The sequence below is a fragment of the Chlamydotis macqueenii genome, chromosome 21 (genome assembly GCF_036417535.1).
Source record: "Chlamydotis macqueenii isolate bChlMac1 chromosome 21, bChlMac1.mat, whole genome shotgun sequence".
In the NCBI taxonomy this organism is placed as follows: domain Eukaryota; kingdom Metazoa; phylum Chordata; class Aves; order Otidiformes; family Otididae; genus Chlamydotis; species Chlamydotis macqueenii.
The window spans coordinates 319,253-387,611 of record NC_141576.1 but is presented as its reverse complement, the minus strand read 5'-3'; the positions used below and the strand labels follow the sequence as shown (position 1 = coordinate 387,611).

At 49.4% G+C, this 68,359-nt stretch overlaps 2 protein-coding genes and 2 long non-coding RNA genes across 29 annotated transcripts; 3 read left to right on the top strand and 1 right to left on the bottom strand.

The window, feature by feature from the left end:
- Positions 1 to 3,179: 3,179 nt before the first annotated feature.
- LOC147598135 (uncharacterized) lies at positions 3,180 to 4,670 on the top strand. The gene is made up of 2 exons (XR_015260800.1): positions 3,180 to 3,527; positions 3,886 to 4,670. It is a non-coding gene; the product is annotated as an uncharacterized LOC147598135 (long non-coding RNA).
- A 1,643-nt stretch (positions 4,671 to 6,313) lies between these two features.
- MRPS16 (mitochondrial ribosomal protein S16) lies at positions 6,314 to 7,281 on the bottom strand. Its single transcript, XM_086764377.1, has 3 exons — positions 6,982 to 7,281; positions 6,638 to 6,898; positions 6,314 to 6,560 (listed from the first exon to the last, which is right to left on the bottom strand). Exons 1-3 carry the CDS (start codon positions 6,992 to 6,994, stop codon positions 6,430 to 6,432), a joined length of 405 nt encoding a protein of 134 aa, XP_086620503.1. The 5' UTR covers positions 6,995 to 7,281; the 3' UTR covers positions 6,314 to 6,429.
- Positions 7,282 to 8,110: 829 nt separating this feature from the next.
- LOC147598133 (uncharacterized) lies at positions 8,111 to 9,532 on the top strand. Its single transcript, XR_015260840.1, has 2 exons — positions 8,111 to 8,325; positions 8,748 to 9,532. It is a non-coding gene; the product is annotated as an uncharacterized LOC147598133 (long non-coding RNA).
- A 1,988-nt stretch (positions 9,533 to 11,520) lies between these two features.
- LOC147598132 (uncharacterized) lies at positions 11,521 to 40,368 on the top strand. Of its 26 annotated transcripts, XM_086764378.1 has the most exons (11): positions 30,950 to 31,000; positions 31,254 to 31,291; positions 31,529 to 31,763; positions 32,745 to 32,843; positions 33,166 to 33,287; positions 33,574 to 33,643; positions 36,000 to 36,080; positions 37,052 to 37,106; positions 37,203 to 37,422; positions 37,595 to 37,695; positions 40,133 to 40,368. In XM_086764378.1, exons 5-9 carry the CDS (start codon positions 33,273 to 33,275, stop codon positions 37,375 to 37,377), a joined length of 396 nt encoding a protein of 131 aa, XP_086620504.1. In that variant the 5' UTR covers positions 30,950 to 31,000; positions 31,254 to 31,291; positions 31,529 to 31,763; positions 32,745 to 32,843; positions 33,166 to 33,272; the 3' UTR covers positions 37,378 to 37,422; positions 37,595 to 37,695; positions 40,133 to 40,368. The 26 variants fall into 26 exon arrangements, 3 of the variants coding, with proteins under 3 accessions (XP_086620506.1, XP_086620504.1, XP_086620505.1); XR_015260817.1 differs by lacking the exons at positions 32,745 to 32,843; positions 33,166 to 33,287 and having other exon boundaries at positions 37,003 to 37,106; XR_015260803.1 differs by lacking the exons at positions 30,950 to 31,000; positions 31,254 to 31,291; positions 31,529 to 31,763; ... (6 more) ...; positions 37,595 to 37,695; positions 40,133 to 40,368 and adding exons at positions 11,521 to 11,690; positions 11,804 to 11,857; positions 11,947 to 12,048; ... (3 more) ...; positions 16,398 to 16,498; positions 18,941 to 19,141.
- Positions 40,369 to 68,359: the final 27,991 nt, after the last annotated feature.

The window sequence follows — 68,359 nt, the reverse complement described above, 5'->3', positions numbered from 1 at the left end:
TGTGATCGTTCCTAGGGGGATGAGCGGCATTGTCCGGCCTGAGGCAGGGAACCTGGCAGTCTGGTGCCTGGGCAGGGCAACCACAATCTCTCAGGCGGCAGCAAGCTGCAGGGCTGCACACGCCACTGCGGGAGTGCTGGGACTGCAGTGCTCCACCAGCTTCGTGGGCAGGAGGGCAGGACATACTGTCTCGCGGCCTGGTCCTTGGTCTCCAAGGGCAGTGGTGGCTCCCATGAGGCCTTGGGGAGCAGTGAGGCCAATCTGTCTGTGCCAGCCTCTGCCCGTGGTAGGCCTGGCTCCAAAAGGTGCTTTTCAAAACTTGGAAAGGCTGAGAGCAACTGGTGTTGCTCGGGTGGTGCAAGTACCCTGTCAAGTGCCGTGGCTGGGCTCCTGGCTGCCCAGAGCTCCCACAGGCGGAACTGCTCCAAGAAGCCACTGTGGGGTGAAACCGCAGCTGCCTCGCTCCCAAGCCCTGCTCTGTAGGTTCTGGCTGCGGTCCATGGTGATGGTTGCTAATACCTGCATATTTTCTTCCACATTAGACTTTTAACTAAGACTACAATGGCTTGTGATAACTTAGCAGGAGGATGGGTAGCTGTTGAACCTAGCTTTGGGGAGAAGGGTCCTTTTGCATCAACTTCCCTTGGGTACAAGCTTACTCTCAAAGTTGAGAATTTAAGAAAAATAATTTGTGTGAAAGCCTGCAGCACATCATGCTTGTTTTTCATACAGTTGTACCTTGTGACATTTTAAAATCTGCATGGGGATTGGTGATTAAGTACTTCTCAGCTAAAGCTGCATCTTCCATATCTCACTAAAACTAGTAAAAGGGTTTTGGATTTAATTATCTGTGAGAATTCTTACTTATTCTGATTTTAGAGGGTGGTAAATTTGTAAGATCTCATGCAAGTTTCAGTTAAGCCCTGGAGTCTTTTAAGCCTTCAGAGCAAAGACGAAAACAGAAATAAAGTTAAAACTATTTCTACGATTCCCGTTAGCCTGCCTCCATATTTGGGTAGGCAGTCAAGGTTTACCAAGGCTGATGGGCATTTTGGTGTTTACCTGTGCTGTGCATGGCATCCCTGTAGAGGTTATTTTTGCTTACCTGGTCTTTACGTCTGGAAAATGTTTTTTCTCTGAAGGGTCAGTCTTTTTAAATGAGTTGTACTTGAAGATTCACCAAAGTTTATTCTGATGCTTGATCTATGATGACAAGATGAAATAACTTGTATAATTTTTAGGTGTTGTGGTTTACTGTACTCCAGTGGTGAAAACATAATGCACAACTTTTAAGAACCTCTTGTTTTTATCATGCACCCCATAAAAAAAAGTATTTTTTTTTTTTAATTTGAGAAACAGGTTTCATGCTACTCAGTATTTACTTAAATGGAGGAACACTACTGAAGTTACGAAGTCTAGTACTCAGAGGTAAAGAACTGTCAGATTGATGAGTCTATTCATCTTTTCTTTCTTTGGGCTTACACAGTGTCATATCTGCAGGAATATCTGTGACGTGCTGTTTCCTTGATTATGGGACATGTGCCTCCAAGAATGTTCAGGATGAAGCTGGAACAAAATAGCACGAGAAGCTGTACTTTTGGTGCTTCTGATTTCTGACACTCTAAAGACTTGTCTTTGGAGAATTTTTCTTTTCTTGTTTGTCCGCTAGGTAACCTTAATTCTCTTCCTTATCTTATCAAACTTTTAAACTCAAAAATGATTTTTTTTTTTTTTTTTGGTCCCTCTAGCTAATGCAGTAGTAGTTCTTAAAATGTTTTCCCCTCTTAAGTTTTGTAGCCAGCAGTATTGTACTAAATGCATCATGAGCACTATCCTTTTCTAGGTAGCTGGAGTTGCAGGTTATTTTGTTGCAAGCGAGGATATTAAAAAGATTCATAGAATTGATGAAATCAATGTATTTGATGGTAATGTTTGTCTCTGCTTCCATCTGTAAATAACATTACAAAATACGTTTATATAGTTATAAAGCTGTTGCTATGCCCTTATGGATTGCCTAATAGAATATATATTACATTTTCTGTTATATGGTACGTGGACTTTTACTTTGCATATGTATTATGTAGTGTTTACCTACATAGTACTTTTAAGTCAACATCAGTGTAAGTTAATTTGGGGCTTTGAGCAATACTGCTGGTGTCTGGAAAAAACCCAGAGCCTGCCACCATCATGCAGAGTTGGAAGTTGCACCACATCCATAGAAATAACTTTAAAAGGAGGCATTGCTTACTTGCTTATTCTCTTCCTTTGTCGTACATTTTGTATTGTACAGAAATTACTGTATGTGGTCACTGTTGAACTGAGCTGCAAAGTCATGTTTTCCTTTCAGAATCCAAACTCTTTAAATATTCTGTCTAAATCTGCAAGCTGCTCTTTAGAAGAAAGGTACATGACTTTAGGCAGGAAAGTGATTTTACGCCGTGCTGTAGTTTAATCTCTTCAGTGGTGCCTAAAGGTTAATTTTGATTACGTCTTTATCATTAAGGCTGATGGCAATTATTTGTGGATGTTCATAAATGTATTTATAACACAGGTACAGAAGTAGGGAAAATGGGGTGAGGGACGGAGAAAACACCTAATCAGTTGTCCCATATTTGTAATTAAGCTGGCTGTAACCATTTCAGCATGTGTCTGCAGTTCACTTGACCTCTGCCGTGTCTCTCAAAAAAGACAACCTAACAATTTTGGAACTTCTGCTGTATCTTTGAATGAAGAAAATAAGTCTTTTCAAGAACCAAATAAAATAACATTGCATGACTGTATGTATATAAAAAAGAAAAGCTGTATTTGGAAGTATGTGAAAAGAGTTGTCTAGAGAATACATTTTCTACTATTGAGTAGTTAGTCATCTTGTACTGTATAAAAAAGAATTTGTCTTTGGGTAAAACCTGGCTTTCTTAATGTATGTTCTCCCTCCCTCAGACTGAAAGACAGCTTTAGCAAGAGACTTTTAGATGCCATTACTATAACACCCAATGGATTGCATTAAGTACCGTAAACATCTTGAGAATTCTATGACTACTGGAGCTGGAATGCCAAGGGAGATCTCCAGCATCCGTTTAATTTGTCTGAATTTGCATTTTCCATACCTCTGGTTGTTAAGATATGACGACTCATTTACCCTAGCTTTTTTTTCTGGGAAGGTCTTTGTTGATGTTTACTAAGGAAATGGCTGCAGCAACTTTCTGTTGCTGTTCTGCCACAGGCTGCTGCTTTTGTAGCAGGGTCAGTGGAAGGGGAAGGTGCCAGTGAAAGTGGGCCTGCATTTAAGGTGACAACTTTCAGGCTGCAACACCCAAGACAACAGGAAAAGCTGTAGGGCAGCAGGACCAGGACAGGCTAGAGGTCTTTTCCTAGAATCCTTAGTTTTCTTGGTATTGTCATCCACGGTGTCTCCTAACAGGTATGAAGGCTCTGGGAAGACTGTGTTCTACAGTGTACAAGGAGTTCTTCATGTTAAAAGCCTTGCCAGCACACTCACTCTCTTTCATATATTCTACGTGGAAATGGTAAATACATGGAATAATGAAAATTTTTGGTATATGCAGCTTGCTGCCTAATGTCCCCACCCACAGTGGTAGCCAAGGAGTTTTACTTTAGATCTGAAAGGGAACAGCATAGTCCAATATCCAAATAGCACTACTAGTTAACAGTAAACAAAGGGGAGACTGCTTCATCAGCTTACCTGAAGTGTGGAAAACAGAAGTATTCTGGGAGCAGGAAGAAAGCAGGCAATGAGTAATGTTAATGAGATGAATTCAAATGTGAAATGTACATGCAGGAGCAGTCTGCAATGGGGATGATGCAGTATTCACCATGTATATAAGCTGTATGTAAGGTTGGTTGTTTTGTTTTTGCCTTTTCTAGGATCCAGTGACAGCTTTCTCAAACAAAGGATAACAAATTTTGTTGCAATAGCCAATGGAACAGCCAAAAGAGGAAATCCCAGCATCAGAGAAATGAAGATTTTGGGTTGTGTGAGTAGAGCGCTAACCAAGCGCTACTTAAACAATGAGGAATTTAACAGTACTGCTATCAAATGCTATGAAGAGTTACTACCCTAGAGATTCAAGCTTCATCTGTAGCTCTGTTCAAGCCTAACTTTTCCTGTGTGTCAGCCTGATGATACTCTACTCTGCTTCTGGCTTATGTTCACTCCTTGTATGCAGTTATATTTTTTTAGCCCACACAACTTTTGGGGAGGAGAGGAACATGACAATATAGCTGAGTAAGTACCAAGAAAAGAATTTATTGCTCCTTTTCCCCTAGCCCATGCTCTAAATAATTTAGTGTGGTGTCTACAGTAACACACACACCCCTGAACCTAGATCTCTTTATGTTACATTACTATGTACAGCCCTCTTAAGCAGCAGGCCATCGTGGCTCCAGAAGAAAGCATCAACTAATCTCATGAAAGGCAGGTTTAGCCCAAAGTGTAAATGGCGTTCAGTGCTCATAGCTAACTGCTGCTGGTTTTCCCATGTACACTCCAGGAGGCCTCAGCCATATCCTTTTTCTAGCATTCCACTTCTCACCATTTGCAAAGTACTAGAATTGCTCGCTCTAATTTGTTCACAGCCTTCACCCACTGACAGCATCACAGCTGTTATCAGAGAATTATATTTTATAAGCTCAGTATGCCAATTTTTTTTTTTTTAAAAAAGCTTGGGCTGTCCTAGTGCACAGTACTAGTGCACAGTACTCGGCATCTGCACAGAAAAATCCACTGCTTCTGTGGCAGGCTAAGTTTACTGTGGCCTAAAGACACATTTGTATCTTTTGTTTGTGCATTGTTGCACAAACTATTATTCTTCTGATCCACATGCAACAACTTAGGAACCCTGAAAAAGTTACTCATTCAATCCACAAGAAGAAACAGACTCACCACTTGCACGGACAATGAAGAGGGAGTTAGGTGAGGAGAAGCACAACTGTTTTCTGTAAGTTCCCTCTGATCAGTTGCACATTGTTTCTCAGTGTAGCAGATGCTTTAGCAGACTTTAGACAATAGCCAGGGCAAGAGAAAAGCTGAGAGGAGCCACAGCGGAAAGGATAACCTCAGCACTGCCGGATTCTCCTCTTAGTACTTCCTTCAGTTACGTGGTGTTATTACTGTGTATTGCAACAGTAGTGTCTGATGCGGCTAGTCACTCACCCTGTTCCATTACAGAGCACCCCTGTAGCACTTCAGTAGTCGAAACGACATGAAAGCAACTGCTTTACTGCCTTGTGTATGACTGTGGGATCCTTTATTTAATAACAAAGTAGTATTTTTTTAATAGGAAAAAAACCTCCACAAAACTGGCTCAAAAGAAACCTTACAGACTTACCTTCTTGTGTTCAAAGCAGAAAGCTCCAGAAAAGGAAAGCTGTGTGGTACCTTTAGATTACGATAGGAAGAACAGTGCAGATGCAACCCTTTACCTTTGAAGTGAAGAAATCTACAGTAAGCTAGGAAGAAACTTGATAGAAACCCTGTAACAGAGTACAGTTGCAATTTTATATAAAATGTGACTCTGAACATACCAAATATATGGAAGGGGGAGGTATTAGAAAAGCAATACCTCTTTTTACAGCCCCATCTAATCTTTCATCTGTAAACAGAAGTAAAACCACCTCTTCTCAGTATTCTGATTTTATTAGAAGCAAGCAAGACCCTTTCTTCGTGTTTTGTCTATTCCTCTATTGGGCCAGTTACGCTACAAGCCTTATTGGGATGCAAAACTGAAAACCTGTTTTTGCCTGGCCTTTGTAGAGTCATGTAAGAGTTGCGCCAAAGGAAACCCCCAAAAGCAAGAGATGTATCTAAGGTGGGAAAGAGAGTTCAGTGGGTTTCTTCTCAGGATCGGGTCAAATATGTGATGAAGTAGTAAGACTCATATCTCACTTCATGCATACCCCACTCCCTCTTTACCCAAGAATGAAATCTTTCCCTTCTGCTTGTAAATGACCAAATTGGCCCAGAACCTCTCTGGAGAAACTAAATGGAAACACAGCTGCAGCCCCATTTGCATTTGTCTGCGCTAGGCCTCTCCTGGACCACTGGACTGTCCTGTTATAGTGAATCAGAGCCAGGAGTCAAAGGGACTACACTTAATGAGCGCAGCAGGCAAATGCAAGCTGGCAGTAGTCATGGCACTTCTGCAGGAAGCAACACGCTAGAGCTGTATACGCCTCCTGGAATGCTTCCGTACCTACATTAGAGCAGGAAAACCCCTTTTATATTTGCTGCAAATTGACAGCAACAGCAAACTTTTCAGAGCAGAGGCTGGAGAGAGCAGCACGTGCACAGTGCAGAGTGTGCAAACGACACTTTAATGCGGTCAGACGCGCTGCCGGGGCAGGGTGCGTTCTGGGGCCGGATGGGCCGGCGCTGTCCTGCGCTGCCCGGCACCTCGTCGGAGGCGTCTCTCAGGGCCCGTCGCCGGGTCCGGGCGAGCCGTCCGCAGGGGGCGCGACGCTCTCCTCCGCTCGCCGTCGCCGCCGCAGCCTCTCGGCGCCGGTCACCGTCATGGGGTGGAGCGGCAGGAACCCCGCCAGACCTGCAAGGAGAGGCGGTGAGCCGCGGCGAGCCGCCCCGGGCCCCCGCCCCGCTCCTGGACGCCGGCCCCGGGCCTACCCAGGAGCTTCTCAGCGGGCCGGGAGAGCTGCGCGCCGCAGCCCAGCCAGTGGCGCAGCCGTTCCAGGTTGAGCCCCGCCACCCTCTCGCCGTGGGCGTTGGGCAGCGGGTCGAGGCAGCCGAGCTGCTCCAGGTACTTCCCGTCGCGGGCGCGCCTGCTGTGCGCTGCCACGATGCGGAAGAAGGGCCGGTTGGTGCAGCCTCCCAGGGCGAAGCGGATCACGACATGCCCGCCGCGGTAGCCCTTCAGGAGGCGGCTACCTGCGAAGAGAGCGCGAGGCGTTAGGGGCGGGGCCGGGCCCGGGCCGGGCCCGGGCCGGCGGACCGCGCCCGCGGGCACTCACCGAGCCGCACCATGGTGGCGGCCGGGCCCCCTTGCGTCGCAGCACAATGACGTAGCAGGGCTGGCGGCGCGGCGGCCGGCTCAGCCGCAGGCGGCCCCGCTCCGGGCGAGCGGCTTCTCTTCTCCCGCTGCTCCTGGGAGTAGAGGCGGGCGCGCGGCGAAGCTGCTTTTTCTTGCCGACAGCGGCGAGGGTTGGGGCCTCCCGGCGCTCTCGGGAGGTCTCCTGCCTGCTGCGGTGCGTCCGGAGGGGAGCGAGGGCGGCCTCGAAGGGCTTTGTCCGCCCCTGGGCCGAGCTCGGGGCGGAGGTGAGCTGCTATGATGTGCGCGCGCCGGGGAGCGCGGAGGGCTGGGCTGCAGGGCGGGGAGCGGGCGGGCAGGGGAGGGAGGGGGCGGTGCCGGGGAGCGCGGGCCGGGGGCGCAGCTGTGGGAGGGGAGGGAGCGGCGGAGCAGGGCGGGAGGGCGACGCGGAGGGGCGGGCAGCTCCGTCGTTCGGCTGTCCAAATCCATGAGTAAGAGCTCACTGGATTTGTGGCTTCCCTGTAGAAACGGGATCCGTGGGACATCTTTCTCCATCTCTCTCTGTCATGATTCTTTAATTCTTTCCTCTCCGCTCTGTACTTAGTACCTCTTTTTTTTTTTTTTTCTCTCTTTCTCTCCTTGCCCGTATTCTTTTTCATCCCTCTCTGTCGTGTTCCCCGGACCAGGTTTTCCGGCTCCCTGTCCCCTGCCTCTTGTCTATGTCGCTCCTGTTTTTCTGTTCCCGTTTTCTCTGTCTGTCCTGCAGCGTTTGGTCAGGGAGCCTTGTAGCTAACTCACTGCGGGGATTTTTTTAATATGCATTCATGAATAGACTTTTCCTGCCTCCTCTGTGCCCCTGGATGTGTTTGCAGCCCCTGGGTGCAGAGCTGATGGCTGAGGACAGGCACAGGGAAGGGGGTGATGTGCTGCGGTGCTTCGGCAAGGGCGCCTGCTCCTGATGGGCTGGAGGTGGGGCAGCCCCAGGCGCAGCCGGTGAGGCTGAGGGTGGGCCTGGCCCTGGCCCTGGCCCTGGCCCTGGCCCTGCTGTATGAGGGGCCTCCAGCTGTAAAGGGGGCTGCTGGGGCATGGCTGCCTGTGGGGGCTGAGGAGTGAATCCAAGGGAGTCCGAGAGGCAGTTGCCTTCAGCAAGGAACTGCTGGTGCCTGTGGTGAGAAAGGATCTGTCTGAGCCCTCCCTGACAGAGCAGACACCAGCACGCAGTGCCAGGAGCTCAGTGTCTCCCTAGGACATGTGCGTGAGCTGCCAGGTGTCCGGGAAGCCTTGTGGATGAGGAGCATCGAGGTGTCTGCTGCATGCTGCTGAATGGGTGAGGGCAGCGCTGCAGAGGATGAAGGGGCAGAGGCGGAGAGAGAAGCTGTGGTGTGGTGAAGGTCTCCTGCTGGCACCTGGAACTGCAGCCTCATCCTCTTCTTTGCATCAGGCCTATCTCTGCTACCATTTGTTGAAATCCCCTTCAGAGTTCCTCATTGTTAACTCTGAGGCTTCTTTGATCTCTTGGGCCCCCTCCGGCATCCTCTACTCCCTTTGCCCGGCTTTGGCGAGACATCCCCTGTGCCCCAGAGCCATGTTCTAGCTTGGGAGGGTGCTGTGCACCCCTCTTTTCCCCTCAGATTCCTTCCTGTGTCCATGTCTGTTACCCAGGTTGGTCTTTATAGAAACACATGTGCACCTTTTTAGCGTGACGTGAATGACTGAGATTTGTTCTTTATTTTTCCTTTTTCTCTTTAGAGTTTTACACTTCACTTTCAGCTTTATTGACCAAGCAAGCAAGATGTGCAGCAGCAGCACAAGGGCTGTTGTGGTGGATCCTCAAGTGTAGATTCTGCTGACTGTACACCCTTGTCCTGCAGCCTGACAGGCTTCTCTCCCTGCAGCAGTGCTGTGAGGAAGGGAGGAGACACTTCCCAGCACCAGCAAGAGTGTTTACTTTTATGCTAAGAACGTGTTCAAAATCGTATCAGTTAGTCTAAATCCTGATTTTAAATGTTGAAATGGAGAGTGAGGCCTCCCTGTGTCTGGAGGCTCCCGGCTCGATCTCCAGCGAGTGCCCCATGGGTGCAGCAGTAAGAGCTGGCTGCCAGGGAGAGCTCGGGGCCAACGGGGGCCGGGGGGCAGTTGGTGCCCTGGGGAGCCTGTCCTGGCACAGGGGCAGAGGGGAAAGGTGGTGAAGCAGAACCTGAGCGAGAGATGTGGCACCTACAGGGCGAGCGGTCTGTGCTTACTGTGTCTGTCGCAGTAAGTCTAAGCAGATATTATCTGTCATCTAAGCAGAGATGATGTGTAAGTGTCAATAGATAACAAAGTCTAAATAGATATCATTGTAAGTAGCCATCGAAGTCTAAATAGAGAGGTCTAAAAAGGTGTTGGAGTGCCACGGTACAGAAGTCTAAATAAATACTAGCCTAAATAGATGCATAAGTGTAAATGTATGGAAGTGTAAATATACAAGTCTAAATGGATATTACATATAAAGTGTAAATAGGTAATACATATGAACCGTATGTGTAAATAGATACATGTGTGAGTGTCTGTGCTATGTATGGTTTTTAAAATTGAAAGAAACCCTATTTGCAGGAAAGATTTAAAAATTTGTTCCCTCCCATCCCTATTGAAAAGAGAAAAGTGCTTTCAAAAGCTGCCCCTTTCTCCCCTGCCCTTTCTCCCCCACCCTTCCCCCCCCCTTTCGATTTGGGGCCAATGCCCCAACATGGGGATTTTCACCTGCAGGGCCGTGCGTGCAGAGTAGGAGCTGCCAGTGCAGCACAAACGTACCCCAAAACTCTGAATCTGGGTCTGCAACGGGGGGGAACCCAATTAACATCAGTTTGAGGGGGAAAAAATTGTCCTAATTTGAGGCTCTCAGGAAAGCCAGATCAGCCTGGATTTGTGCAGCTGGAAAGCACCCCCTCACATCCCCCCACTTTCGTGCACAAAACCAAAGGCAAAAATTGCCAATTTTTATGTTGTGGAAAAGTGCTGAAAAACCCCAAAATTGAGTATTTTGGCAAAAATGCCAAAAACCCAGGTTCTAATATTATGGGAAGGCAAAAAAGAAAAACGCCACCTCAATTTGGGGACAATCTGGGGTGAAGGGCTGGCAGATGAAGGGACAGTCCTGGGGATTACCCTGCGTGGATTACTCGGTCTGAGTCAGCTACCTGGAGTGGATTATCGGTTGCGGGTCATCCCAGGTGAGTTGTCTGCTGTGGATTATCCCAGGTGGACCCCCTGGTGTAGGTCATCCCCACACATCTCGCCCATGCACCTTTCTGTCCACACCCCCCCATCCATCCCTATCCATCTCCACCTTGCCTGCCCACCTCTGTGTCTCTGTACCCACCCAAATGCTTTCCACTGAAATGTCCCCCCCGTGCCCCCTGCCCTCCTGTCTTGTGCCCTCACTCCCCCCTCCACCCCTGCTCTGCCTCCCCGTATTTGACCCTGCCCCCCGTAACCCCTCTGCCTGCAGACCCTGGGGTGATGCCTGCCCCCCACCACCCCCAAACTGAAACCTCCCACCTGCTTCCCTGCACCTCACGCCCTCTCAGTTGTTTTAATTTATAATTTGCAATTGTTTTCAGTTTTATCACTTCTCTTTTCTGGGCGTTTATTGTTCTCTCCTTTCCTCACAAGGGGTATTGGTGGTGGTTTGTTTCTTCTTAATTGTTAAACTGTTTTCATCTCAACCCACGAGTTTCCTCACTTTCACCCTTCTCATTCTCTCCCCCTCCCACGGGGACGCTTTTTGGTACAGAGGCCACAAATGTCACTGCCCAGGCTGCGCGGGGGGAAGGGGCAGCCGTGCCCCGGGAAGGGGTGACCGGCTGCGGACGGCGCGAACGGGCGGGAGGAACCGGCCGTGGCTCGTCCGGCTGAACACCCAGGACCGGAGCGGTGGGGGGCTGCTGCCACCTGGTGACGGAAAGCGGGAACTGCAGCTCGGGAGTCGCGCATGCGCAGTGCTCTGCCCTTCTCCCGGCAGGCACTGTGTTCGGACTTCGGACTGCGCATGCGGCCGGGAGCAGCATGGCGGTGTGCGGCCGGCGGGTCCCGGCGGCGGTGACGGGTGAGTACCGAGGGCACCCGTGAGGTGAGCGAGCCCCTTTCGTGGCTGCAGCGCTGTCTCCTGCCCGCCCGGGGAGCCTCAAGCCGCCCGCTCGGAGCCGAGCCGGGCGAGGGTAGCCCCGGGGAGTGACCCGAGAGCAGAGAGAAGGGAAGAGGGGCAGGAGGGGGCCCCCCCTCCCGGGCGGAGACGCCGGGCACCTCCCCAGCTCGCCAGAGCTCCCCCCGAGCCTCCCCCGGCCCCGTGCAGCTGCCCGCCGCTCCGGCGCGTCCCCTGAAGCCTGTCCCGTAGCACCGGGCCACGCCCTGCCTTGAAGGCTGCGAGGGGGGACCTCAGTGTATCTGGAGAATCCCCTGCGGCAGCAGGCGCTCCGGCCAGGGGCCGCGTGCGGTAATAACGGTCGCTGCTTCTTCTTTCCCTCTCCCAGAGGCCGTGGCTGTCTGTTCCTCCCCTGGGAACGCTGTTGACTGCACTCGCCTCAGGCTTGTGTGGGCTGTCTCTGCCCGGCCGCGCTCTCCTGGCGGTGCGGGAGCGAAAATGAACGGATGGAGCGCTTACTGCCTGTGGAGAGGAGCTGCTGCAGCTGAAGCTGGAGAGGCCACAGAAAGGTAGAGAAGAAGAAACCAAAGGCCAGCCAGCCAGCAGCTGCCTCCCGCTGCAGGCCAGAGAGAGCCTAGCCTGCCTCTCCGGGTGAGGAAGGATCCCTCTTTGTACTCTTCAGCAGGCCAGACCGCCAGTGCGCACTGCACAGTCTGTATGTGGAACCTGAAGCACGGTACGGCCACATAGCGCGCGAGCGAGCGTGGCTACGTGTCTAGGAAGCTTTTTGTCTAAGAGCTGTAAGACACCCACGTATTCTCTTAGGTGGAGGACAGCCAAGTGGTCGGAGTTACAGAAGAGGAGAGAAGCAGAAAGCAGCATCTGACCTGTCAGATTCTCCCAGCAGTGCCGGGAGTGAGAGCTGTGGTGAGTCCCCGGCCCCTGGGGCTCTGCCTCCTCTCTTGTGCGTCCCTGTCCTTCCCTGCCGCTCCCGTGACCCCTACCTTTCCCAAGCTGCTGTGATTTGTTGTTGTTGTTATTGTTTCCTTCTGCCTCTCCTCTTCTGTCTGTTCTTGTATGCTCTTCCCCCTTTCTCTCTCCCTTTAAATCTCTTGTTCTACCGCTTCCTTTTGTTTTTATCCCTGCACTTTTGTTCTGCTCCCTCTCCTTCCTTTTTTTGTTCTCTGTCTCTGTCCTGCAGCCCATTGCTGTTTTTGCCTTTTCCATCTCTTTGTCCTGATCTGCATCCGTCTTCTCCCCCCACCTAATTTCTCCAGCCTGTTTTCTGGCCTTCTTTTCTTTGTGCCTCTGCATGCCTGCCCTGTGCCTCTGCCTTTCTATCTCTCTCTTTCTTTTCTTATCTTTCTTTCTCTATCTCTTTGTCTTGCGTACTGTCACTGTTTTTTTTTCCTGTTCTGTATCTCACTGTCTGTGACCTCCTCTGTGCCCCTGGATGTGTTTGCAGCCCCTGGGTGCAGAGCTGATGGCTGAGGACAGGCACAGGGAAGGGGGTGATGTGCTGTGGGGCTTTGGCAAGGGCCCCTGCTCCTGATGGGCTCCAGCTGGGGCTGGAGGTGGGGCAGCCCCAGATGGGTCCAGTGAGGCTGAGTGTGGCCCTGGCCCTGGCCCTGGCCCTGCTGTATGAGGGGCCTCCAGCTGTAAAGGGGGCCGCCTGGGCATGGCTGCTGGAGGGGACTGAGGAGTGAATCACAGGCAGGTGCCTCCAGCAAGGAGTGGCTGGTCCATCTGAGCCCTCCCTGACAGAGCAGACACCAGGACGCAGTGCCAGGAGCTCCGTGCCTCTGTCGGCCACGTGTGCGAGCCACCACGTTCTGCTACATTTGTCATTCAGCCCTGTCCAGAACGTAGCTGTGGTAGAAGTTAGATAGCATGCATGGTCTTGCTAGAAATGAAGCCTGGAGCATTTGTTTTCTTGTAGGAAGCTAAAGCAGGTGGTTTTTGATAATGTTGTCATTGCATGTAATGACATACTTTTCTAGTTAGCTTGGTATGACACCTATTTTTTTCTGCCTACACCCCAGAAAAAGTAAGTTGAGCTTTGCGTCTCTCAGCATCTGAAGCACCACGAGCGGCAGTTGCGGCGTCGGACTTCTTGGGAATGAGTGGAGCCGGTGAGCAGAGCACTGCGGCGCTTTTGAGGAGGAGAGTGCCACAGAAGAGATTGGTGGTAAGTGGTGTGATGTTGAAGGGCGGTGCTGTTTGGTAGGTTTTATTTTTGGGTTTTTTTTTTGCAGATGGTGATGAGGAGCTGGGTGAGCACAGCGCCATCTTAGTTAGCGTGGGGTTGTTCTTTTGAGGATGGAATCTGATTTCTGGCCCTTTGAGAGCTAAGTTGAGGGACCACAGCCGAGGAGGGAACAAGGTTGAAAACTGCAGGGAGGGTGTAGTAAATTGATGGGAGGAAGAGGGCTCCCTGGGAACAGTCTCTCTCGGGAAGGTGAAGGGGGAGACGTTACTGGTCAGTGTATGCTGGGCAAGAGTGTTGCAGCCTGGGGCGGTCTGCCTTTTATGCAGTCTCTAGGCTGGATAATGTTTGTGGGCCTGTAGAGGCGCTGGCAAGGGCCGGCGAGGAGCAGCACGAGCTTTCAGTGCTGGCACTTTTGGTGTGGCAGCAATCGTCTGACGTCCGTTATTTTGAGGCCTTTTTTCCGGTGGGTGGCGGTGCGGAGTTGACAGTGAAAGCGGGAGCACTGGCGTCCAGGAAATCCCAGAGCCCTCCTCTGCTCGGAGGCAGTTCACGAGGACAGAAGTGTTGCTGTGCTCCTTAACAAACAAATATTCAACTTGGCACGTAGAGGGTGAGGAGATCTCGGCTGTACTTAGGGTTGAGAAAATGTATGTAGGCATCTGTGTCTGTCCCCTGCCTGTATGTAGGACAGCGGTTCGAGTGAAACTAAAGCTGCCAATGAGTCAAAAAAAGGCCCGGGTGTCTGAAAAATGCAAAAGCTTTAAAGGCCGGTATCAGCAGCTGTACCAAAGGTGCTGCAAAATACTCTGTCCTTCGCGTGGTTTTAGTCCTGAGAAACCTTGCCCGAAAAGGAAGAGTTAGATTCGTGCCTAGCTTTAAACTAAGGGGTTTTTCCCTCTCTCTGCTGAATGTCTGCTGCCAGCGTTTCACCGTGGTCGCCCTTTCCTTGGCCGTGAAAGTACGAGATGGATGGAAAGGAGCCGCAGCGGTCTGCAAGTACAAGGTACATCTGCGATGCGTGACTGCGTTTTTCCTAAGGGACTTGCCGCATGGATTTTAAAGTGAATGTTAAGAATGTGGCGATTTTCCTTCTGTAGTCTTTTAACTAAATATTCAGACACAGGAAAAATCAAATGAGGTGTGGTCTGGAGCATAGTCTGGCCATGGGAAAAAAAATATTCTGGACAAGGAAAAAAAAAAAAAGCCACTCAATTTGGGGATAGTTGGTGTGACCCAGTGGGAGACGGAGGGGTTCTCGCTGGGGATTACGCAGTGTGGGTCCATTGTCCGGTGTGGGTCATCTCGTGCAGGTTATGCCGGGTGAGTTACGTGCTGTGGATTGTCCTGCGTGGACTCCCTGCTATAGGTCATCCTTACGCACCTTTCTTCCCACACGTACCCCTTGTCCTTGCGTGTCCGTCTCTCCCTCGTATCCGTCCCCACTGTCCCGCTCTGTGTTTCTCAGCCCTCCTGACGCGTGGATCAAACTCTACAACTCGGAGAGAGTTATAAAGCAGGCATGTTTATTTGGCACCGGGTGCGTGGGGGATTGCTTCTCCAAAAGCACGCACACTGACAGCACATTTTCCCAAAAATTTATACGGTGCAGGTATACACATTCCTAGGATTGCACAATACAGACATACATATGCATAAGTGAGGCGGGGTTATTAAAAAAACACTTGTGTTAGCATTTCAGATCTGTCTCTGGTGGTCGTTTACTTCTTCAGGGGTCTGATCTTCCTCTAGATGAACTTCAGTCATTCACCCATGCTCTCCTTTCACTTGGTGATTTCAGCAGTTTCTTAACGACTTCTGACCAACGTTGCAGCTCCTGTTATCATGTCCTTTGCTTGACATATTAGTCCTTGACGAATACCAGTTTCTTGATAAGTACCAGTCCCTGGTAAGCTTAAGTGAGTTTCAAGGCCAAGAGGATTGTTAGGCATTGTCTAGCAGACAGTTAGTCTCCTAAATCAAGCAGTATGCAGACAGTCAGTCTTCTAAATCAAGCAATATTTAGCAGACCGTTAATTCCCCGTATTACTTCCAAATGCTTTTCACTAAAACACCCCCCTGTGCGAGGTTTTCCTCCCTTGTGAGTTTTTTTTCCCCTGTGTTTTGCCCTTTGCATGCCTGGCACTCTTGTTTTGTGTCCCAATTCCCACTGCTCCAGCCCTGTTCGACGCCCCCCTTTTTGGCACTGCCTCCCCATGACCCCTCTGCCTCAGGATCCTTGGGGCGCTGCCTGTGTTCCCCAACTTACCCAGTGCCCCCCACCCCCAACTTTTATGGAGATTGTTTCCATTCTAAAATGAAAACACTCTAAATGTTTTCATTAGAAACTTACAAGTGTGTTCATTTGTATCAGTTGCATGTCTTGGGTTTTCTTTTGCTGTATTTTTTTTTTGTTCCACTTTTCCTTACCAGTGGTGGTTGTTTTCTTCCTTAATATTAAACTGTTTTTATCTCAAGACCCAAGAGTTGTCACGTTGACCTTTCTGAGTCTCTCCCCATCCCACAGGGTCGGGGGCAGTGAGCGAGCACAGTTGCTGGCTGGGGTTAAACCACGGCACAAGGTCAGCTGCAAGCCCTGCCTGGCTGATGCTTTAGGCTGTCGATGTCATTCCTAGTGTCTTGACAGTTTGTCTTTGTTCTTTGTCGTTGCTTTTTAGTGCCTTTTCCTCTGCTGTTTTGGGCAGCGGTGGTTGTGGAGCCGCTCCAGGTAGCCACTCTCTCAAGGGCAAGGGGGTGGCAAAGCCGCAAGCCGGTGCGCAGTCCGGTTGGATGAAGGCAGCCACCTATCACTGTGGATCGGTATTCTGGAAGATGCAACTGAAGGCCGTCTGACTGGCAGTTGCCTCCCGCTCCGTGCAAGAGACAGCCTACCTCTCTGGGTGAGGAAGTACCCAATTTGACGGCTGCTGCAGTCTAGATTGCCAAAGTGCACCACAGGGTCTGTACGCATATTTTAAAATGGGGTATGCTCAAGTACTGGGTGAGCAAGGCTACATTTCTGGGAAGCTTTGTCTCATAAGAGCTGTAACGCATCCCCCTCTTTTCTTAGGTTGGGGACAGTCAAGCAACTGGAGTGACAGAAGAGGAAGGGAAGAGAGGAGAAAGAAGGGTCTGAACTGGTAAACTCTCCCTGGAGCGCCGAGAGCTGCGGTGAGTCCTGGGCCCTCGGGGCCCCTTCTCCCCTCCTCTCCATCCCAGGGCCTCCTTGGCCCTCCCCCAGCTGCCTCTCTTTCCCTTTTTCTTTCTCACGCTGCTGTGATTTTCTTGGCTTCCCTGTATCTCTCTTCTTGTTCTATTTTGTTTGTTTTCTCCGTCTTTCTCTTTCCCCTTCTCTCTCTTCTTGTACAGCACCCTTTCTTTTTCTATTTGGGCTCTTGTTCTCCCCTCTCTCCTTCCTTTTTTCCACCCTCTGGCTCTGTCCTGCAGCCCATCACTGGTTTTTCCGTTTATTTCCCTTTATGCTGGCTCACATTTTTTTTTTTTTTTCTTTGCAGTTTCTCTGGTCTGTTTTCTGGCATTTGTTTCCTCCCTGTGCCTGTACGTGCCTTTCTGAGTCCGTGCCTTCCTGTCTCTCTCGTTTCTTCCCTTTCTTGCTTTATCCCTTTGTCTTGCTTGGTGTTGCTGTTTTTCTTCCATTTTGCCTCTCACTGCCCTTTTTCTCCTTCCTGTTCATCTCTTGCTGTCTCTGGGCCTTCATGCTGTTCCCTGGCCTGTTTTATTAAGTTGATATGCCTTTATAGCCCTTTCAAGATCTAAGTTTCTCCAACCCTCGTGCTTCTCACGAGTGCACAGTCTCTCTCTTTCTTTTTGTTTTGTCTGTCAGTCTGTCTTGTGCCCTGTCGTGTCGTTTCTCGCTATGTTCCTTTGTCCCAATCCTTGCTTGTATTCATGTTCTTCTCTGTCCTCCTGACAATCTTAGGTTGATGTTTTTTTTCCCATCTCTATCCTGCTGCTGCTGTTTCTTTTCTCTGTCATCTCCCCGTCCCTCTTTCTGTCTCTTTTCCTTGGTCAGTGCTTTTTCCCCCCCTATTTTGTCCCAATCTCACTCCTATTTTTTCCTCTTTTTATCCTGTTGCCCTGCTTCCTCCCACTTTATTTTCTGTTTTTCTCTCTCTGTCCCGTTTGCTCTCCTGTCTTTTCTAACTGTATTCCCCTGTACAGGTGGGTGTCTCTTCTTTCCTTTCTTTTTCCCTCATTATCTTTTTTATTTCTTGGTCTTTCTCTCTCAGTGCTCATCACAGCTGATTTTTCCTCCAGAGCTGTCCTGCTCTCTGTCCCTTTATTCTCTCTCTGTCATTCTGTGCTGCTCCCCGTGGTTGTTTTTTAATTTCTCCGTCTCGGTCCTGCAGGCCATCGCTATTTTGTTTTGCTTCCATTCCCGTGCCCTGCTTTCTGTCTTTGTTTCTCTTTGCCTTTGTTCAGCCTCCCAGCATTTTTTCCTTTCCCATTCCATCTCTCTGTCCTGCTCCCTATCCCTCTTGCTGTCCCAAATCTGGGTTTGTTTACCCAGTGCGCAGTACTCCAGGCTTACGCACAGAGCAGAGGTATTTACTTCTGTAATTTCTGCACAGCGATGGGTGCTAGGGGCTAAATCCACAAAGCTAGCCCACCTGGTTATAATGCTCAGTTTAAATTCTACATTCTCTGTCTTGCAGCTGCACGCTATTTGATTGTTTCCCCTCCATCTCTCTCTGCCTGCAGCTTGCTATCTGTCTTGTAACCTGTCACTGTTATTTTTTTGTTTCTCCATGTCACTCTGTCTAGCTTCCCAGTCCCCGTTTTTTAATTCTTCCCTCTTCCCTGTAGGCTGGTCGTGTTCCTATTATTTCACGTTGTGTTCTGCCTGGTCCTCTGTCCCTGTTTATCCATTGCTCCCTCTCTGCCCTGTGGCCTGTCGCACTTGCCCATTTAATTTCTGCCTCTGTCTCTGTCCAGCTCCCAGTCTCTGGTTTTCCATTTCCTCCCTCTGTGCCCTCTAGCCTGCTGCGTTTCTCCTTTATCCAGCTTGCTGCCTCTGGCTCGCCGATGCACCTGATTTTCAATTCTGCCCCTGTTCTTTCTGTATGCATCGCTATACTCTTTGTTCTCCAGCTCTCTCTTTTTTCCAGGCTCCTTGTCCCTATTTCTTAATTCTTCCCTCTCTGCCCTCTAGCATATAGCTGTATGATTTGTTTTGTGTTGTCCCCTTGCTTTCACCTTTTTTGTCCAACATTTGATATCCTGGCTCCCTGTCCCTGTTGTTTCATTCCTCCCTCTCTGCCCTGTTCTTATATTTTTATCTTTCTCCATCACTCTCTTGCTTTGGCTTCCTGTGTCTAGTTGTGTTTACCTCCCTCCCTGTCATGCTGCCTGGCTCAGGTTTTTCCTGCATCTCCATCCTGCTCCCCATCCTTCTTTGTTGGTCTCTGTCCTGCTCCCTCTCCCTCTTTCTGCTGCCTCTTTTCCTCTCTCTCCGCTGCTTCTTTGCCCACCTCTGTCAGGCTCCCTGTCCTTCTCTGTCCCCATCCTTCTCTCGCTATCCTGTTCCCTGCCTCGTGCTTTCTTGCTACACCCCCCTATCTGGCAAGCTGCCTCTTTTCTTTTCTCTTGTAGTGTTCTGTGCCCTGCTCTTTGTTTTTGGCAGCCTCCAAGTCTGCCTGGCAGCCTGGTGCTCCAGGAGACAGCCGACCGACCGTATGTTTCCCACTGATCGGATCCTGGAATGACTGCCAAGGTGTCCTGGGGACATGGAGCGGGGATCAGAGGCTGCAAGCTCCAGAGCAGACTCGCTGCTCAGACTTACGTGCGTGACTAAATAAAAACTTGCTGTCTCCTTTGACTTTCTGGCTGCGTTTCTGCTCACATCCCCTGGCCCCGTGCAAAGGGAGGAGCCCAGAGGAGGAGGTGATGCAGTGTGGGGGTCAGGCGATGGCCCCCAGTTCCTGCCGGGCTCCAGCTGTGGGCCGGGGCTGGAGGAGCCCCAGGTGCGGGCAGTGAGGGTGGTGGAGACGGCCCCTCCCTGTAAAGGGGTGGGTGCTGCTGGAGGGGCTGGTGCTGCCCTGCCCCGGGTGGCCGTGGAGGGGCCAGTGCGAGCCACGGGAGGAGTGGAGCGGTCGCCGAGCGCCGCCGGGCTGCGGCTGCGCCTGCAGCGATGGAGAAGGTGAGCGGGAGCCGGTGCGGCGGGTCCCGGGAAAAGCCGCGAGGAGTGCGGCCGTGCCTGCGGGGAGGGGGGGGCGCCGACCCAGCCGGCGGGGTCTGTGTCGGGTACAGCAAGTGGCGGGGGAGTGGGGGTGCCGCGGCGCGCTGGAGTCAGCGGCGGGGGCTGCCTGCAGCTGCTCTGGGGAGCCTGAGGCTGCGGTGGGCGGAGGGGGAACGGTGTCCCCGCAAGGAAGGCTGCCTTCGGCGGCATGCTGGGAGGTGTAGTCCCGGGGTACAGGGCTTGCGCTCGGCCGTGACGGCTCCGCGGAGCATGCCGGGAGGCGTAGTCTTTCCGTACTCGGCTGCCGGGCGCACATGCTGTGTTTGCCAGTGCACGCAGGGACGTGTAGTTTTTGCTGCGAAGCCACTGCATTGCTCTCGGCGTAGTCCTTGCTACTCCCGCGGGCCCCGGTGTATTTTTGTTCCCCGTTTCGTGTGGTTTTCTGCGGGCTTTCAGGCGCCCGAATAACGATAAACCAGCCCGGACGCTGCGCATGCGGAGCGTGGCGCTCCGCCGTGCTCAGTGCTGCCGCCTGGCGAAGCAAACCCGGTACTGCAGGTGAGCCGCGCAGGCGCCGCCGTGCTGCTCGCCGCCGCCCGCCCGTACCGGCGATGCGGTGGCTGCCGCGCTCGTTGCTGCCTCCCGGTAAGGAAACGCCGCTGCCGCCCCACGGGCACACTGCTGGCGGGCCCTCGGCGTGCAAAGCGCGGAACTGCAGCGCCGGCCCCGCACAGGGACAGAGCAGCGCGGGTGCCGGGCGCCCTTCCCGGGGGCGGGTGGGGGCAGGGCCAGCAGTGAGGTGAGCGGAGCCCCTTTGGCGAGTGCGGGGCTGTCTCCTGCCCGCTGGTCACCTGGGGCTGGCGGGATAGGGAGCTTCAAACTGCCCGGTGCAGCAGGGTTCCGGTCTGCTGGAGCCGGGTGAGGGCAGCCCCGGGGAGTTACCCGAGAGCTGAGAGAAGGGAAGAGGGGAAGGAGGCAGACCCCGCTGCAGGCACAGGTGCCAGGTGCTTCCCCCAACACAGCACAGCTCCACCTGAGGTTCCCTGAGCGCCGCTGGTCCTGTGCAGCTGCCCCCAGCTCCAGCGCCTCCCTTGAAGCCTGTCCTGTAGCCCCGGGCCGCCCCCAAGCCCTGTCGTGCAGGCTGCAAGCTGGCCCTTGAATGTGTTCCAGAATTCTCCAGAAACGCTGGTGCTGTTTGCATCGGTTTGGGGAAAGAGGGGGGTTTCTGGCAGTTCCTGCAGAAGGAGGGATTCCTGCCTGAGGAGAGCTACGGTCACCACTGTGGCTCACGGTTGCTTGTTCTTTCCTTCTCCCAGAGACAGCACTGAGGAGTCGGGTGTTGGTTCCTCTCTGAGGATGATGTTGACTGCATCAGGCTCGGGTTTGCGGGAGTTGCCTTTGGCCTCATTCTCTTAGCAGCATGGGCGAAAAGGGACACCCAGATGCTTACTGGCTGTGGACAGGAGCTGCTGCGGCTGAATCTGGAGAGGACAGAGACAGGTAAAGCAGCTGAGGAATAAAATAAACACCATGCAGACAGCAGGTCTGTCCAGCTGCAGACGAGAGAGCCCACCTCTCTGGGTGAGGAGGGATCTTAGCGTAGTTCTTAGCAGATGCGATGGCTGACGTCCACAGTGGGGCCTGTGTGTGACCGAAAGCACAGTACAGCCACGTAGCGTCTGCACGTGTGAGGCTAGGTATCTTCGAAGCCTCGTATTGTCAGAGCTTTCTTTATATCTCTTGGTCTGGTTCCCTCTCACTTCCTCTTCTCTGACCTGTTGGCCATAACTAGGTTGCTTTTGGTGGGTTGCTGGTTCCTTCTGCCTCTCTCTCTTACTCCCTCTCCTTTATTTACTCCTCCATCCCTGTGTCCCTGTTTTTTTGTGCTATCTCTCGGCTCTCTTCTCTATACACGCCTGTCCAGCTCAGCATCCCTCACTTGATCACAGCATCCCATTTTCCAGCTCCCTGTCCCCTGCCTCTTCTCTATGTCGCTCCTGTTTTTCTGTTCCCGTTTTCTCTGTCTGTCCTGCAGTGTTTGGTCAGGGAGCCTTGTAGCTAACTCACTGCGGGGATTTTTTTAATATGCATTCATGAATAGACTTTTCCTGCCTCCTCTGTGCCCCTGGACGTGTTTGCAGCCCCTGGGTGCGGAGCTTGTGGCTGAGGAGAGGCACGGGGGGGGTGGGGGGTGTGATGTGCTGTGGGGTCTTGGCAAGGGCCCCTGCTCCCGATGGGCTCCAGCTGGGGCTGGAGGTGGGGCAGCCCCAGGTGCAGCCGGTGAGGCTGAGGGTGGGGCTGGCCGTTCTATATGAGGGGGCTCCAGCTGTAAAGGGGGCTGCCTGAGGGGGTTGAGGAGTGAATTGAGGGGAGTCCCAGAGGCAGTTGCCTCCAGCAAGTGGTCCCCGTGGTGAGAAAGGATCTGTCTGAGCCCTCCCTGACAGAGCAGACACCAGCACGCAGTGCCAGGAGCTCAGTGTCTCCCTAGGACATGTGCATGAGCCAGCGGGTGTCCGGGAAGCCTTGTGGACGAGGAGCATCGAGGCATCTATTGTGTGCTGCTGAATGGGTGAGGACTGGGCAGGTGACACTGCACAGGATGAAGGGGCAGAGACGGAGAGAAGCTTCAGACAAGCTTTGGGGTGGTGAAGGTCTCCTGCCAGCATCTGGAGCTGCGGTGAGTCCCTCGTACTCTTCTCTGCATCCAGGCCCATCTCTGCCACCGTTTTCCAGATGTTTGCCTGCCTTCCTTCCTCTGTAGGGTACTTTGTTGAAGTCCCCTTCAGAGTTCCTCATTGTTAACTCTGAGGCTTCTTTGGTCTCTCGGGCCCCCTCTGGCATCCTCTGCTCCCTTTGCCCAGCTCTGTCGAGACATCCTCTGTGCCCCAGAGCCATGTTCTAGCTCAGGAGGGTTCTGAGCATCACTCTTTTCCCCTCAGAACCCTTCCTGCATCTGCATCTGTTAGCCAGGTCAGTCTTTGTGTCCTCTTACTTGTTCGATGTGCCTCCGCTGGGTCCGCTGCGGACGTCTGTCCTTTGTTGGATTTGCTTTTGAGCTCATTGCATTCCCAAGACTTCTTTGGTCTCTCCGGCTGCCCTTCAGGACCTCTCTGATCTGTGTGATGATGGCTCTCATTCCATCAGAAGCTTTTCCATCTTAGGGCTCCGCAGTGGTCTATTTCCTGGCTTATAGTCTGTTTCTGTTTGGTATCTGGTACCCCAAAGATGTCCGTGGTCGGCTCAGATCTCCTGAGTTTTCCAGAGAAGGCGATAGCCTTCATCTCCTTTTATTGACACATCTCCCGTGGTGTTTTTTGTTGTGCTTTGCAATTTTTGTCCTAGCTATGTAGATGTTAATTAGGCTGCTTTATACAGCTTTTGATCCATTTATTCTATTTCCATTGGGTTTTGTGTGTTTACTGTCCTTTGGAACTTATAGAGTTCTGTTAAGGGAGTCAGTTGGAGAGATGGTCGAGGTGACTCTGAATCGTCGGTGATTTACAGTAAATGATGTTTTTTGGTTTTTTTTGTTTTTTTTGTTTTTTTTTTCCAGCCAGAGATATTTTTGTGCAGGAATTCTTAGGGTGTCTAATTCTGCTTTGTCACTCGGTCCTATGCAGAACATAATTCTGGCAGAGGTTAGGTAGCATCTGTGGTGTTGCTAGAAATGAAGTGTAACCCTGTAGCATGTTTGTTTTCTTGGAGGAAATCAGAGCATGTAATTTTTAATAAGAATATTGTTATTGCATTTAATGACCCAGATTCCTAGGTAGGTTAGTACGACACATATCTTTGCAGGGCTGACCCAGAGGAAGAACAGGACATGGGTCGATAGCGCAAGTATGTATTTTGTGGGCGTGTACCGATGCCTTCAGAGTGTGTCAGAGGGTAAGGTTTTTGTGCTGTTTGGTGTAATGTTGTTCTGTTTTGTGTGTGTGTCAAAGATACGAGTTTTGTGTGGGAGCCTCAACGCGGCAACTGGAACTGACGAGTGCTGGGTGGGTGAGTCATCATAGTAAAGGAGCAGGAGATAGGCACAGGTGCCGGCAGGCTGAGGTTTCAAGCAGTATCTCCGCATGTGTCTTTTTGCTTGGCTTTGCGTAAGTGCCGCACGCAGGCTTAGAGGGACAGTGACATGCACAGTGATGAGCGGTTTGAGAAGGTGAGGCGGTTGTGGGCCAGGTTGGCATTTCAGATCGAAGTTTTACGTGGCAGGTCAGTGTAGCGTTTCTCTTTGGTGTTGCAGGTTCTGTGCGGACTGCCTGTGGAGCTGTGCGAGCGATTGAAGTGAGCTGGGGAGCGGAGAGCAGTAGCGTGGGGTTGCCGATGTCTTGCAAGTGCAATGGTAGTTTTGTGTCTCTTGCATTCATAGGGGCCACAAGGAAGGACAGCTGCAGTGCCCAATTCTGGAATTAACACAGAGTAGGTGAGGAGAATACAGTGGATTGAGGTGGGGCATGTTGCTGGAAATGTCCATGTTGATGGAGGTGATGCAGACTAACAACTCTGTTGTGTGAAGACTGGTGCTGACTTTCTTTTTTGCAGATGATGAAGAAAGACCTGGCAACTGCAAGAGTAATCCAGTGGAGTGACTGTGTTTTTTCTTGTTCAGCAATGGAATCAGACTCCCGGACCTGTGAAAGCTAAGTTGAGGCACGGGTGCTGGCGAGGGATCAGGGAAAGGAGGGGATAAGGTTGGCAATTTCAGGAAGGGGTTTTAAACGTAGTGTAGCTTGGAAGGCCTGTCTAAGAGCAGTCTCTTTTCAGTAGGTAAAAGCAGGTGGGTTACCGTTCAGCGTAATGCTGGCGTGTGCCGGGCAGGGCAGTTCCAGCCTACGTCTGTTGTTGTTTTGTTTGTGTGGTCTGTCTTCTGTGTCCTAGACCTTCCTCAGGTCTCAGTGTCCTCCTTTTGCTCAAGGAGCACGGCAGATGCCTCGGGCGCCAGCTCTGAGGTCCGGAACGCTGGTGCTCATCATCACGGTCCCGATCGGGCCCTTCTTTTATGGAGTTACAGGCTTCAGGCACGGATCGTTCTATCGTCTTGGAAGTTTAGGGACGGTGCTCTTTTCTGGCATCATTCTCGGCTGCATGAACAGCTCTACTCTCTAGCCGTCCATTTTCATGGACTGGGAATTCTTCCCTGCATCCTGACGTTCTCTAGGTCTTGAAGCCAGGCTTCTTGTGCATACATCTTCTCAGTTTGGAGACTAAGGTCCTGTCCCGGGCCATGATGTTCTGTTCTTCCTTCGGCGCTGCCAGAGTGCCCTCTCTTATTGCTGTCATGGTCCCACAGATTGTCTCCTCCGATGACGTTTTCTGTCCGGGCATCATCTTTCTGGCCAAGAGTTCTTTTCTGATCTTTGAGGCCCATAGTTTGCAGTGTTCTGTGTCGTGTCTGTGTGCATGTGTGTGTTTGGTTTGGAGTTGCCCTGCCTGGAGGTGTAGAGTTAGGGTTAGGTGGATTGGTGACAAGAGTCTGTAGTTATTATGGTGATATGCCTAGACCGTGGAGGCGAAGGTCATACAGTCATCTGGGACAGAGCAGTTGTCATCAGTATGTTAGTGAGGAGAGTCATTTCAAGGGTATTTTGCGGTGCTGAGGGGATGACCGGAGTCGTGTGGGAGAGGCAGCTAGCATACCAGTTCAGAGGATGGGATATCGAAGGTGTGAAGGCTTGTATGTGTAGAGCTTAATGTTTGAATTCTGTATTTCTTTTAACAGCAGGCTGTCCAAATGAATTCTTAAGCTCTCACTCTGCTAGCGGTTGACTTGTGTGACATTAATGTTTCTACGGATGCAGAGGCCTAAGCCGTGCACCAAAGGATGATGGAAGAGAGGTGAGCAGTTAAGATGGTGCGTGGGCACGTGGTGTTAGAGGGAATACGTGATGCGTGGCTGTAGGGCTACACTGATACATTGCTATTTTTCCTTTGAATTTGAAGGTCTGTATCGACGAGAGACAGGCACCATAGCGGACTTGGGCAAGGCAAGCGGTGATCAGCAAGCTGAAGTAGCAGTTCTTTTTCGGGTGTTGTATTGTTGGTGAATGGTTTAAGCAACCCATGTTGTTTGGGGTTTGCAGGTGGCGCACCAGCCTCCGTGTGTTAACTCAAACTGAGGGATCCTGGATGGGTGAGCTGTCGAGATAAAGGAGCAGGAGATGGACACCGGTGCAGGCAGGCTGAGGTTTGGGGCTGTATCTCAGCATGTGTTGTTTTGCTTGGGTTTTCATAGGTGCCACTTGGAGCGACAGTGAAGTGCACTGAAGAGTGATCCGAGAAGGTGAGGCGGTTGCAAGCCAGGCTGGCATTTAAGAGCAATGTTTTACATGACAACTCAGTGTAGTGTGGTGGGTGGGTTTTTTGTTGGTGTTTTTTTTTTTTTTTTTTTGTTTTGCAAGTTTTGCACAGGCTGACTTTGTAACTGTGTGAGTGTTCGAGGTGAGCCAGGTAGCAGAGAGGAGGAGTGTGGGGTTGCTGATGTCTTGTAAGCGTAATGGTAATTTTGTGCCTTTTGCTATCTTAGGCGCCACAAGGAAGGACAGCTACAGAGTCCAACTCTGGAACTGTCACGGACCAGGGGAGCGGAATACGGTGGTTTGTCCAAGGTGGGGCAGATTGCCAGAAATGTCTGTTTTGATTAAGGTGATGCTGAATAATGATGCTGTTGTGAGAGGGTAGGTGTTGGCTTTTTTTTTTTTTTTTTTTTTGCAGACAATGAAAAGAGACCTCGTGACTGCAGGAATAATCCAGTGGGGTGACTGTGGTGTTTTCTTGTCATGCATGGAATTGGACTCCTGTCTTCCGAAAGCTAAGGTGAGGCACGAGTGCTGGCGAGGGGTCAGGGTGGGGAGGGGATGAGGTAAGGAATTGTAGGGAAGACTTCTAAAGATCATGTGGAGTGGAAGGCCTGTACAGGAACAATCCCCTTTCAGCAGGTAAAAGGGGGTGGGTTACTGTTCAGCATGATGCTGGCGTGTGCTGGGCAGGGCAGTTCCAGCCTGTGTCTCTTGTTTTGTTGGTTCTGTGTCTTAGACCTTCCTCGGGTCTCAGCGTCCTCCTTTTGCTCAAGGAGCACGGCAGGCACCAGCTCTGAGGTCCAGAACGCTGGTGCTCATCATCACGGTCCCGATCGGGCCCTTCTTAATGCTTGGATTGTTCTCTCATATTGGAAGTTTAGGGACAGTCCTCTTTTCTGGCATCGTTTTTGGCTGTGTGAGCAGCTCTGCTCTCTAACCGTCCATGTTCACGGACTGGGAATTCTTCCCTGCAACCTGATGTTCTTTAGGTGTTGGAGCCAGGCTTCTTGCTCATACTTCTCAGTTTGGAGAATAAGCTCTTGTCCCAGGACATGATGTTCTACTCTTTCTCAGGCGTTGGCAGAGAGCCTCTTCTTATCGCTGTCACGGTCCAACAGGTCCATGTTCTCTGATGATGTTTTCCGTCTGGGCTTCATCTGTCTGGCTGAGAGTGTTTTTTGATCTTAGAGGCCTGTAGTTTGTGGTGTTCTGTGTAGTGTCTGTATGTGTGTCTGTTTGGCTTTGAGCTGCCCTGCCGGGGTTGTAGAACCAGAGTTAGGTAGAATAACGGTAAGTGTCTGTGGTTAATACGGTGAATATGCCTAGACTGTTGAGGCGAAGGTTGTCTGGTCATCTGGGGATCGAGCAGCTGTTGTCAGCAGGTGAGCGAGGAGAGTAATTTCTGCAGTATTTTGTGAGCAATGAGGGAATGACCAGAGCCGTGTGGGAAAGACCGCTAGTGTGCCAGTTTTGAGGATGTGTTTTAGAAAGTGTGAAGGCTTGCATGTGTAGGGCTTAATGTTTGAATTCTGTATTTCTTTTAATGGCAGGCTCCAGTTGGTACTCCTAAATCAAAAGGAGATCCCTGGAGTTGTTAAGCTCTCGCTCTGCTAGCGGTTGACTTGCGTGACATTAATGTTTGTACAGATGCAGAGGCCTGAGTTGTGCACTGAACGGCAATGGGGGAGAGGCGAGTGGAGTGCAGTGAAGAGGTGGGTGAGTGCATGGCATTGGAGGGAACAAGTGATGGGTGGCTACAGGACTCAATTATAGTATTTCTTTTATTGTAAAATTTGAAAGTGAGAAGCGACAAGTGCCTTGAGAGTCGGGCAGTGGGGTGGACTCAGGCAAGGTGAATGGTGCTTGGTGGGCTGAAGTTGCAGTTACTTTTCAGGTCTTGCATGGCTGGTGAAGTTTTAATCAACTCATATTGTTTGGTGTTTGCAGGTGCTCCGCCAGCCTCAGTGTGACAACTGGAACTGACATACCTAGGTGGGCGAGCTTTTTTTCTTCCTTCCTGTTTTGCAGATGAGGGAGAGGGACCTGGCAACTGCAGGAGTGGGGTGCCTGTGTTTTTTCTTGTCAAGGATGGATTGAGACTCGCAGCCCACTCAAAGCTAAGTTGAGGCACAGGTGCTGGCGAGGGGTCGGAGGAGGGAGGGGACGAGGTTAGGAACTGTAGGGAAGACTTAAAAAGATAGTGTTGAGCGGAAGGCCTGTCCCCTTTCAGCAGGTAAAAGGGGGTGGGTTACTGTTCAGCATGATGCTGGCGTGTGCCGGGCAGGGCAGTTCCAGCCTGCATCTGTTGTTGTTTTGTTTGTATGGTCTGTCTTCTGTGTCTTAGACCTTCCTCGGGTCTCGGTGTCCTCCTTTTGCTCAAGGAGCACGGCAGATGCCTCGGGCGCCAGCTCTGAGGTCCGGAACGCCGGTGCTCATCATCATGGTCCCGATCGGGCCCTTCTTTTATGGAGTTACAGGCTTCAGGCACGGATCGTTCTATTGTCTTGAAAGTTTAGGGACGGTGCTCTTTTCTGGCATCATTCTCGGCTGCATGAACAGCTCTACTCTCTAGCCGTCCATTTTCATGGACTGGGAATTCTTCCCTGCATCCTGACGTTCTCTTGAAGCCAGGCTTCTTGTGCATACATCGTCTCAGTTTCTAAACTAATGTCTTGTCCCAGGCCATGATGTTCTGTTCTTTCTCTGGCGCTGCCACAGAGCCTTCTCTTATCACTGTCCTGGTCCCACAGGTCTTCTTTCTCAGTGGGATTTTTCCATCCAGGCTTCGTCTTTCTGGCCAAGAGTTTTCTCTGATCTTAGAGGCCTGTAGTTTGTAGTGTTCTGTGTAGTGATGGTCTATGCATGCGTGTGTTTGACTTGGAGCTGCCCTGCCCACAGGTGTAGAGCCAGGGTTAGGTGGAAGAGCGATGAGAGTCTGCAGTTAATATGGTTATATGTCTAGACTGTAGACGCAAAGGTTGTACGGTCATCTGGGATTGAGCAACTGTTGTCACTAGGTGAGAAGAGTAATTTCTGCAATATTTTGGGGGTGCTGAGGCCATGATGGTAGCCATCTGGGAAAGGCAAACATAGTGCCAGTTGAGGGGATGGCATTTCAAAAGTGTGAAGGTTTGTACATGTAGAGCTTAATGTTTGAATTTTATATTTCTTTTAATGGCAGGCTGTAGTTGGGCTCCATTTAGTACTGCTGAACCACAAGGAGCCCTCTGGAATTCTTAAGTTATTGCTTTGCATGAGGTTGACTTGTTTGATATTAATGTTTCTACAGATGCAGAGGGACGAGTCGTGTGCTAAATGGTGACGGGGAGAGGTGAGCAGAGCGCAGTAAAGAGGTGGGTTGGTGTGTGGTATTAGAGGGAATGGGTGATGGGTGGCTATAGGACTAAATTATAGTATTTCTATTATTTTAAAATTTGACAGTGTGAAACGATGAGCACCGTGAGAGATGGGCACTGGAGTTGAGTTGGGCAAGGTGAGCGGTGACTGGTGGGCTGAAATAGCGGTTATTTTTCAGGTGTTGTGTGGTTGGTGAAGTTTTAATCAACCCGTGTTGTTTGGGGTTTGCAGGTACTGTGCCACTGTCAATGTGACAACTCGAAATGATGGATCCTAGGTGGGCGAGCCGTCAAAGGAGCCAGAGAGTGGGCATAGGTGCTGACAGACTGAGGTTTTGGGTGGTATCTCAGCATGTCTTGTTTTGCTTGGGTTTTCATAGGTGCCACTCTCAGGCTTGGAGGGGCGATGAAGTGCGTAGATGAGCAGTCCCAGGTGAGGCGGTTGCAAGCCAGGTTGGTGTTTAAGAGCCAAGTGTTACATGGCAACTCGGTAATGTTTTGTTTCTTTTTCGTTTTGCAGGTTGCGTGTGGGATGCCTGTAGAAGTCCGTGAGCTGCTGAAGCACGTCGGGTAGCAGAGAGGAGGAGGTTTTGGTTGCTGATATCTTGCAAGTGCAATGGTAATTTTGCGTGTCTTGTGTTCTTAGGTGCCACGAGCAAGGACAGGCGCCGCATCTGACTCTGGAATTGATGCAGAGCAGGCACTTGGAACGCTGTGACGTGTCTGAGGTGGGGCTGGTTTTGGACAATGTCTGTGTTGTGATGCTGCCTGGTGTGAGGGTTTTTTTTGTTCTGTTTTACAGATGATGAAGTGGGACCTGGCGACTGCAGGAATAATCCAGTGGATTGACCGGAGTTGGTTTTGTCAAGGATTGAATTAGGCTCCCGGCCCTCTGAAAGTTAAGTTGAGGCAGGGTGCTGGAGAGGCATCGGGGGAGGGAGATGGCGAGGTTAGGAATTGCAGGAAGGAGTTTTATAGCTGGTGTGGAACGGAAGGTCTGTCCAGGCACAGTCCCTTTCAGCAGGTAAAGGAGACGGGTTACTGTTCAGTGTGATGCTACTATGTACTGGGCAGGGCAGTTCCAGCCTGTGTTTGTGTCTGTGTCATTCATGTGGTTATTCTTCTGTCTTTTAGACCTTCCTTGAGTCTCAGTGGTCCTCCTTTTGCTCAAGGAGCACGGCAGGCGCCTCAGGCACCATCACTGGCACCTCAAATGGCAGTACTCATCGGTGCGGTCCCAATCGGGCCCTTCTTCTCCTGTAACACAAAGCGTAATACGTGGATCATTCTTGCGTCTTAGAAGTTTAGGGACAATCCTCTTTTCTGGTGTCCTTCTTAACTGTGTGAGCAACTCTGCTCTCTAGCCATCCGTTTTTATGGACTGGGAATTCTTCCCTGAATTCTTATGTTTTTAGGTCTTGAAGCCAGGCTTCTTGCACATGCATGCACCCTTTCAGGTTTGAGAGTAATGTCTTGTACCGGGCCATGTCATTCTGTTCTTTCTCTAGTGCTGCAAGACAGCCTCCTCTCTTATCGCCATCCCAGTCCTGCAGGTCTTATGCTCTGACGGCATCTTCTGTCTGGGTGTCATCTTTCGGGCCCAGAGTTTTCTCTAATCTTTGAGGCCCCTAATTCACAGTGTTCCGTGTAGTGTCGCTCTGTCCATGTGTGTGTTTGGCTTGGAGCCGCCCTGCCCGGAGGTATAGAGTCAGGGTGAGGTGGAAGAGCGATAAGAGTCTGTGGTTAATATGGTGATAGGCCTAGACGGTTGAGGCAAAGATGGTATGGTCACGTTGGATGAAGCGAGTGTCGTCAGCAGGTGAGGAGAGTGGTTTCTTTAGCATTTTGCAGGAGCTGAGGGAATGATAGGAGCCCTCTGGGAGAGGCAGCTAGAGTGCTAATTGAGAGGACAGAATCTCAGAATTTTTCAAGTTTGTATGTGTAGGGCTTAATATCTGGATTCTCTATGATGTTTAATGGCAGTCTGTCGTTAGGCTGTAGATGATATTCCTAAATTGAAAAAATGCATCTGGAATTTTTAATCTGTTTTTTTGATATTAATGTTTCTACAGATGCAGAGGGATGAGCCGTGCAGGGCGATGGAGGAAAGGTAAGCAGAGGGAGGTAAGAAGCTAGGCTCGTGTGTGTTATTAGAGGGACGTTGTACCTTGTGGCTATATGACTACATTATGGTGGTGTGTGGTTTTGGTTTTGTGTTTTTTTTTTTTTGGTTTTGTTTTAATTTGAAGGGCTGAACCTATGAGTGATGTGAGATAGCACCTTGTCATAGCGCCCATTGGGCCCTTTCTTTAGGTTTTTTTTTGTTTTTTTTTTTCTGGTTCCCAAGCACTCCCAAAGCTGCATGTCAGGCCTTGGGGGTCAGGGCTCTGCGATGGCTGCACCCTTCCCCGCTCCTCAGCATCACAGATGGGGACTGCAGAGGGAGTCAGAAGACAGCCAGGGCGTGTGGGGCCCTGCAAGGCAGCAACAAGGCTATGAGCGGGGCTGCACGTACACAGGAAGAATGGACCGCAACGATTCGTGCGCTTGCTGACGCAATGCCTCATGCTAGGCACGGATAGGTACGTGGGCGTAGGGGGCGGGTGCGTTCGTGTGCGTAGCGGGTGTACAGGCTTGCCTAGCAGGCATACGAGTATATATTGCGATGTGACGCAGCAGTAAATTGAGAGCTGACTCCACGGCATCTGTGTCTGTGTCTCTCTCCCTGGGATGGGATCCCGGTAGAGGGGGTCGGTTCGTTGTCGCGCGGCAACAAGGGCGAGCTGGTTTGGGGCCTGAAAGTGGAGACTGAGACTTCTGTTCCTGAGGCTTTAAAACTAGTTTGTGTGGCGCATCTTGGGGCTCAGAAAGAGATTGGGTTGTTTGGCTTTGGGCTTAGAAACACAAGGTCCATTCCTGCACTTTTGGTGCTTGAGAACAGGCTCAGAAGCTGGGTTTTTGGGCTCAGAAACAGGCACTAAGTGAGCTGGCACGGGGTCCAAAAGCAGCAGCCAGGGTGGCTGTTGGCGTAGGGAAGTGGGAGAGCACTGGGGGCTGCAGGGGACAGCAGGGAGTGGGCAGGGTCTGCAGCCCCTCTCTGGAGGTGGGAGCCTGGTTGTATCGGACCTCGCAGGTCAGGAGGCCGGCACATGCCAGACTGAGCTTGATGTCTGAGGTGGTTTCTGGGTGGAAGGGTGCTTTTCAGGTGCCCCATGTCCTCCTTTGAGTCCAGCTCTTTCTTCTATGCTGCCTAGAATAGTTATTAGGTAATTAATCATACAAACTATTTAATACTTATGCAATGTGCAGCTATGACCTTTAATAGTAGTACTGAAGTTATGACAGCGATTCCCTTATGACCTTGTCAAAAGCCCAGGCTGTTGCAAATAGCTGGAGCTGGTAAGGAGCAGGAGCAGGAGCTGAAATCAACCGGAGCTTCAGTGCAGAGCCGGGGCTTCTGTTAGCCAGAACTGTGGCAAGCGGGAGCTGGACCCAGACAGGTGGTCTGCTGCTTGAAGCATGCATGAGCCACAGCCAAAATTACCAGCAGTCTTAATGAGCAGGAGCTGCAATTAGCTGGAGTGTCTGTTGGCCGGACCATGCTCCCAGAGGCCAGGCGCAGACAGGGCTGTCCCCAACGAGCACCTGCGAGCAGCAGGGAGGTGACTCATCCTTCTGTCTGTGTGTGGAGGGTGTCTCCCATTCCCGTTCCCAAGGGCAGAAAGTGAGGTGGGGGTCCCCTGGGTCTCGTGGGGCAGCCCTGCTTCGAGGGGACACGGGCAAGGCAGCAGCACAGGACGTCAGTGTTCCCCTGGTACGTGGTAAAGGGGAGAGAAACCGGCCGGTCAGAGCTCCCAGGATACAAGGCCAGGATGGCCCTGCTGGCACAATCCTCCATTGTCTTTTCCCCACTGGCTGCGTGTGACAAGCAGGTTAGGTGTTTGCCTTCTCTTTCTCCACTGTCACTTTCTGTGTCACATGCAGAAAATTCTGCATGGTTGATTCCATTTGCTGCCAGGGTGGAAAAGCTGGTGAAAATTGCAGTTAAGAGAGCATCCCTCATTCCCAAGTTGGTCCGTTGATAGTTACGAATGTTTTCCTTTCAGGTAAAAGAATGAACTTTCATGTCCTAGAAATTAAGAGCTGCCCGTTACCTTCTTTAGGGTCAAGTGCCTCTCTCCTGTTGCTTCATACTAATGTTATGGGCAAGCTGGAAACAGCCTTTTATTTTTATATGCTTATCTCAATTTTTGGCAATGTGTGGTGTCAGTATAGGTAATGTTTTCAGACCTAGGTGCCAGTAGCAATGTAATGTGTAATGGATGAAACAGGATGTAAACTGATGTTTACATTTTATTCTTTTTCTTTTTTCTTTTTAATTTTTTTTATTAGAGTGGTGATGATGGGTTGACCTGTGGCTCAATCCACCTGTTTCGTGGAGCTTTCAATCTAGAACTTTTGGGTAAGAAAGTTTGTCCTTTGGAAAAAGGAACAGTCATTGATAGGATTGAGGTGTAGATTTGCAGAGTTCCTTAAGTTCATAAATGGACATAAAGCCAAATTTCACTACTTAATGTTGTTGTTGTTGGTCTTTGCTGTCATTAATTTTGCCACAGCTCTGGGAGGTCTGATTTTTTTTTTTTTTTTTTTTTTTAGTCTCTAACACCTCTTTTCTGTGGTTGTTGGTTTTTTTTTTTTTGGTTACTCCTCCCCCCCCCGCCCCCCCAACAGACACTATGTTTAAATGTTAGCTTCCTCACAAATGTGTTGGTCAATATAATTGAGTTGTGATGGTTAAAACCACATAGGCGACATGCATTTTGCAGGTCTGAGCATTAGTTGTTGACATGTTGTCGTAGTTCAGCCCCGATTGGGACCAGACTACACAGTCTCTCTCTCTCTTGCTCCCCCCACCCTCCGAGAGAATAGGGGGAGATGATAAAAGGAAAATGGCTCGAGGTTTGAGATAAGGACGGGGAGAAATCCTTAAAGTTACTGTCGCGGGCAAAACAGACTCAACTTGGGGAAAAGTATTAATTTATTTCTAAAACTAGCAGGAGAATGAGACAGGGAACAAGATAACTTCCCCCCACCACTCCATCTTCTCGGGCTTAACATTATCTCTACCACCTTCCCCTCCTGAGCGGCACAGGGGGGAAGAGGGAATGGGGGCTGCAGTCAGTTCATCACGCGTTGTTTTACGCTGCTGCGTCATCGTCAGGGGAAGAACTCCTCGCATTCCTCCTCTGCTCCATCGTGGGGTCCCTCCCATGGGCTACAGTCCTTCGTGAAACTGCTCTGGCATGAGTCATCTCTTTCACGGGGTGTAGTCCCTCCAGAACAGCTGCCCCAGTGGGGCCTCCACAGGCCACAGCCTCCTTCAGGCACCCGCCTGCCCCGACGTGGGGTCCTCCACGGGCTGCAGGGGCATCTCTCCCCCTCCATCGGCCTCCATGGGCTGCAGGGGGACAACCTGCTCCACCATGGTTGTCACCACAGGCTGCAGGGGAATCTTGGCGAGGAGCCGCATTACTCCTCCCCCCCTTCTTCAGTGACCTTGGCGTCTGCAGCCGTTCCTTGCAACAGGCTGGCAGATGCCTCTTAGGATCCTTTTTACATCTTCTTCACTTCTCATCTCCTCTCCACTTCTTGCAACCAGGCCAGGCCCAGTCGGCTGCCCGGCGGGACGCCAGAGGGTGAGGCCTGCAAGGCCCACAAGGCTCGTACCTCCCCCTCTCTGCCCCTACTCAGCTGCTTCACATCTTCTCTTTTTTTTTTTTTTCCTGTTTTCCCCTTCTTAAATACATTATTGGAGAGGTGTTATCACGGGACATTCTTCTACCAATTGGCTCGGCCCTGGCCAGCAGCGGGTCCGCCGTAGGCCCGGCTGAGTCCACTAAACAAAGGGGAGCGACTTCTAGCAGTTTCCTACAGAAGCCACCTTAGGCACCCCCCTCACTAAACAAAACCAGAAGACATGTATATGTCATTGGGATACAGATCACATGCGCTTCATGCTCTGACTACACAATATGCTGAGACAGAGATGAGCCCTAAAGAAAAAAAGAAACCAAACAAAGAAAAACAAAGTCATTAGATGTTTTGTGTGGGTTGGGTGGTCTTTTAAAAAAAGTGCAATGTTGACTGGTGACAGCCCACAGAGTTCTGGTGCTGCCTGAACTCTCCTTATTTCAATCCTCTCTCATGGCTGTTATTGTCATCTGGATAATTTTAGAAGAGCAATTAAGTTACTTGGCTGTGTGAATGTGCTGGTAATAGTAGGAAGGTAAATGCTGGAACCGGTACTGAATAACTTGTCTCCAGGTAGAATTTCTGAAGGAATAACTACTGTAACAGGAAGCAAATACCAAGTTAGCAAAAATTTTCATGTCGAATGCTTCAAAAGTCTTATTGCCAAATGTTCAGAAAGTCAGATCAGTTGCCGTAGTCTTTAACATAAATATTCTACTTGGGCTGTATCAAACGAGGAAGCTGAATCTAGGTTTGGCAAAATGGATGTAGGTGTCTGTGTCTGTCCCCTGCCTGTATGTAGGAAAGTGAATATAGTGAAACTGAAGGTGCCACTGAGTCAAAAAAAAAAGCATGATTTTGTGAAGAATGCAAAAGCTCTAGGGGTTGGTATCAACAGCTGTATCAAAGGTGCTGCAAGATAGTTGTTGTTTTGTTTTGTTTTTTTTTTTTTCTCCAGTCAGTTGTAGTCTTGACACACCTTCCCCAAAAAAGAAAGCTTTAGATGCCTACCTAGCTTAATGCTAAAAGGTTTTTTCCCCCCTATCTGCTGAATGTCTGCTTGCCAGCATTTCACCGTGGTCGCTCTTTCTTCGGCCATGAAAGTACGAGACAGATGGAAAGGAGCCGTAGAGACCTGCAAGTACAAGGTACGTCTACAATGCGTGACTGCATTTTTCCTCAGAGACTTGTAGCATGGAATTTACAGTTAACATTAAGAATGTGGTGATTTTACTTCTATAGCCTTTCAGCTAAATATTTAGACACAAATAACAAAGATGAAGTTTGTTGTGCATGTTATGCCTATGGAAAAGTAATTTGTATATTGTGGACAAGGGAAAAAAAAAAAAAGCCACCCGATTTAGGGCAAGTTGGTGTGATCCAGTGGGAGATGGAGGGGTTGTGGCTGGCGATGTGGCTGGGTATGTGGCTGGGTATGTTGTCTGGCATGGGTCATCTCGTGCAGGTTATGCCAGGTGAGTTATCTGCTGTGCGTTATCTTGCGTGGACCCCCTGCCGTAGGTCATCCCTATGCACGTCTCTCCTATACACCTTTCTACCCACACATACCCCCTACACGTCGATATCTCCCTTGTATCTGTCCCCGCCGTCCTGCTCTGTGTGTTTCTCTGCCCTCCCAAATGCTTTTCACTAAAACATCCCCCTGTACAAAGTTTTCCCCACCTGTTTTTTTTTTTTTCTTTTCTGTGTTTTGCCTGTTGCATGCCCTGCACTCTGGTTTTGTGTCCCCCCATTCCCACTGCTCCAGCCCTGTTCGACGCCCCCCTTTTTGGCACTGCCTCCCCATGACCCCTCTGCCTCAGGATCCTCGGGGTGCTGCCTGTGTTCCCCAACTTGCCCAGTGCCCCCCACCCCCAACTTTTATGGAGATTGTTTCCATTCTAAAATGAAAACACTCTAAATGTTTTCATTAGAAACTTACAAGTGTGTTCATTTGTATCAGTTGCATGTCTTGGGTTTTCTTTTGCTGTATTTTTTTTTTTTTGTTCCACTTTTCCTTACCAGTGGTGGTTGTTTTCTTCCTTAATATTAAACTGTTTTTATCTCAAGACCCAAGAGTTGTCACGTTGACCTTTCTGAGTCTCTCCCCATCCCACAGGGTCGGGGGCAGTGAGCGAGCACAGTTGCTGGCTGGGGTTAAACCACGGCACAAGGTCAGCTGCAAGCCCTGCCTGGCTGATGCTTTAGGCTGTCGATGTCATTCCTAGTGTCTTGACAGTTTGTCTTTGTTCTTTGTCGTTGCTTTTTAGTGCCTTTTCCTCTGCTGTTTTGGGCAGCGGTGGTTGTGGAGCCGCTCCAGGTAGCCACTCTCTCAAGGGCAAGGGGGTGGCAAAGCCGCAAGCCGGTGCGCAGTCCGGTTGGATGAAGGCAGCCACCTATCACTGTGGATCGGTATTCTGGAAGATGCAACTGAAGGCCGTCTGACTGGCAGCTGCCTCCCGCTTCGTGCAAGAGAGGGCCTGACTCTGGGTGAGGAAGATCCCGTTTTGAAGGCTGCAGCAGGTTAGATCGCCAAAGAGCGCCAGAGGGTCTGTACACATAATTTAAGAAGGGGGGCACGGTCAAGTACTGGGTGAGCAAGGCTACGTTTCTAGGAAGCTTTGTCTCATAAGAGCTGTAACGCATCCCCCTCTTTTCTTAGGTTGGGGACAGTCAAGCAACTGGAGTGACAGAAGAGGAAGGGAAGAGCAGAGAAAGAAGGGTCTGAACTGGCAAACTCTCCCTGGAGCGCCGAGAGCTGCGGTGAGTCCCGGGCCCTCAGGGCCCCTTCTCCCCTCTTCTCCATCTCAGGGCCTCCTTGGCCCTCCCCCAGCTGCCTCTCTTTCCCTTTTTCTTTCTCATGCTGCTGTGATTTTCTTGGCTTCCCTGTATCTCTCATCTTTTTCCATTTTTCTGTTTTTTCTCCGTCTTTCTCTTTCCCCTTCTCTCTCTTCTTGTACAGCACCCTTTCTTTTTCTATTTGGGCTCTTGTTCTCCCCTCTCTCCTTCCTTTTTTCCACCCTCTGGCTCTGTCCTGTAGCCCATCACTGGTTTTTCCTTGTATTTCCCTTTGTGCCGTTCTGCATCCTTTTTTTCTTTGCATTTTCTCTGGTCTGTTTTCTGGCATTTGTTTCCTCCCTGTGCCTGTACGTGCCTTTCTGAGTCCGTGCCTTCCTGTCTCTCTCGTTTCTTCCCTTTCTTGCTTTATCCCTTTGTCTTGCTTGGTGTTGCTGTTTTTCTTCCATTCTGCCTCTCACTCCGTCCTGTTCATCCCTTGCTGTCTCTGGGCCTTCATGCTGTTCCCTGGCCTGTTTTATTAAGTTGATATGCCTTTGTAGCTCTTTCAAGATTTATCTTTATCTCTCCAACCCCCGTGGTTCTCACAAGTGTGTGCTCTCTCTCCTTGAATGTTTTTTTGTTCTGTCTGTCAGTCTGTCTTGCTCCCTGTCCTGTCGTTTCTTGCTATATCCCTTTGTCCCGATCCTTGCTCGTATTCATGTTCTTCTCTGTCTGGCTGTCTATCCAAGGTTTTTTTCCCACCCCCATCTCCATCTGGCTGCTGCCGTTTTTTTTTTTTTTCCTCTGCCTTCTCCCTTGTCCCTCTTTTCTTGGTCAATGTTTTTTTCCCCCCCATTTTGTCCCGATCTCACTCCTATTTTTTCCTCTTTTTATCCTCTGCTTCCTTCCACTTTATTGTCTGTTTGTTTCTTTCTCTGTCCCATTTGTCTCCTGTCTTTTCTAACTGTACTCCCCTGTACAGCTGGGTGTCTCTTCTTTCCTTTCTCCTTCCCTCACTATCTTTTTTTATTTCTTGGTCTTTCTCTCTCAGTGCTCATCACAGCTGATTTTTTCCTCCAGAGCTGTCCTGCTCTCTGTCCCTTTATTCTCTCTCTGTCATTCTGTGCTGCTCCCCGTGGTTGTTTTTTAATTTCTCCGTCTCGGTCCTGCAGGCCATCGCTATTTTGTTTTGATTCCGTTCCCGTGCCCTGCTTTCTGTCTTTGTTTCTCTTTGCCTTTGTTCAGCCTCCCAGCATTTTTTCCTTTCCCATTCCATCTCTCTGTCCTGCTCCCTATCCCTCTTGCTGTCCCAAATCTGGGTTTGTTTACCCAGTGCGCAGTACTCCAGGCTTACGCACAGAGCAGAGGTATTTACTTCTGTAATTTCTGCACAGCGATGGGTGCTAGGGGCTAAATCCACAAAGCTAGCCCACCTGGTTATAATGCTCAGTTTAAATTCTACATTCTCTGTCTTGCAGCTGCACGCTATTTGTTTGTTTCCCCTCCATCTCTCTCTGCCTGCAGCTTGCTATCTGTCTTGTAACCTGTCACTGTTATCTTTTTTGTTTCTCCATGTCACTCTGTCTAGCTTCCCAGTCCCCGTTTTTTAATTCTTCCCTCTTCCCTGTAGGCCGGTCGTGTTCCTATTATTTCACGTTATGTTCTGCCTGGTCCTCTGTCCCTGTTTATCCATTGCTCCCTCTCTGCCCTGTGGCCTGTTGCACTTGCCCATTTAATTTCTGCCTCTCTCTCTGTCCAGCTCCCAGTCTCTGGTTTTTCATTTCCTCCCTCTGTGCCCTCTAGCCTGCTGTGTTTCTCCTTTATCCAGCTTGCTGCCTCTGGCTCGCCGATGCACCTGATTTTCAATTCTGCCCCTGTTCTTTCTGTATGCATCGCTATACTCTTTGTTCTCCAGCTCTCTCTTTTTTCCAGGCTCCTTGTCCCTATTTCTTAATTCTTCCCTCTCTGCCCTCTAGCATATAGCTGTATGATTTGTTTTGTGTTGTCCCCTTGCTTTCACCTTTTTTGTCCAACATTTGATATCCTGGCTCCCTGTCCCTGTTGTTTCACTGTTGTTTCATTCCTCCCTTTATGCCCTGTTCTTGTTACGGTTTTAGCTTTCTCCATCCCTCTTGGTCTGGCTTCCTGCACCTAGTTGTCTTAACCTCCCTCTCTGTCATGCTGCCCGGCTCAGGTTTTTCCTGCATCTCCATCCTGCTCCTCATCCTTCTTTGCTGGTCTCTGTCCCACTCCCTCTCCCTCTTTCCCTCTCTCTCCGCTGCTTCTTTGCCCACCTCTGTCAGGCTCCCTGTCCTTCTCTGTCCCCATCCTTCTCTCGCTATCCTGTTTCCTGCCTCGTGCTTTCTCACTATACACCCCTCTGTCTTGCAAGCTGCCTCTCTTCTCTTCTCTTCTCTTGTAGTGTTCCGCGCCCTGCTCTTTGTTTTTAGCAGCCTCCAAGTCTGCCCAGCAGCCCAGCGCTCCAGGACACAGCCGACTGACCATATGTTCCCTGCTGAACCAACGAGCGTAGCTCCTGGAATGGCTTGGCAGTCGTTCCAGGGACACGGAGAGGGGATCGGAGGCTGCAAGCTCGAGAGCAGACTTGCTGCTTGGACTTATGTGCGTGACTGAATAAACACTCGCTGTCTCCTTTGACTTCATGGCTGCGTTTCTGCTCCCTTTGCCCGGGGCCATGGGAGGTGAGGAGCCCAGGGGAGGAGGTGATGCAGTGTGGGGGTCAGGCGATGGCCCCCAGTTCCTGCCGGGCTCCAGCTGTGGGCTGGGGCTGGAGGAGCCCCAGGTGCGGGCAGTGAGGGTGGTGGAGACGGCCCCTCCCTGTAAAGGGGTGGGTGCTGCTGGAGGGGCTGGTGCTGCCCCGCCCCGGGTGGCCGTGGAGGGGCCAGTGCGAGCCATGGGAGGAGTGGAGCGGTCGCCGAGCGCCGCCGGGCTGCGGCTGCGCCTGCAGCGATGGAGAAGCTGAGCGGGGCCGGGCAATGGACCGGCGGGTCTCGGAAAAAGCCCCGAGGAGCGCAGCGGCCGGGCTGGCGCGGTCTGTGTGCGGGTACAGGAAGTGGCGGGGGCGCGGCCGTGCTGCGGCGTGCTGCAGTCAGCGGTGGGGGCTGCCAGCGTCCGCGCTGGGGGTTGCGAGGCTCTGCAGTGGCGCTCGGCGCAGGGGTAACGGTGTGCCCCACAGGAAAGGCTGCTTTGTGCGGCATGCTGGGAACTGTAGTCCTGGGGTACAGGGCTTGCAGTTGGCCGTTATGGCTTCGCAGAGCATGCCGGGAGCTGAAGTCCTGAGGCACGAGGCGTCCGGTCCGCCATGATGGCTCCGCGGAGCATCCTGGGAGGTGTAGTCTTTCCACACTCAGGGCCGAGCACCCATCCTGTGTCTGCCAGTGCGTGCAGGTAGGTTTAGTTTTTGCTGCCACGCTGCCGCCTTGCTCTCGGGCTTATGTGGAGCATGTGCTACTGCCGCGGCCCCGGTGTAGTTTTGTTCTCGTTCTCCTGTGGTTTCTGTGCGCTTCAAGCCGACTGAACAGAGACACTCTGGGGCGCTTCACGTGCGGGGTTTGGCACTCGCCCGTGCTCAGTGCTGCCGCCTGGCGAACCAAACCCGGTACTGCAGGTGCGAGCCACACAGGCGCTGCCGTGCTGCTCGCTGCCGGTCGCCAGTACCGGCGATGCGGTGCTGCGGTGCGGTGCTGCCGCGCTTGTTGCTGCCTCCCGGTAAGAAAACGCCGCTGCCGCCCCACGGGCACACTGCTGGCGGGCCCTCGGCGTGCAAAGCACAGAACTGGTGTGCCAGTCCTGCACAGGGACAGAGCAGCCCTTCCGCCAGTGCAGCGGCAGGGCGGTGTGCGGGGGGCGCTGCCCGGGGGCGGGTGGGGGCAGGGCCAGCAGTGAGGTGAGCGGAGCCCCTTTGGCGGGTGCGGGGCTGTCTCCTGCCCGCTGGTCACCTGGGGCTGGCGGGAGGGGAAGCTTCGAAGCGCCCACCACGGCAGGGTCCCGGTCTGCTGGAGCCGGGTGAGGGCAGCCCCGGGGAGTTACCCGAGAGCCGAGAGAAGGGAAGAGGGGAAGGAGGCAGACCCCACTGCAGGCACAGATGCCAGGTGCTTCCCCCAACACAGCACAGCTCCACCTGAGGTTCCCTGAGTGCCACTCACCCTGTGGAGCTGCCCCCAGCTCCAGCACCTCCCCTGAATCCTGTCCTGTAGCCCTGGGCTGCTCACAAGCCCTGTCCTGAAGTCTCTAAGGTGGTAATCAAATGCGTTGGATTCTCTCTTAACGCAGGTGCTGTCAGCAGCAGTCCATGGAAAGAGAGGCATCTCCAGATGCTCTTGCAGAAGAAGAGGCTTTGGGCACTGTCAATCTGTGGTTATAATGCTTGCTGCTGATTCACTTGCTCTCCCAGAGGACATGCTTAGGATGTGGTTCTTCCTTTGAGAATGCTGTTGACTGCAGTCGCCTGAGGCTTGTGTGGTTTGTCTCTGCCCAGTATCACTGTCTTTGTGGTACTTCAAAAAGATGGACAGGCAGAACGCTTGTTAGCTCTGGATAGGAGCTGCTGAAGCTGGCGAGGCCAGAGAAAGGTAAAAAAGAAGAAACCAAAGGCTATCCGTCCAGCAGCTGCCTCTCTGTGTGATGAAGCATTTGTCTCTGTAGCGTGCAGCAGCCCAGACCCCCAGCATGCAGCGCAGGGTCTGTATGTGTAATGCAAAGCATGGAACGGATGTGTAGTGCGTGAGCAAGCAAGGCTACACATCTAGGACATCTTATCTCTGAAGAGCTGTGAGATACCCTCTTTTTCTTTTAGGTGGCAGACAGCCCAAGTGACTGGAGTTACAGAAAAGGAAAGGAAGAGAGAAGGAGAAAGAAGCGTCTGAATTGGCTGACAGCAAGAGGTGCGGTGAGTTTCAGGCCCCCAGGGCCCCTTATCCTCTGTTCTGTGTCCTGCGCCCTTTCTGTCCCTCCCCTTGCCTCCTCTGTTTCTCACACTGCTGCGCTTTTTTTTTTGTTTGTTTGTTTGTTTCCCTGTATTGCTTCTCTTGTTTCTGTTTCTCTGTCCTGGTCTGTCTCCCTTTCTCTTCTTCTACTATTGCTTTTTCCTTTTCTTTTTGTGGTTTTGCAGTTCTCCCTCTTTCTTGTGTTTTTAATCCTCCATCTGTGTACGGCACCCCATTGCTGGTTTTTCCTTTTCTATATCTTTGTCCTGGTATGCATCTCTTTGTTTTGGTTTCTTTTTTTTTTTTCCTTCCCCTGCGCCTCCCCACCTTCCTGACCCTCCCTCATTTCTCCAGTGTGTTCCCTGGCTTTATTTTCTTCTCTGTGCCTGTATGTGCTGGTCTGTGTCGCTACCCTTCTATCTCTCTTTTTAACATCTTATCATTCTCACTCCATCCCTGTGTCTTGCTCACTGTCATTGGTTTTTTTTCATTATATATCTCCCTGTTCCTGCGTTCATTCCTGTTTGTCTCTTACTTGCCCCGATCGTTTGTGTCACTCCTTGTCCTTATTATTTATTGCTTCACCTCTCTGTCCTTGTTTTTTCTTGTGGTCCATGTATCTTGGTCTTTGCTGTCTCAGTGTCCTGCTCACTGTCTCTTTCTTCCAGTATCCTGTTGTCTGGTTCCCTCTGTCTCATCTGTTTCCTATATTGCTCTCTCCTTTCTCCTGTCTTTCTTTGCCCCCCTGCCCTGCAATATTTTTTCTGTTTCTTCTTTCGTATCTCTGCCTTGATCCTGTAACTCTCCTCCTCTGCCTGCTCTCTAATGTTTCTTTCTCCCTCTCTGCCCTATTTCCTTTTCCTTTTTATCATATGCTGTCTTTCATCCTCCCTCTGACTTTTGGTTTCTATATCTCCATATCTCCTGTGCTGTCATTCCTTGCTGCGTCCTGTTTTGTAGCTTAATGTCCCATTATCCCCCTCTGTACTACTCCCTGGCTTTTTTTCTCATCTTGCAGTCCACGCTTGTGTTTTCTTTCTCCCTCTCTTTGTTCTGATCTGTGCGTGTCTCTTTTTTTCTGTCCTTTTCTTGTTATCTGTTTTTTCCCCTCCCTTCTTCCCTTATTTCTCTCATGCAATTTCTCTTGATCTGTTTGTTTTGCTCTCTGCTTTTTTTAATCTCTTTTTGTCCATCCTGGTCGCTGATCCTGTTTTTCTTCTGCCACGTCCCAGCAGGGCTTCTCATCCCTTTTTTACTGACTTATCCATCCCACTGTTATTTCCCCCGCACCTTAGTTTATCTGCTCTTCAGTCTTTCTCCTTTGTTTTATTTGTCTCTTTCTGTTCCTGTGTTCTGTCCCTCATGGGTGTATTTTTGTTTTCTGTATATTCTCCTCCGGTAAGAACTACCGAATTGTCGCAGGGGAAGGGTGAGGATACAGGCACAGAGCCTCATAGTGGACTCCCAGGATTTATACACAGTCACAAGTAAAAGCTCGGTATCTCTTTTGCACTCGTGGCTGTGTTTGCAGTCCTTTGTACTTGTTGACCAGTTGTCAGAGAGTCCACGGAAGCAGGTTACAGGGCAGGCATCAGGGGCACAGCTGTAGCTGCGGGCTGGGGCCTGAGGAGCTGTGGGGGGTGCTGGAGAGGCTGATGGTGATGGCCTGGTGTACACTGCGGGGCTGCAGCCTCAGGACGTGGTGCTGCTTGGGGCATGTCTTCCTGAGAGCGTCAGGACTGTTTCAATCCACCGGTGCAACAGGCTGACAGCGAGTCGGAGTCGGCACTGTCGGGCCAGCTTCTAGTGATTTCCTGAGAGCTGGTGGAGAGGAAAGGGGAAGACAAGTGGGATAGGGCTGCCTCCACCCCTCCGATTACCCGGAGACGTTCCAGCCCCTGGCAAAGGCGCTGGGTGCCTCGCTAACTCGGCAAAACTCCTTCAGCCACGCTCACCCCGTGCAGCTGCACCTAGCTCCAGCCTCTCCCCTGAAGTCTGTTCTGTAGCTACAGAAAGGTTCTAAACTCTGTTTTAACAGCACCACTGGCCTCAACGCTCTCTAAACACACGATATTCTCCCTAAATGCAGGTGCTATTAGCACGAATTGAGGGAAAGAGCAGCGTCTCTGGCAGCTCTTACAGAAGGAGGCGTTCCTGCCTGAGGAGAGCTACAGTCATCGCTGTGGGTAACGGTTGTGTTTTCCCTCTCCCAGAGGCAGCACTAAGGACTGGGGTTGTCAGTTCCTGTCCGGGGATGTTGTCAACTGCATCTGGCTCAGGTTTGCAGGGGCGCATTTGTCCTCGTGGCACGGGTGAAAAGGCAGGACCGTGGCCGGACGCTTACTGGCTGTGGACGGGAGCTGCCGCAGCTGAAGCTGGAGAGACCAGAAAAAGGTAAAGCAGCTGAAGAATAAAATAAAGAAAGTCCTGTCAATAGCTGCCTCCTGCTGCAGATATGAGACAATCCCCCTCTTCGGGAGAGGATCGATCGCTCTTAGCGTAGTCTTCAACAACTCTGCTCACCGAAGTGTGTGGCAGGGTACGTGCATGTGAGGCTCTGAATTTTGAACACCTTGTATTGTAAGCACTGTAAGATGCTGAAAACAGATGTCTGTTTTCTTAGGTGTATGACAGTCAAGTCATCAGAGGTATAGAGGAGGATGGCAGGGGGGGAGAGAGGCGGACAAAGAGATAGTCGAACCATCAAAATCTCGCAGCAGCACCCGCTCTTGGCGCTGCGGCGAGTCCCGTCTGCCTGGGCTCGTGTCATATCTTTTCAGCATCACTGGCCGCACCCTCTCTTTTTCTCACCACTGTTGGTTTTTTTTGCTTCCCTGCCTCTCTCCTGCTCCAATTCTCCAAGTCCACCTCTCTCTGTTGTTCCACTCTCTGTTGTTCCACTCTCTGTTGTTCCACTCTCTGTTGTTCCACTCTCTGTTGTTCCACTCTCTGTTGTGTGTTTTTTTTTTCTTTCTGCACTTGTGTCCTGTTACCTGTCCCTCTTTTTTTATCCTCTGTTTTGGCCTTATAGCCCAAAACTGGTTTTGTCTTTCTCTATCTCTGTCTGTATTCTTATCCCAAATTGTTAAATTTCTCCCCGTCTGCACTTTAGCACTTTACAATTCCCATCCCACCACCTTTACCTGTTTGGCTCCATGTCCCTGTTTTTTTCATTCTTCTATCTCTGTTCTGTATTGTAGAGAGACTTCTTCCAAGTCTCTAGGTTTCAATTTTTTCCCCACTCTGTCCCATAGCCCACTCTTGTGTTTTTTTCATTTTGTCTGCATTTGGCTCTCTGACCCTATTTTTTAATCTGTCTCATCCTGTTTAGATCATTGAGGTTTTTTTGTTATTTCTCAGTTTATCTCTGTCCAACTCTGTCTGTTTGGTTTTTTTAATTCTTCCCCCTATACCCCGGAACCGATCGATATTCTTTGTTTTTGTTCATCTCTGTCAGTCTGGTTCCCTGCCACTCCCTCCTGTATGGCCTGTAGTCCGTTGATATTGTTTTTCCATCTGGGCCCCTCCCTGTGGCTCCCTTGCCCTATTTCTCAAGCCCATGTCTCTGTCCTGGGGCTGATCACTGTCGTATTAGGGTTACATGGCAAGGTTATGTTAGCTGTGGCAGCAGGGCAGGGCAGGGGCTGCAGGGATGGGTTCTGTGAGAAGACACTGGGAGCTGCCTCCGCGCTGGACACAGCCACTTCTAGTTCCAAGACCCCTTTGCTGCCAGTCAAAGTCGAGACAATCAGCAACACCGGTAGTACCTCTGCGATGAATGTTTTAGAGCAGGTAAAAAATGCTGCGCGCAAGCTGTGATAGAGAAAATACGAACCAGCCCTGCCGATGCCAAGGTCAGTGAAAAAGGGGGCTGGGGGGGGGCACTCCAGATGCCAGAGCAGAGGTTTCCCTGCAGCCTGTGGTGATGACCACGCTCAGGCAGGCTGTCGTCCGGCAGCGCGTGGAGCACCCCGCAGCAGAGCAGGAGGATGTGTCTGTAGGAAGGTGTGTCCATGCAGAGAGATTGTGCCGGAGGCGTCTCCTGGCAGAATCCACGACTCCGTGGAGAAGAGCCTAGGCTGCAGCAATAAAAAAAGTTTGAGGGCAAAGTAGCAACCGAGACTACATGCGATGAACTGACTGCACCTCTCATCCCGTGTCACCCTGCGTTGCTCAGGGCTACGATGTACAGCAGTAAGCAGTGAAGGTGAGACCAGGAAAAGGGAGAGGGGGTGGGGGAAAGGTGTTCTTTTTAGATTTGGTCTTATTTCTGTTGATTCTACTCTGACTTTGGTCGACAATAAATTTAATGGATTTTCCCAAGCTGAGTCTGTTTACGCCTGTGATGGTCATTGGTGAGCGATCTCTCTGTATGTCCGCCTACAAGGTTTTTGTTGTATTTTGTCATCCTGTCTTGCTGAGGAGTGGGAGCTATAGAGCAGCTCTGAGGGCACATGGCAGCCATCCAATATTAAGTCACTGCAGTTTCCTCCCATCGGGCTCCCTGTCTGTCTTCTTGTAATCGTTGGCTATGTTTCTTGCACCTGACCACTTTTGTAATTTTCTATCTCTCCAACCCTATCTTTTTAATTCTTGCCTAAGTCGCTCCAACTCAGTAGGTATGTACATTTTTTTGCCACCTTATCCTGTTTCTCTGACCTAATTCTAATTCTTTGATCGTGTTTCTCATACCCTGTCCCTTTTCAGATTTTCTTCCTATGTCTCCCTCTGATCAGCTCCTCTATTTTTTAAAGTGTTGAGTATGCTACCTGTATCCTGGCAATTTCAAAATTTTCTTGGTATGTCTGCCACTCTCCATCTCCCTGTCTGTAATTCTTAATTCTTCCCTCTGTTTTGTGCCCTGTTACTTTTTAGACGTTCTGTTTCATTATCACTAATTTGCTATTTCCTAGTTGCTTATGTTTGTTGTAGGTTGTTGCTTCTCAAAATTTCCTTTCTACATCCACCTCTATCTATCTATCTCTCTGTTTCTAGTTTTGATTTTTTACCAATGATGTTCCCCCTCTCCTCACTTCATAATTTTCCTTGTTACTTGTCTTGTCTTTCTCTTGGTGTTCTGGTGTTCCTTCTGCATTTCTCTTCTGCCCTCTGTCTCTTATTTACTGCTCTATCCCTGTCTTTCTGTGTATTCACGCAATGTCTTGGCTCTTCTCTTTATACACACTTAGCTGGCTCCACATCTCTTGTTTGCAGCATCCCGTTTTCCAATTCCCCATCCCCCACCTTTTCTCTATGTCCTTCCTCCTGCTTTCCTCTTTCCTTTTTCTCCCTGTGTCCTACTGCATTTTTGGATGGAGCCTTGTAGCTAACTCACTGCTGGGATTCTTTTAATATGCATTCATGAATAGACTTTTCCTGCCTCCTCTGTGCCCCTGGATGCGTTTGCAGCCCCTGGGTGCAGAGTTCACAGCTGAGGACAGGCGCAGGGGAGGGGGTGATGTGCTGTGGGGCTTTGGCAAGGGCGCCTGCTCCTGATGGGCTCCAGCTGGGGCTGGAGGTGGGGCAGCCCCAGGTGGGGCCAGTGAGGCTGGTCCTGCAATGTGAAGGGGCTCCAGCTATAAAAAGGATTGAGAGGGCAGGAGTGCTTGAGGGAGCTGATGAAGGGGAACCAGCTGAGGAGTGAGTCCAAGAGGGTTCCAGAGGCAGGTGCCTCCCAGCTGTCCTTTTCAGAGCACACACCACCACGCTGTGTTGGGAGCTCAGTAGCTCTGTCCACCATGCGCATGAGCCACCACGTATCAGGGAAGCCTCACAGATGAGGAGCATCGAAGCGTCCGCTGCATGCTGCCAAACAGGTGAGGGTCGGGCAGGTGGCATAGTACAGGACCAAGCAGCAGAGAAGAAGAGTCATGGTGGTGAGGGTCTCCTGCCGGCACCAGGAGCTGCAGTCAGTTGCTCGTCCTGTTCCCTGCATTTGGATTCATGTTCGCTACCCTTCTGCAATTGTCTACTTTCCTCTGTCTCCTGCTCTGTCCATCCATCTATCTGTATGGCTCCCAAAAACATGTTGTTATTTTGCCCACTCTGCTCCGTACTGTCTAGTCCTAAATTTTTCCCTTATGTTTCTCTCTAACTCGCTTTCTGTCCCTATTTTACTTTTCCCACATTTTATTGCACACCATTAATTTAAAAAATATATTTCTATGTATCATCTCCCTCCTTGACTCAATTTCTTAATACATTCCCCTATTCTTCAGTCCATCAATTTCACAGACTTAATATCTCTTCCTTCTTCTATTTCATTGTCTTTTCATGTTTTTTATAGATTCTTGCTCTTTTATTTACCCTGTTAGTTTTCAATTTTTTATTTACATATATGTATACCTCTGACCAGCTCCTTGGTCTTATTTTCTCATTGTTCCTTCTGGCAGTTGTACTCTGTTCTTTTCTAAATTTTGCCTTTACATCTCCACTCATCGTGTTCTCTGTCTGTGTTTTTCATTTCTTTGTGCCTGTCTTCTACGTTTTAAATTGCGTTGCGGTGATTTAATCTGTGTAGTTTACAACTGCTATTTGGTTATTCCTCTGTTCTTCATCCCTTTGCATGGTAAATTTTATTTCTACTTTTCCGTTTCAGTTTGCCATTAGTATTTATCGATTTTTATATCATATTTGTAGTTCTCCATTTTAGCTGCGTGTCAGAAATGCCTTTTTTGTTGTTGTTGTTGTTATTTCCTGATTAGCATTTGCCTTATTTATATACTTTTCTTGTGGATGGTTCCCTTATTTTTTAGTTGTAATATGTCCTTACTTAGCAGCTTTGTTTTTTAGTTATTCTTTCTAGGTTTCTATTTGTTTCCTGGGCATTTTTTTTTTTCCCCCAGTATTTGCCTTTACTTTCCCAATTATTCTGACTTATCTCTTTCTTCTCTTTCTTCTTTACAGTCATGTAATTATTTTCTTTTTCTGGCTCCATTTTAGTTTACCCATCCTGGTTTTTTTTTTTTTTTCTTCATTTCCCTAATCCCTGTTGCTTTTAAAATGCTGAGTCTCCTTTTAGCATTTTTGTCTTTATTTTTCTGCATTTTTGTTCTAATTATTTCTTTTTCCTTATTGCTGTCACTTTAAAAAATTTATATCTGTCTGCATTTTAGTCAGATGTTGCTATTACTTTAGTGCTTTTGCTTTTCAAATTTTCTAATTTGACCTTGTCTGCTATGATAATCCTTAATTATATTTTATTTTTTTTTCCATAGCACCATTGCGCTTTACGTTGTTTTTCATAATTTTTCTTGCTGTGTGTTTTTCTAGGTTTTTTTTTTTTTTTTTTGGCTCTTTTAAATTTTTTTCTCTATATTTATGCCCTTGCTATTGAAGTTTTGTTTCTACATTCCCTTTTATGGATTTTTTGGTCTCTGTTATTTGCTTTTTTCCTATCAGTCCTCTACACTGTCACCTTTAACATCTTCTTTCTGTCCACTTTTATTCAGCTTCAAGATTTTTTAATTGGTTCCTTATTTTTTCATGTCTTTGTGTCTCCTTGTGTGTTTTTATATAAATATTTTTTTTGTTCTGTCTCCTTTTATCTGGGTCATCGTCTTTTTTTTTTTTTTTCATTCTAGTCTGTGGTGTACCTTGTTTTGTTTATTTTTCTATGTCTTTGTTTACTCTGCTATGTCTGTTATCCATTTTCTCTTTTCTTTTTTTTCTTGCAGCTTTTAAAACTTTATTTTTATGTCTGCTTTTATTCAGGTCCCCTGTCTATTTAATTCTTTCTCATGTGCCAGCTACTCTCTCAGTTTTTCAATTGTCTTTCCGCTTCCCCGTTTACTTAGCATGTTGTGCCCATGTATTAATCTTTCTCTCTTTCTATGCTGTTGTTTTCCATTTCTTTTCTTCTATGCCGAGTTTTATCTAGCATTCTGTCCCTACTTGTATTATTTTTTCCTTTTTGCCTTATACCCTGTTGACTTTAGGATTTTCTTTCTCTGTCTACTTTTACTGACCTGCCTATTTTTTTTTCTGTCTGTCGCTCACCTTGAGCCTTTAAAAATTTTATTTTTGTGTCTCGCACGGTTTTTCTCTTCTCTCCGTTCCTTTTTGAGGCTACAGAGGGTCTCCTCAGCAGGTTTTTACCTCTGGAGCATAATTTGTTAACCCCTGGTTTGTCAGAACATCTCCTCGGGTCAGCCTTTCTCCTCAGAGATGTAATTTAGTCCCGCTCTCCGTTTTGTTCATCTCCCTCACGCGTCCTCTGCTGTCTGTTCCAATCTCTTCCCAGTACCTTTGCGCCTTCGAGCCGCTTACTATTTCTCCAGCCATTTTGGCTCCCCTCTGTTTCTGGCATGCCACTTCCTGTAAGCGTCCTTGTGTTCTCTGGCGATCCTTCTGGTCTGTGGCAAGGTTTTATATTTGTTAATTGAGGAGACAAGTCTTCCTCGGGCTTTCATTTTGTCCCAGAGCGCTCATACTCTCCTTCCGCACCATCCAATGTCTCTGTTTCATCCCCGGTCCCCCAAGGACATTTGTAGTCTGTTGGGATCTCATCCCCAGTACTTCGTTGTGTTAGCGGTCCTTCATCTGCCTCTACTTCCACAGTCCTCTCGCTCCCACCGGAGCTCTCTCTCGTTTCCTCAGAAGAGTTCTTGAGTCTGCATCTGTGATGCAGCCTAGTGGTTTGGTTCTGTCTTCCCTCTAGCCATGTCTGTATTTGTTTCCTGGCCCTAAGATGCAACATTTGTTCCGTTTGGATTCCGTCTGCAGTTGCCGCTTTCATAAGTGGAATGCAGGTTCCACAGTGAGCCGTGGTTGCCACTCCCATGGGTGGAGTGCAGTTTCTGTGGAAGCAAGAGGCGTAACGCTCCCGGAGCGGGGACAGCAGACTGTCCGTTCTCCATTATCAGGGAAGGAGCTGGCCTGCTAAGATAACCACATAGCTGCTATCAAGGAAGTAGGGACTTGTGCTCCACCCCCCCATCCCGCCAATCAGTCTATCCGGCCCTTGTTTTAAAACAGCAGAAGGAGGACCGCCCAGGACCCGTCAACAACGCTGTCTTTTGGGAATTAAAAAGGGAGTTCCAAGGGATGTAATGGACTGTTTACCCCTCGAAAAGCTGAGCGAGGTGGTATCAACGTGGTCTAACCAGAAACGATACTGACTTAAAGGGAAAGAAATCTCACCAATCAGCCCACAGCCCCACCTTTGGGAGAGACAGGCAACAGGAACTGGGATTTTTTTTTTTTTTGTAGAAGCAGGAAAAATACACCGCATCAGTACCCAGTGGATAATACCCTCCTTTTAACTGCCAGTTGCATCCTCAACTGAGCATATTCTCTTCTTTTCTCTTTCACAGGAATTCTGAATGAGCTACACACGGCTGATAATTAATTTGGAAGCCTAAATTCTAAAAATGATCCATCGTTTCACTGGATTTATGATTGGACTTGTAATATTTTTACGCATCTTACCAGTAATCTGTAACTGAAAGAAGACAGAACAGCCGCGGTGCCAAGCTCTCGTTTGACGTCACAGCCTTATAGGACATTGTTCCACAGATGGTTGCCCAAATTTACCTACTGTAGTAATGCATGATGAACAAATTGGCTACCACAACTCGCGGCCTGACTAAACTGCAATGTCCTTTACAATCTTCCCTATTGGCTTTGGGAACTAACCAATGGATGTTTACCAAAATGGGAGAAGGTGAATGAAAAGGACCATGAATTGGTTCGGTGCGGTCCAAAACAACCTCTCTCTCTGGTGTATCCAAGCTCACTTGTGGATCTCATCAGTAGCCGCATCTATTATTAGAGAAGGAGAAGGTGGCACTTTCCACCCTGCAATTTGAAAAATAGTTTGAGACAGCGCCCAACTTTGAAAGAAAATTCAAGTCCCAGCGGTATCTGGTTAATTTTACCAATAACTCCATTAATAGTGTGGCCACAGCTCGCGTGTGCACAATGCTTTGGTATATACAATATATCCAATCATTGCGTTAGGATCGAACTGCAACAGCGCAGTATTCTATCCTCTAGAGCATAGAGTACAGGCCCGGAATAACAGAGATAAGCGGCAAACTATAGATTTTGATGCACGTATTTTGCGAGATCAACATGGATGCCTTTGTGAAAGCACCACCATGAGAGCCCAAGACATTTGTCTCGAAACCGAACAAAATATTTGTCATTTTGAGATTTGTCCCGACAAAACCACCGAAACAATATTTGTATACATTGGTAAAGGCTGTGCATGCTCGAGGACCATTTGTGATTCCATATCTGTCGACGATGTAGTTGTAGATACTAGGGCTCACTCAAAGAATTGTACTTGCAAGTTTACTAAAATCACCGGATGTGACTTTTCTTATTTAGCACCGCTCCCCTCTCACAAACTCTTGCAATCTAATTATCCAGCAATTTGCAAACTGCTACCTGCACCAATTGGAACAAATCCTAATTAGGTAAAGAAATTATTACAACACCAGCATTTGATTAACATCCTGAAAAAGATCAAAGATCACCGATGGAAAATCTTAGTAATGGTTCATCATAAGGTGTTAGAAATACAAGGTGTTTTGGAAAGCTTAAAAAAGGATGCAGAACGTAAATGGTGGGAGTCACTTTTTGGATGGTCACCTACCGCCGCAAGCATCTCAAACAAATTGTGTCACCCCGTTGTCGTTCTTTTAATACTGGTCTTAATAAGTTTGGGTTTATCAAGCAATACCGTATGTCAAAAATCGGAAGATAGTGAATCGGTTGACACATTTCACTTCTGTACTCGATGCGCGCTATCTGCTCAACGATCCACCGGACAGATCTTCTAAAATCTGCCGATGCAAGGCAGATCGTCTAAGAAAAATGATACAAAATGACAAGATTTTGGTCTATGTTAAAGAAACAATTTAACCTTTCAAAAATTTTGTGGTGATTATACTGCTGTCACTTTTCTTTTTCTTTGTCTTTTCCTTTTCTCTCTCCCCCTCTATTTTCTGTCTCCCTTTGAGGACTATATTGCTATCTCACGGTCCTGACTACAATGCTGAGCCACGGGGCGGTGTCAGAGTTGGTCAGATCTTCGCCACTGTCTTGACTTTGTCACCGAGGACATGGCACCTCCAGTCGGACTACGGATTTGTTGTGGACTAAAAGTTAGTCTCACAACCCGACACGACTTGCTGTAAACAGCGTGCCCGAGACACAGTAGCTGCTCCCGTCGGCGGAACGCAGGTTCCACGGATGAGTTGCCGCAAGCCTTGCTTGCCGCTCCTGCAGGTGGAGCGCGGTTTCCATAGAAGCGAGCGGCATAAAGCTCTCAGAACAGGGACCGAATGAGGCGTAGCGCTCCCAAAGCGGGGATCGAGCGGACTGTTCTTTCTCTGTTATCAGGGAAGGGCCTGGGCTGCTAAGATAACCGTGTAGATGTTATCAAGGAAGATGCAGCACAATGGCCATCTGAGAACTTTACTCAGGATAATGAGCTCCAAGAAAGGTGGCGATCCTTGAAGGAAAGGAGGAGCAAAGTTTGTTACTTAGCATCAAAGGTAACAACGAGACCCCCAAGAGCTCTCCCCACCCAGGATCGACATCATTCGTGAAGACTGGCAGGATGCTGCCTGGGTCTGGGAAAACACGGACGCCTTTGACCCACGGTGGTAGCTATTATCCTCTTTCTTCTATTTACTTATCTTTCCTTTCCCCTTCCTTTTTCTCTGTCATGTCCCGCTTTATGGAAAAAATAATAAATTTTGCGTCATTTGATGGAAACCAACCGCTTTGGCATGTCAGCACTTTGAGATAGCAGAGAACCATCCGAGTCCTGATTGGACCCTGATAGGCAGTTGTAAACAATTTCTTGTGAGAGGTGAGAGGAATCGCTGTAGATGCAAATGTCAGTGAAGCAGTGTCAAACTGTAACAGGTTGTTTAGAGAGGTGGTAGATGCTCCATCCATGGAAACATTGAAGGCCAGGCTGAAGGAGGCTCAGAGTAATCCAGCGTAGTTCAAGATGTCCCTCTTCTTTGCAGGGGGGTTGGACTAGATGGTCTTCACCAGGCCCCTATCCACTCAAACTAAGTTGCGATTCAACAGTTCTAAGAAGGAGGGGGGCAGTGTACCATTGCTCCTGGCCGAGATTGCCCTACAGACCATGCCGAAGACGATGGCAAGCAGGCTTGTTCCTCTGCAGCCCATGAAAGAGTAGAGATCCACCCGCCGCCCTCAGAGGTCCCCCAGTGGGTAAGGCAGATGCCTGACAGAGGTCACGGCCCGTGCCGGGCTAGGTCTTACTGATGGACCACATCCCATGGAAAAATGAACTATGCCAGAGCAGTTAAGTAAGAACCGTAGGCAGCGGAGGGGACACCCTGCCGGATCAGGGGAGGAACGTGGGCAGTTTTTGCTGTGAGGAGGAAGGAGTGGTGTAGAGCAACGTGTGAAGCAGTAGGGAGGAGTAGGTAGAGATTCTTTAAATTAAGCCTGAGAAGAGGGAGGGGTGGGGGGGAAGTTATCTTGTTCTATTTCTCATTATCCTGCTTTGTTTTTAATAACAATCAAATATTTTTTTGCAAGTCAAGTCTGGCCCATAATGGTAATTTTAAGGATCTCTCTGTGTTCTTTTCTTGAGTGTTAAGCTCTTTAAAATTATATTGTTTCTCCCTTTTTAGTTAGAGAGCACGGGTAGCAAGAGAGAGAATGAATAGTCTCATCTTGAGCAAGAGTAAACTACGATATCTATTTTCTTTAGTATTTCAGTACAACAGATGTTCCTTTTTTAAAAAATACCTCCAAAAACGTAAGTGTAGATTAGTTTCCTGACCCAACTTGACAATCTGTTGTTTGATTAGGTGATTCATTTTCTCCACCTGGCCACTTGATTGTGGTCGGTAAGAGGTATGTAATTGCCACTCTATCCCTAGATGGTGGCTAATTGCTTGTACTATTCTGGACACAAAATGTGGTCCTCTATCCGAGGACATTACTGCTGGGACTCCAAACCTAGGTACTATTTCCTGGAGCAGTATTTTGGTTACTTCCCAGGCTTTAGCAGTTCTGCACGGGAAAGCTTCTGGCCAGCCTGAAAAGGTATCCGTAAGTACTAATAAGTATCGATACCCCCCCTTTTCTAGGGAGTTCTGAGAAACCAATCTGCCAACGTTGTCCCGGACCATTCCCCTTTCCAATTTTTTCAAGTTTTGGCCCTTTTACAACTTTAGGATTAGTCTGGAGACAAAGATCACATTGTTGAGTTACTTGTCTAACGGTAGTGGCTAAGTTTCGCACTATTATGTTCCTGATGAGATCTTTATATAGGGCTTCTGCCCCCCCCTCCCCCCAGTGTCTTTTTCTATGTTCTTCTCGGACTACTGACCATATCATGTAGGAGGGAATTACTACCCTCCCGTGTGAGGGGTAGTAATTGGCCCACCCTTCCTCATTATATGATCCCTTTAGATCATTAATAAGTTTGCTGACTTCCTTTGTGCATTCTGGTTTACCTTCTAGAAATACCTGTCCATCAGGTATTAGCGCACCCTCTACCTTGATTGTTTCTCTAGCTGCTTGTTTTGCTTCCCTATCTGCCAGCTCATTTCCTCTTTCCAATTCTGTGCTCACTTTCTGGTGTGCTTTAATATGCATAATTGCCACCTTTTTGGGAAGCTGGACTGCATTCAGGATTTTCAAAATCCCTTCTGCGTGTTTGATGGTTTTTCCATGAGAATTTAACAGTCCTCTTGCCTTCCATATTGCTCCATGGGCATGTACCACCCCAAAGGCATATTTAGGGTCAGTCCAAATGTTTACAGTCCTTCCCTGGGCTCTCTCCAGGGCTCAGGTAAGGGCTATGATCTCGGCCTTTTGGGCTGAGACGTCGGCTGATAGTGGCCTGGACTCTATCACCTTTTCAAAAGTGGTAACAGCATATCCGGAATGTCGCCTTCCATTTAACATATAGCTGCTTCCATCGGTGAACCAATGTTCGGCTCCATCGACAGGGACATCTTTAAGATCCGTTCCACTAGAATACGTGGTTTCAATTGTTTCCAAGCAGTCATGACTCACCGGCTCCCCGATGTTCCCATCAAGGAATGAGGCCGGATTGATGATGTTTGTGGTCACGATTTCAACATCATCCTGTTCAACCATTATAGCTTGATATTTCAGGAACCTTTGTGGGGAAAGCCAATGCCCTCCTTTTGCTTCAAGGACCGCAGATACAGTCTGGGAAACTAGGACAGTCATTTTCTGGCCTAGAGTGAACTTTCAGGCTTCTTGAATGTTTAGAATGACAGCTGCTACTGCTCTCAGACAGCTGGGCCACTGTCGTAGTTCAGCCCCGATCGGGACCAGACTACACAGTCTCTCTCTCGCTCCCCCCACCCTCCGAGAGAATAGGAGGAGATGATATAAGAAAAACGGCTCGAGGTTTGAGATAAGGACGGGAAGAAATTTGTAAAGTTACCGTTACAGGCAAAACAGACTCGACTTGGGGAAAAACACTCATTTATTTCTAAAACTAGCAGGAGAATGAGACAGGGAACAAGATAACCTCCCCCCACCCCTCCCTCTTCCCGGGCTTAACATTATCTCTACTACCTTCCCCTCCCGAGCGGCATGGGGGGGGGGTCGGGGGCGGGGGGGGGGAATGGGGGTCGCAGTCAGTTCATCACGCGTTGTTTTACGCCTCTGTGTCATCGTCGGGGGAAGAACTCCTTGCATTCCTCCTCTGCTCCAGCGTGGGGTCCCTCCCACGTCCACAGTCCTCCGTGAAACTGCTCCGGCGTGGGTCATCTCTTCCACGGGGTGCAGTCCCTCTAGAACAGCTGTCCCAGCGGGCCCTCCACGGGGCACAGCCTCCTTCAGGCCTCCACCTGCTCCGGCGTGGGGTCCTCCACAGGCTGCAGGTGGATCTCTGCCCCTCCGTGGACCTCCATGGGCTGCAGGGGGACAACCTGCTCCACCATGGTCGTCACCACGAGTTGCAGAGGAATCTTGGCCAGGAGCCGCATTACTCCTCCCCCTCCTCCTTCACTGACCTTGGCGTCTGCAGCCGTTCCTCGCAACAGGCTGGCAGACGCCTCTCAGGATCCTTTTTACATCTTATTCACTTCAACTGCTCCTCTCTACTTCTTGCAGCCGGGCCGGGCCGAGTTGGGCCCAGTCGGCTGCCCGGCGGGAGGCCAGAGGGTGAGGCCTGCAAGGCCCACAAGGCTCGCGCTTCCCCCTCTCTGCCCCCCGCTCAGCTGCTTCACATCTCTCCCTTTTTTTTTTTTTTTTCTGTTTTCCCCTATTTAAATACATTATCGCAGAGGCGTTATCACAGAACATTCTGCTACCAATTGGCTTGGCCTTGGCCAGCAGTGGGTCCGCTCTAGGCCCGGCCAAGTCCACTGAACAAAGGGGAGCGACTTCTAGCAGTTTCCTACAGAAGCTGCCACCTTAGGGCCCCCCTCACTAACAAAACCAGAACAGCCACCCTTTCGCAGCGGCATCCAGCTGTTTGGAGAAGTATGCTACCGCCCGTCTGTATGGTCCCAAATCTTGTGCCAATATTCCTAGTGCCATTCCTTGTTTTTCGTGGGAAAATAGAAAAAATGGCTTACTCACATCAGGAAGTCCCAATGCCGATGCCGACATCAGGGCTTTCTTCAGCTGATGGAAGGCTCGATCAGACTCAGCATCCCACTGGAGACACTTTTGGTTAGCTGCTATCAGGGAATAGAGTGGCTTAACAGGCAGACCATAATCACATATCCAAAGTTGGCACCACCCGTCATTCCTAAGAATGTCCGTAGTTCCTTTATAGTTTGTGGTCGGGGGCTTTGGCATATGGCCTCTTTCCGGGCTTGTCCTAGGATCCGTTGTCCGGCACTGATCTCGTACCCCAGGTACGTGACCTGGGGTTGTAACAACGCCTGTGCCTTTTTCTTAGAAACCCGATATCCCTGTAGTCCCAGGAAATTTAACAGACTCACGGTCCAAATGACACAGGATTCTTTGGTTCTGGTTGCAATAAGAAGGTCGTCTACATATTGTAACACCTTCCCTTCTTCTGATGGTGGTTCCCATGATTCCAAGTCCTTTGCTAGCTGATTCCCAAAAATTGTGGGGCTATTTTTAAAACCCTGCGGCAACACCGTCCATGTGAGCCGGGTCTTTCGACCACTTTTGGGATTTTCCCATTCGAAAGCAAAAATTTTCTGGCTGGCTTCATGGAGAGGGAGGCAAAAGAAAGCATCTTTTAAATCTAGGACCGTAAACCAAGCTAAATCAGGTTTTAGCATGGTTAATAGGGTATAGGGGTTAGCTACCACAGGTCCTCTGTTATTTTGTTGATGGCTCTTAAGTCTTGAACTATCCTATAGGACCCATCAGGTTTCTTAACTGGAAGTACAGGTGTATTGAATTCTGACTCACATTCTTTTAGTAGTCTTAGTTCTATGAACCGCTCTATGACAGGACAAATTCCTTCCCTAGCTTCCCTTTTCAGTGGGCAAAATGTGGGATTTTGGTGTGAAATGGGGGGATTTGGGGCAAAATGTGGGAATTTTGGTGTGAAATGGGGGAATTTGGGGCAAAATGTGGGATTTTGGTGAAAAATGGGGGAATTTGGGGCAAAAAGCGGGATTTGGGGCAAAAATGCAGGAATTTGGGCGAAAAATGGGGGATTTTGGGGGCAAAATGTGGGATTTTGGTGTGAAATGTGGGAGTTTTGGGCAAAAATGCGGCATTTGGGGGCGAAACGGGGGAACTTGGGGGGAAATTGCGGGATTTTGGGGGCAACAATGTGGGATTTTGGTGCGAAATGGGGGAATTTAGGGCAAAAATGCGAGATTTGGCGGGCAAAATGGGGGAATTTGGGGGGAAACTCCTGGATTTTGGGGCAAAATGTGGGCTTTTGGTGTGAAATGCGGGAATTTGGGGCAAAAATGCAGGATTTTGGGGGCGAAACGGGGGAATTTGGGGGAAATCACGGGATTTTGGGGGCAAAATGTGGGATTTTGGTGCGAAATGGGGGAATTTGGGGCAAAAATGCGAGATTTGGAGGGCAAAATGTGGGAATTTGGGGCAAAAATGCGGGATTTGGGGGGCGAAACGGGGGAATTTGGGGGAAATCACGGGATTTTGGGGGCAAAATGTGGGATTTTGGTGCGAAATGGGGGAATTTGGGGCAAGAATGGGGGATTTTGGGGGCAAAATGTGGGAATTTGGGGTGAAATCCCGGGATTTTGGGGGCAAAATGTGGGATTTTGGTGTGAAATGTGGAAGTTTTGGCAAAAATGCGGCATTTGGGGGCGAAACAGGGGAATTTGGGGGGAAATCGCGGGATTTTGGGGCAACAATGTGGGATTTTGGTGCGAAATGGGGGAATTTGGGGCAAAATGTGGGAATTTTGGTGCGAAATGGGGGAATTTGGGGCAAAAATGCGGGATTTGGGGCAAAAAAGCGGGAATTTGGGGGAAAAATGGGGGATTTTGGGGGCAAAATGTGGGATTTTGGTGTAAAATGTGGGAATTTGGGGCAAAAATGTGGGATTTTGGGGGCAAAATGGGGGAATTTGGGGGGAAATTGCGGGATTTTGGGGGCAAAATGTGGGATTTTGGTGTGAAATGGGGGAATTTGGGGTAAAAATGCGGGATTTTGGGGCAAAATGGGGGAATTTGGGGAAATCACAGCATTTTGGGAGCAAAATGTGGGATTTTGGTGCGAAATGCGGGAATTTGAGCCAAAAATGGGGGATTTTGGGGGCAAAATGTGCGATTTTGGTGTAAAATGTGGGAATTTTGGGCAAAAATGCAGCATTTGGGGGCGAAACGGGGGAATTTGGGGGGAAATCGCGGGATTTTGGGGCAACAATGGGGGATTTTGGTGCGAAATGGGGGAATTTGGGGCAAAATGTGGGAATTATGGTGGAAAATGGGGGAATTTGGGGCAAAAATGCAGGATTTGGGGGGCAAAATGGGGGAATATGGGGAAATCACAGGATTTTGGGAGCAAAATGTGGGATTTTGGTGCAAAATGGGGGACTTTTGGGCAAAAATGCGGCATTTGGGGGCAAAACGGGGGAATTTGGGGGGAAATCGCGGGATTTTTGGGCAACAATGTGGGATTTTGGTGCGAAATGGGGGAATTTTGGGCAAAATGTGGGAATTTTGGTGCGAAATGCGGGAATTTGGGGTAAAAATGCGGGATTTGGGGCAAAAAAGCGGGAATTTGGGGGAAAAATGGGGGATTTGGGGGGCAAAATGTGGGATTTTGGTGTAAAATGTGGGAATTTGGGGGAAAAATGTGGGAATTTGGGGCAAAAATGCGGGATTTCGGGGGGCGAAACAGGGGAATTTGGGGGAAATCACGGGATTTTGGGGGCAAAATGTGGGATTTTGGTGCGAAATGGGGGAATTTGGGGCAAGAATGTGGGATTTTGGGGGCAAATTGTGGGAAATTGTGGTGAAATCCCGGGATTTCGGGGGCAAAATGTGGGATTTTGGTGTGAAATGGGGGAATTTGGGGCAAAATGTGGGATTTTGGTGAAAAATGGGGGAATTTGGGGCAAAAATGCGGGAATTTGGGGCAAAAATGCGGGAATTTGGGGCAAAATGGGGGAATTTGGGGAAATCACAGCATTTTGGGAGCAAAATGTGGGATTTTGGTGCGAAATGCGGGAATTTGGGGGAAAAATGGTGGATTTTGGTGGCAAAATGGGGGATTTTGGTGTAAAATGCGGGAATTTGGGGCAAAAATGTGGGATTTTGGGGGCAAAATGTGGGATTTTGGTGTGAAATGGGGGGATTTGGGGCAAAATGTGGGAATTTTGGTGCGAAATGGGGGAATTTGGGGCAAAAAAGCGGGATTTGGGGCTAAAATGCGGGATTTTGGGGCAAAAATGGGGGATTTTGGGGGCAAAATGTGGGATTTTGGTGTAAAATGTGGGAATTTTGGGCAAAAATGCAGCATTTGGGGGCGAAACGGGGGAATTTGGGGGGAAATCCCGGGATTTTGGGGCAACAATGTGGGATTTTGGTGTGAAATGGGGGAATTTAAGGCAAAAATGCGGGAATTTGGGGCAAAATGGGGGAATTTGGGGAAATCACAGCATTTTGGGAGCAAAATGTGGGATTTTGGTGCGAAATGCGGGAATTTGGGGCAAAAATGGGGGATTTTGGGGGCAAAATGGGGGAATTTGGTGTGAAATGGGGGGATTTGGGGCAAAATGTGGGAATTTTGGTGCGAAATGGGGGAATTTGGGGCAAAAATGCGGGATTTGGGGGGCGAAACGGGGGAATTTGGGGGAAATCACGGGATTTTGGGGGCAAAATGTGGGATTTTGGTGTAAAATGTGGGAATTTTGGGCAAAAATGCAGCATTTGGGGGCGAAACGGGGGAATTTGGGGGGAAATCCCGGGATTTTGGGGCAACAATGTGGGATTTTGGTGCGAAATGGGGGAATTTGGGGCAAAATGTGGGAATTATGGTGGAAAATGGGGGAATTTGGGGCAAAAATGCGGGATTTGGGGGGCAAAATGGGGGAATATGGGGAAATCACAGGATTTTGGGAGCAAAATGTGGGATTTTGGTGCGAAATGGGGGACTTTTGGGCAAAAATGCAGCATTTGGGGGCAAAACGGGGGAATTTGGGGGGAAATCGCGGGATTTTGGGGCAACAATGTGGGATTTTGGTGCGAAATGGGGGAATTTGGGGCAAAATGTGGGAATTTTGGTGCGAAATGCGGGAATTTGGGGTAAAAATGCGGGATTTGGGGCAAAAAAGCGGGAATTTGGGGCAAAAATGGGGGATTTTGGGGGCAAAATGTGGGATTTTGGTGTAAAATGTGGGAATTTGGGGCAAAAATGTGGGATTTTGGGGGCAAAATGGGGGAATTTGGGGGGAAATTGCGGGATTTTGGGGGCAAAATGTGGGATTTTGGTGTGAAATGCAGGAATTTGGGGGAAAAATGGGGGATTTTGGGGGCAAAATGGGGGATTTTGGTGTGAAATGGGGGGATTTGGGGCAAAATGTGGGATTTTGGTGTGAATTGGGGGAATTTGGGGCAAAATGTGGGAATTTGGGGCAAAAATGTGGGAATTTGGGGCAAAAATGCGGGATTTGGGGCAAAAATGGGAGATTTTGGGGGCAAAATGTTGGCTTTTGGTGTGAAATGTGGGAATTTTGGGCAAAATGTGGGAATTTTGGTGTAAAATGTGGGAATTTGGGGCAAAAATGCGGGAATTTGGGGCAAAAATGCGGCATTTGGGGGTAAAATGGGGGAATTTGGGGAAATCACAGGATTTTGGGAGCAAAATGTGGGATTTTGGTGCGAAATGCGGGAATTTGGGGGAAAAATGTGGGAATTTGGGGCAAAAATGCGGGATTTCGGGGGCGAAACAGGGGAATTTGGGGGAAATCACGGGATTTTGTGGGCAAAATGTGGGATTTTGGTGTGAAATTGGGGAATTTGGGGCAAGAATGTGGGATTTTGGGGGCAAATTGTGGGAATTTGGGGTGAAATCCCGGGATTTCAGGGGCAAAATGTGGGATTTTGGTGTGAAATGGGGGAATTTGGGGCAAAATGTGGGATTTTGGTGAAAAATGGGGGAATTTGGGGCAAAAATGCGGGAATTTGGGGCAAAAATGCGGGAATTTGGGGCAAAATGGGGGAATTTGGGGAAATCACAGCATTTTGGGAGCAAAATGTGGGATTTTGGTGCGAAATGCGGGAATTTGGGGGAAAAATGGTGGATTTTGGGGGCAAAATGGGGGATTTTGGTGTGAAATGGGGGGATTTGGGGCAAAATGTGGGAATTTTGGTGCGAAATGGGGGAATTTGGGGCAAAAAAGCGGGATTTGGGGCTAAAATGCGGGATTTTGGGGCGAAAATGGGGGATTTTGGGGGCAAAATGTGGGATTTTGGTGTAAAATGTGGGAATTTTGGGCAAAAATGCAGCATTTGGGGGCGAAACGGGGGAATTTGGGAGGAAATCACGGGATTTTGGGGCAACAATGTGGGATTTTGGTGTGAAATGGGGGAATTTAAGGCAAAAATGCGGGAATTTGGGGCAAAATGGGGGAATTTGGGGAAATCACAGCATTTTGGGAGCAAAATGTGGGATTTTGGTGCGAAATGCGGGAATTTGGGGGAAAAATGGGGGATTTTGGGGGCAAAATGGGGGAATTTGGGGGGAAATTGCGGGATTTTGGGGGCAAAATGTGGGATTTTGGTGTGAAATGGGGGGATTTGGGGCAAAATGTGGGAATTTTGGTGTGAAATGGGGGAATTTGGGGCAAAAATGCGGGATTTGGGGGGCGAAACGGGGGAATTTGGGGGAAATCACGAGATTTTGGGGGCAAAATGTGGGATTTTGGTGTAAAATGTGGGAATTTTGGGCAAAAATGCAGCATTTGGGGGCGAAACGGGGGAATTTGGGGGGAAATCACGGGATTTTGGGGCAACAATGTGGGATTTTGGTGCGAAATGGGGGAATTTGGGGCAAAATGTGGGAATTATGGTGCAAAATGGGGGAATTTGGGGCAAAAATGCGGGATTTGGGGGGCAAAATGGGGGAATATGGGGAAATCACAGGATTTTGGGAGCAAAATGTGGGATTTTGGTGCGAAATGGGGGACTTTTGGGCAAAAATGCGGCATTTGGGGGCAAAACGGGGGAATTTGGGGGGAAATCGCGGGATTTTGGGGCAACAATGTGGGATTTTGGTGCGAAATGGGGGAATTTGGGGCAAGAATGTGGGATTTTGGGGGCAAATTGTGGGAATTTGGGGTGAAATCCCGGGATTTCAGGGGCAAAATGTGGGATTTTGGTGTGAAATGGGGGAATTTGGGGCAAAATGTGGGATTTTGGTGAAAAATGGGGGAATTTGGGGCAAAAATGCGGGAATTTGGGGCAAAAATGCGGGAATTTGGGGCAAAATGGGGGAATTTGGGGAAATCACAGCATTTTGGGAGCAAAATGTGGGATTTTGGTGCGAAATGCGGGAATTTGGGGGAAAAATGGTGGATTTTGGGGGCAAAATGGGGGATTTTGGTGTAAAATGCGGGAATTTGGGGCAAAAATGTGGGAATTTTGGTGCGAAATGGGGGAATTTCGGTCAGAAATGGGGGATTTGGGGGGCAAAATGGGGGAATTTTGGGAAATCACAGGGTTTTTGGAGCAAAATGTGGGATTTTGGTGCGAAATAGGGGAATTTGGGGCAAAAAAGCGGGATTTGGGGCTAAAATGCGGGAATTTGGGGCAAAAATGGGGGATTTCGGGGGCAAAATGTGCGATTTTGGTGTAAAATGTGGGAATGTTGGGCAAAAATGCAACATTTGGGGGCGAAACGGGGGAATTTGGGGGGAAATCGCGGGATTTTGGGGAACAATGTGGGATTTTGGTGCGAAATGGGGGAATTTGGGGCAAAATGTGGGAATTATGGTGGAAAATGGGGGAATTTGGGGCAAAAATGCGAGATTTTGGGGGCAAAATGGGGGAATTTGGGGAAATCACAGCATTTTGGGAGCAAAATGTGGGATTTTGGCGCGAAATGGGGGAATTTGGGGCAAAAATGGGGGATTTTGGGGGCAAAATGTGGGATTTTGGTGTAAAATGCTGGATTTTGGGGGCAAAATGTGGGATTTTGGTGCGAAATGGGGGAGTTTTGGGGCAAAATGTGGGAATTTTGGTGCGAAATGGGGGAATTTGGGGAAAAATGCGGGAATTTGGGGCAACAATGCGGGATTTTGGGGGAAAATGGGGGAATTTGGGGGAAATCGCAGGATTTCGGGGGCAAAATGTCAGATTTTGGTGTGAAATGCGGGAATTTGGGGCAAAAATGCGGAATTTTGGGGGCAAAATGTGGGATTTTGGTGTAAAATGCAGGAATTTGGGGCAAAAATGGGGGATTTTGGGGCAAAATGTGGGATTTTGGTGTGAAATGTGGGAATTTGGGGCAAAAATGCGGAATTTTGGGAGCAAAATGTGGGATTTTGGTGCGAAATGTGGGATTTTGGGGCAAAAATGGGGGATTTTGGGGCAAAATGTGGGATTTTGGTGTGAAATGTGGGAATTTGGGGCAAAAATGCGGAATTTTGGGAGCAAAATGTGGGATTTTGGTGCGAAATGGGGGAATTTGGGGCAAAAATGCGGGATTTTGGGGCAAAAATGCGGGATTTGGGGGGCAAAATGGGGGAATTTGGGGAAATCACAGGGTTTTGGGAGCAAAATGTCGGATTTTGGTGTGAAATGCGGGAATTTGGGACAAAAAATGGAGATTTTGGGGGCAAAATGGGGGAATTTGGGGGGAAATGTGGGAATTTGGGGGCAAAATGTGGGCTTTTGGTGTGAAATGTGGGAATTTGGGGCAAAATGTGGGAATTTTGGTGTAAAATGTGGGAATTTGGGGCAAAAAGGCGGGATTTGGGGGGCAAAATGGGGGAATTTGGGGAAATCACAGGGTTTTGGGAGCAAAATGTGGGATTTTGGTGCGAAATGTGGGAATTTGGGGCAAAAATGGGGGATTTTGGGGCAAAATGTGGGAATTTGGGGTGAAATCCCAGGATTTTGGGGGCAAAATGTGGGATTTTGGTGTGAAATGGGGGAATTTGGGGCAAAAATGCGGGATTTGGGGCAAAATGGGGGATTTTGGTGTGAAATGGGGGAATTTGGTGCAAAAATGTGGGATTTTGGGGGCAAAATGGGGGAATTTGAAGGGAAATTGTGGGATTTTGGGGGCAAAATGTGGGATTTTGGTGTGAAATGGGGGAATTTGGGGCAAAATGTGGAAATTTGGGTGCGAAATGGGGGAATTTGGGGCAAAAATGCGGGATTTGGGGGGCAAAATGGGGGAATTTGGGGAAATCACAGCATTTTGGGAGCAAAATGTGGGATTTTGGTGTGAAATGCGGGGATTTCGGGCAAAAATGGGGGATTTTGGGGCAAAACGTGGGATTTTGGTGTGAAATGGGGGAATTTGGGGCAAAAATGTGGGACTTGGGGGGCAAAATGTGGGAATTATGGTGCGAAATGCGGGAATTTGGGGCAAAATGTGGGAATTATGGTGCATAATGGGGGAATTTGGGGCAAAAATGCGGGATTTGGGGCAAAAATGTGGGATTTTGGGGGCAAAATGGGGGAATTTGGGGGAAAATTGCGGGATTTTGGTGTGTTTAATGGGGGAATTTGGGGCAAAAATGTGGGAATTTGGGGCAAAATGTGGGATTTTGGTGTGTTTAATGGGGGAATTTGGGGCAAAATGTGGGAATTATGGTGAAAAATGGGGGAATTTGGGGGAAAAATGCGAGATTTGGGGGCCAAAATGGAGGAATTTGGGGAAATCACAGCATTTTGGGAGCAAAATGTGGGATTTTGGTGTGAAATGCGGGAATTTGGGGCAAGAATGGGGGATTCTGGGGGCAAAATGTGGGAATTTGGGGTGAAATCCCAGGATTTTGGGGGCAAAATGTGGGATTTCGTTGTGAAATGGGGGATTTTGGGGCAAAATGTGGGATTTTGGTGCGAAATGGGGGAATTTGGGGCAAAAATGGGGGTTTTTGGGGGCAAAATGGGGGAATTTGGGGGGAAATCCCGGGATTTTGGGGGCCAAATGTGGGAATTTGGTGTGAAATGGGGGGATTTGGGGCAAAATGGGGGAATTTGGGGAAATCACAGGGTTTTTGGAGCAAAATGTGGGATTTTGGTGCGAAATGGGGGAATTTGGGGCAAAAAAGCGGGATTTGGGGCTAAAATGCGGGAATTTGGGGCAAAAATGTGGGATTTTGGGGCAAAATGTGCGATTTTGGTGTAAAATGTGGGAATTTTGGGCAAAAATGCAGCATTTGGGGGCGAAACGGGGGAATTTGGGGGGAAATCGCGGGATTTTGGGGCAACACTGTGGGATTTTGGTGCGAAATGGGGGAATTTGGGGCAAAATGTGGGAATTATGGTGGAAAATGGGGGAATTTGGGGCAAAAATGCGGGATTTGGGGGGCAAAATGGGGGAATTTGGGGGGAAATCGCGGGATTTTGGGGCAACAATGTGGGATTTTGGTGCGAAATGGGGGAATTTGGGGCAAAATGTGGGAATTATGGTGGAAAATGGGGGATTTTGGGGCAAAATGTGGGATTTTGGTGTGAAATGTGGGAATTTGGGGCAAAAATGTGGGACTTGCGGGGCAAAATGGGGGATTTTGGTGCAAAATGGGGGAATTTGGGGCGAAATGTGGGAATTATGGTGCAAAATGGGGGAATTTGGGGCAAAAATGCGAGATTTGGGGGGCAAAATGGGGGAATTTGGGGAAATCACAGGGTTTTGGGAGCAAAATGTGGGATTTTGGTGCGAAATGTGGGATTTTGGTGCCAAATGGGGGAATTTGGGGCAAAATGTGGGAATTTTGGTGCGAAATGGGGAATTTGGGGCAAAAATGCGGGAATTTGGGGCAAAAATGCGGGATTTTGGGGGAAAATGGGGGAATTTGGGGGAAATCGCAGGATTTGGGGGGCAAAATGTCGGATTTTGGTGTGAAATGCGGGAATTTGGGGCAAAAATGGGGAATTTTGGGGGCAAAATGGGGGAATTTGGGGGGAAATGTGGGAATTTGGGGGCAAAATGTGGGCTTTTGGTGTGAAATGTGGGAATTTGGTGCATAAATGTGGGATTTTGGGGGCAAAATGGGGGAATTTGGGGCAAAAATGCGGGAATTTGGGGCAAAAATGCGGGATTTGGGGGGCAAAATGGGGGAACTTGGGGCAAAA

Bases quoted from the DNA above. Each gene is read 5' to 3' on its own strand.
- LOC147598132 (XM_086764378.1), top strand. The intron at 33,644-35,999 runs GTAAGAAAGTTT...TCTGCTTGCCAG, and splicing joins TTTCAATCTAGAACTTTTGG to CATTTCACCGTGGTCGCTCT. The intron at 37,107-37,202 runs GTCAGCTGCAAG...GTTGCTTTTTAG, and splicing joins GGGTTAAACCACGGCACAAG to TGCCTTTTCCTCTGCTGTTT.
- MRPS16 (XM_086764377.1), bottom strand. The intron at 6,561-6,637 runs GTAGGCCCGGGG...CTCTCCTTGCAG, and splicing joins GCCCGCTGAGAAGCTCCTGG to GTCTGGCGGGGTTCCTGCCG.